The 72,089-nt window shown below is 38.7% G+C and overlaps 2 protein-coding genes across 2 annotated transcripts; both read left to right on the top strand.

Moving 5' to 3' along the window:
* The first annotated feature begins 45,736 nt into the window (after positions 1-45,736).
* On the top strand, positions 45,737-46,357 carry LOC145807152 (uncharacterized). The gene has a single exon (XM_082905090.1). The coding sequence runs from the start codon at positions 45,737-45,739 to the stop codon at positions 46,355-46,357; it is 621 nt and encodes a 206-aa protein (XP_082761216.1).
* Positions 46,358-54,807: 8,450 nt separating this feature from the next.
* LOC114308818 (pleiotropic drug resistance protein 2) lies at positions 54,808-63,694 on the top strand. The gene is made up of 19 exons (XM_082905816.1): positions 54,808-55,441; positions 56,542-56,662; positions 57,033-57,121; positions 57,481-57,565; positions 57,703-57,993; positions 58,074-58,164; positions 58,684-59,584; positions 59,692-59,956; positions 60,054-60,213; positions 60,324-60,407; positions 60,508-60,653; positions 60,897-61,229; positions 61,341-61,631; positions 61,719-61,802; positions 61,913-62,046; positions 62,149-62,376; positions 62,535-62,706; positions 62,810-63,064; positions 63,173-63,694. The coding sequence occupies exons 1-19, from the start codon at positions 55,065-55,067 to the stop codon at positions 63,440-63,442; spliced, it is 4,377 nt and encodes a 1,458-aa protein (XP_082761942.1). The 5' UTR covers positions 54,808-55,064; the 3' UTR covers positions 63,443-63,694.
* The last annotated feature ends 8,395 nt before the right edge of the window (positions 63,695-72,089 follow it).

The following is a 72,089-nucleotide window of genomic DNA, read 5'->3' as shown; positions in this document are numbered from 1 at the left end:
ATGATCGGGGATAAACCAGCGACATATTACTTTGGTCTTATCGTGGATGCAGCTGAGGCTCCACGCTTAGTCTGGCAATTTGAGAGTGGCACCATTGGCAATTCTAAATCGGATAATAAGTCCAAATTTGATTCCACTAAGTCTTTTGGGTCGGGATTAGATTCGAGTCCTTCTAAGGAGTCTGAGTTTGTTACTTTCTGGGGTGATAACCGGGGTGCCAAAGTCCTATTGAGGTCTTCTTTTAGTTTTTCTTTTGAGTAAACTTTAACAAAGGACCCAGACTTTACAAATGGGAATGCAGCAGATTTCATTTACTTCTCTGTGCCTTTAGTTTATTGCACTGATATGGATTTTCAAAATTTTGACTTAAACGAAAAGGAAGAAATTCCTTGGGCTTTGAAAAATTGGTTGACCACAAGAAGAAGAGGCGTGTTAAGTCCTGCATAGATGAAATCATTGCAATTAATGTAGATACTGAGGATGATCCCCGTTTGGTCCAGATCGGGTCCACGTTGTCTTTGGAGGAACGCGAGCGTTTAATCGCTTTATTAAAAGATTTCAAAGATGTTTTCGCGTGGTCCTACGAAGACATGCTTAGAATCAATCTTGAGATTGTACAGCACCGGATCCTTCTTGACCCCAAGGCTCGGCCAGTTAAACAGAAACTCCGTAGAGTCCGTCTAGACTGGGCGTTGAAGATTAAAGAGGAGGTCACCAAACAGATTGATACGGGTTTCTTGATGGTATCTGAGTACCTGACGTGGCTGGCTAATATCGTTCCGATTCTGAAGAAGGACGGTAGAATCAAAGTTTGTGTCGACTTTCAGGATCTGAACAGGGCTAGTTTGAAAGATGACTTTCCATTGCCGTACAGCGACGAGTTGGTAGATTTTACTGCTGGCCATGTGTTGCTATCATTTATGGATGAGTTTTTCGCGTATAATCAGATTTTGATGGCACTAGAGGATAGAGAGACGACTGCTTTCACTACATTGTGGGTACTTACTGCTATAGAGTCATGCCTTTTGGATTGAAAAATGCTGGGGCTACTTATTAGAGGGCTACGACCACAAATTTGCATGATATGATCCATAAATAAGTTGAGATGTACATAGATGACATGATTGTCAAGTCTAAAGAGTGAGAGGGCCACTACACCGCACTAGAAAATTTCTTTGAATGGATTAGGGAGTACAGACTGAAGTTAAACCCACAGAAATGCACTTTTGGGATAACTGTAGGGAAAATGCTAGTATTTTTTATTACACAAAGGGGAATTGAAGTAGATCCATCCAAGATCAAGGCCATCCTAGAAATGTCACCACTAAGGACTGAAAAAGAGGTGCACGACTTTCTGGGTAAAGTGCAATTCATAAGACGATTTATTTTAAAATTAACCTTGACTTGTGAACTACTGTTTGGTCTGTTGAAGAAAGGGAAGAAGTTCCAATGGGATGATCGACGTCAGTTTACCTTCAAACAGGTCAAGAAGTACCTTCAAAATCCGCCTGTATTATCGCTGCTAGAACCGGGGAAGCCACTGATCCTGTTTTTGTCAGTAACAGATTCAACCATAGGGTGCTTGTTAGCTCAAGAATCAGAAGCTAAGGTGGAAAAGGCCATTTACTATCTAAGCAAGAAGGTGCTGGACTGTGAGACCCGCTATACTCCCTTGGAGAAAGTCTGCTTAGCTTTGGTGTGGGCAACTAGGAAGTTGAGGCATTATCTGTTAGCCCACTCTGTAATTCTAGTTTCGATATTAGATTCCATCAAATATCTTTTTGAGAAACTAGCACTTACGGGTAGGCTGGCTTGTTGGTTGTTTCTTTTCTTTGAGTTTGACCTCAAGTATGTCACACGCAAATTAGTCAAAGAGAGAGCAGCAGTAGAATTCTTGGCAGATCACCTAGTGGAAGGAGACAAGGCAGTAGAGTATTTATTCCCGGATGAAGATATTTTGCAGGTAGAAAAGGAAAGATGGACAATGTACTTTGACGGAGCATCTAATCAATATGGTTATGGGATAGGTGTGTTGCTCATAGCACCCGATGATTCCCATATACCCTTGGTTTTCAAACTCTGATTTAAAGTGTCCAACAATGAAGCAAAATATGAGGCGTGTATCGCTGGATTGAAAGCTGCCCTAGAACTAGGGGTAATAAGGTTGGACGTTATCGGAGACTCGAACCTGGTTGTTTCTTAAGCCAACGGGGATTGGAAGGTCAAGGAAGAGAACACGAAGGTTTATCATCAGACCCTAAATATTCTAATTCTGAGGTTTGAAAAATTGACGTTCACACATCTGTTGAGAGACAACAGCCGGTTTGTTAATGCCCTGACAACTCTATCTTCCATGGTAGACATACCGCTTGGAGTGAAGATGCGTTCGATCATCGTTGAACAGAAATATATGCCTGCTTATGAGACCATTGCCGCAATAGGTAAGGTTCAAGACAAGAACCCTTGGTATTGCGACATTTGGAATTTTCTGGAGAAGGATACGTATCCACCAGGAGCAAATGCTAAGGATAAATGGGGAATAAGGTGTCTGGCTGTCCAATCCATCATCTGCGGGGATAAGCTGTACAAGAGAGGCCATCTGAAAATGCACAAACTCTGTGTTGAAGAAGAAGAGTCGAGACGTATCCTGGAGGCCATCCATGGAGGGGAGTGTGGGGCACACATGAATGGTGTGATGCTAACCTAGAAGATCTTTAGATAAGGCTATTATTGGTCGACTATGGACAAGGATTGTATTGGCTTTGTGCGGCGATGCCACAAATGTCAAATCCATGCCAATTGCATGAACATCCCACCATCAAAGCTCTACAACATGACTTCACCGTAGCCTTTCTCAGTCTAGGAAATTGAGGTCATCAGGGCAATCTTGCCAAAGGGTTCGAATGGGCATGAGTTTATCTTGGTAGCAATCGATTATTTTACTAAGTGGGTGAAAGCTCAGTCTTACTCTATATTGAAGGCGTTGCATATGGCCAAGTTCATCAAGAACAACATCGTCTGTAGGTACGGGGTGCCAAACGAGATCATCTCAAACAATGGTTTGCACTTCAAGAAAGAGGTGGTGGATCTGCATGATAAATTCAACGTGGCTTTTCATAAGTCATCAACATATAGACCACAGACCAATGGAGCCATTGAGGCTGCTAACAAAAATGTCAAGAACATCCTGTAGAAGATGGTGGAAACCTACAAAGACTAGCTAGATAAACTGCCTTTTGCACTCTGGGGGTATAGAATGTCAATCTGAACATCTACAGGGGCAACCCCCTATTCTTTAGTGTATAAGATGGAAGCTGTTCTGCTGATTGAGGTCGAAGTACCGTCACTGGGAATTATGGATGAGTGTGAAATAACAAACGTGGATTGGCAGCAAAGCAAGTTCGAAGAACTGATGTTGTTTGATGAAAGGAGGTTGAAGGTGTTGTACCATATCCAAGGATATTAACACATAATTGCTAGGGCCTTCAACAACAAAGTCAAATCCAAAAATCTTAAAGAAGGAGATATGGTGCTCAACGATAATCGAGCTCCCATTCATGACCCTAGGGGCAAGTTCAGACCTAATCGGACTGGTCCCTATATCATTAAATCTGTCTGGTCGGGATGAGCGATTATCTTTATGGATCTAGATGGCCTGGAGTTCTCACAGCTGATCAATATGGAGAAATTGAAGAAATACTATCTCTAAGAGGCTTGCTAGGCCGAAAATCCAAAATGGTGACCTAGGCAAAAGTTAGAGCATAAAAAAAAGAAACAAAGAAAAACTGAGCTCGCAAGGTCGAAAACCCGAAAATGTGACTTTGGAAAAAGTTAGAGCGTAAAGGAGAGAGTTAATACTCGAGTGAACCCAAACCGAACTACGTAAGGCCTGATTCCCATCTTTGGGACACATTCGCAACTTCATCTCGAAGTTCAACCATTACCATCTCCCACTCAACTGTCCTGTCTATTTGTCTGGTCGGTCCATCTTTTTTACATCTGCTAGCTTGGTTGTGTTACCTTTATTTGGTAAAAGGCCAGTTGCAAAGACAGAACAGTAATGGTGAATGCAGTTGTGGACAATTACGATATCTTTTATTCGGGGTTGTACGTCTTAAGGACTGATTCTGTCTGTGTCAGGTAGTAACCCATTTCTGAAAATTGTTTTGAAAAGTTTTAATAAAGTTGGTTTTTCTCAAAATTTTACCTTTTTCAACACAGACCATTATTTAGACCCCAAAGGAAAAATTTCAGTGCTCACAACTTTAATTCCATTGATTTTAACACAAGTACATTCTCCAGCTCTCTAATCCAATCAAAGTTGCTTTTATATCATAAAAACTTGAAAAGAAAAGTCAAAGCAAAAAAACTAGGGGCACAGACAAGTCAGGTGGTCCTATGTCTCCTGTTCGCGCTCGTGGAAGTCCCTGCTGCTAAAATTGGCCGAACTTGTGTCTCGTCCTCGAGCCAAGTCAAGCACTCGCCGGAAAGAGCATAACGGAAGCTAGCAGCAAAGGTCAGGAGTTCTCCCGTCTTCCAGGTAGTGAGGTACCGAGTCAAGTGTGAAGCACGAACTGTAAATGGAGCGGGGTATTCCACCTCCTTATCTAGGCAAGTCTAATCACGTCCACATTGGCGTCTGAACCAGAAAGGGAAATAGAACACACAGTACGTGAGGCCAATCAATTAAATACCTGGCTGTCGGGATATACTATAGCTCATCTCAGTCAAGTTAAGTCAGGGGCAATGCCAAACAATGTCAGCCACAGATCTGCTGCACATCCAGTCGCCCCACAATCCCTCTGAAGGAAAATCCACTAGCTGTGGATGAGAGAAGTAGGATTTGGCCGAATACTCTGGGCAAGGGTCCACCACTTTTAGCTTATCCATCAACCACACCTGGGAAGGAATAAAAAAGAAGAAAGATTAAAGAATAGAGAGATGTATGTTGAGGGAAAAGTAAGGAAAGGGTTTGAGAGAAAATAGAGAGTGAGTGCTGAGTGATGTGAGAAACCGTAAATAAGAGAGGGTGAGAAACAATACTTGGAGAAATAGTGGACTCCTCAAAAACTGAATAGTCTCTCGTTGATGAGAAGCATCTAAACCCATCAGGGTCTCGGCCAGTGCCAAACCAATTCAACTCTTACCCTCTTTTAGACGTCAGGCCACTTTGATTAACCTGATGCTGGCTTCATCGTAACTAGGGGCAAGAGGGAAGAGTGCGAGCAAGCATAAATAGAGGGCATGTTGGCGATAACCTCGCTAGAGAAGGTCACCTATTTCTCCAATACTGGAAAGCCAGTGAACCAGACCGGGAATGTCCATCTCCCCGTCATGAGCCAAGAATCAAGCTTCGTGTAAGGTGAGCCCACACATCCGTTCAAGTGCCCGTGCATGGCCAAAACAGGGCTGGGGCATAATCTTTTCATCACGCCGGGATTCTATTAAAGCTTGAAATTCTTCAAGCGCAGGGCACATTTTTTGGGCCCCGAAGCGAAATACGTATGTAACTGGGTTCCAGCATCGAACAACAGCATGGAGGAACGTAAAACAAAGCGAAGTACGGCTTAAAGAAAAAAGAGCATTTATGCGAAAATCGTAGAAATTCACCTTTTCCTAGCCATCCAAAGTGGCTATCCAGTCTTGGAGCCTATTGTTGAGTAAAATCTCCATCTTGGAAGCAAAATATTGGAGACTTGCTATTCTGCCAGAAAAACGGCATGAGAGCACCTTTTATAGAGATTACGAAAAGGCAGTGTATGACAATTGGATCACATTGATCAACATCCTTTTTGAGCCCGACCGTGCCTTATTGGGGCCTGGCCCTGACTATTTAGGCTTGGCCTTGTCTCAATGAGTGTCCAAAACAAGAATATTTGCAAGGGGGGTCAATTTGGGCGCGACATTCTGTTGTTTTCTTTTGAGTCTTGTTTTAGTCCCAACAAGTGTTTTTTGGTATTTTTACATTATGTTCATTTCGTTTTTCCGTTATCGAGTTACATTTTCATTGTTTCCGGTTTTAAGTTTGTTATCCGATTCAAGAATGAATTCAAAGCGAGCATTCACAGTTTTAAAGTCTTGTAAAATGTTTTGTTATACAAGGGTTACGCCATTCATCAGATGTTATGTAAGGGAAACCATCAAAATCTTCTTTTCCATACACTGTTGGGTCTAACCTAGATCATTGTTTTACAAAAGCAAAAGCAAAAGCAAAAGCAAAAGCAAAAGCAAAAGCAAAAGCAAAAGAAAAGTCTTCAAAAACAAAACGAGAGGTCTATTTGAAGCTACATAGTTCCTAACTACAAAGCAAAAAAAGAAAAAAGGAAAAATCAACCTATCCTGGCCCTTTTCATCCTTGGTCGTGGAGCCGCATCATTATCATCATTGGCACCACTGGACTAGATGCCAACATCATCCCTCTTACCCTCAGAGGTAGTGTACTCATCAAAAGTATCCTCGAAAGAAGGCGAGTGTTGTCTCACTCTGCCTTTCCCACAATCAGCCCGAAATCTACCTCTCACTGGGGCCCGTCTTCCTCTACTTCTTCAAGCTGGAGGAGGTCCTACAGATACAACCGATGCCAACTCAAGCTGAAAAGAGTGCAGATATTAGAATAGATTCAATAGAAGTGTGGGCGAGATTGTAACGACAGTAGACTATAGACAAAGTGTATCTCGATCCCGTGAGTAGCCAAAGTAGTCTGTCTCCTCCACACCATGAGAAGTAATCGGTCAACCATCCAGAGGAGGTCATTAACATACCCTACAGGTACTTTCAAAAGGGAGAAAATTTGAGAATGTGGAACATAGTTGTAAAGCACAGTGGGCAAAAATATAGGGAAAATGTTTACTTGCTCGACACCGGAAGCAACCACTAACCTGCGATCCCTCTCCTCAATGTGCTCAAGAGGGATCTGCTCGATCACCCCATCTGGTTGCATGAATACGACCTCGGTAGGAATCGTAGAAAACCCGAGAATTGGAGCTGCTGCAGGAACACCTCCAGCAGCGGCGGCAGCAATAGCCTTAAGAAGTGCACGGACCACACCCCTGGTAAGAGGAGCCATCACACGAGTCTATTAGAATGCGATGAAATCGCCGGCTCCGTGGTACCAGTAACTATCCTCTCCCTGCATAAGGTGATTAATCAGGGGCCTGTCATGGAGATCATCAGCGATCCTCATACCTAAAAGTGGGGGATATGGAACATCAGGATCGGCTTGGCCCTGAGTCTGGAAAATGAATTGCTCTCTTAAGTGATATACCCTACTGAAGGGACCCTTGAATAGAATCCGTGTGGAGGAAGCCTCCCATGCAGCAGCATAGGTCATCTTCAATGCCTGAGGAATGCCCGTCTAAGGGTGCCAATCAATCTGCAAGTAGAGAATGCAAGGCAAGTGTCAGATATCAAGGGTTGAACAGTATGGAAACAGTGAAAGCAGTAAAGGATAGAGATTAGTATCAGGTCTTGTTACTCTCTCCGCGGTGATTGTGTCAAAAAAAGACGGAAGTAGGGAAAGTCATGATCTGCGCGTCGTCGGTGCTCAAACCAGGAGTTGTAATATCGAGAGCATGGTACAGAAAACTCGATCGGCCGCAATGGGACTGGGGCAAGGGAAGTGAAGTAGGAGTAGACCCACAGTTGCAAAAGGAAACAAGTATCGGCAAGGAAAACATATGTAACTGAAAATGCGAAGTAAGAAGCATAATGTGTAAATAGAATTAAGAGAAAGAGAATAAAGTGTACTTTCCAAACTCTCCAGTATCCGCCAAGTGAGTCCGCCTTTCGGTGGAATGTTGAACTCATGTAGCAGTATAGGGTGGCCAGGCTGGCACCACCACAATCGTACTCCACCACCCGTGGAAGATGCACCAGTGCGCCCAAGACGTATAGCCCCACAGAATTTTCCCTGTTCGCAAACAGGGTAATATCGAGGAGATACATGAGGAATCTATGAGTGTATTGAGCAACCTCCTTTAGGGTAACTGGCTGAAGGGCAGAGAAGTGGTCCAAGAACCAGCTATAGCATACCATCCCGTGGCGGGCAATATCTGGAATTGCCCTGAGAAGGTGAAACTGTATGGCTCTCCACTATGTCATGTCAAGATCGAACGGGATCGGGTCGCCAACCCTTACCCGCGAGCCTGTGAGCATCAAAAAGTCATACGAGGTCAGGGTCAGCTCCTCAGTCGATAAGAAGTGAAAGGAGTTGGTGGTGTCCCACCACCTCTCTACTAAGGCCCCATATAGTAGTGGCTTGACCCTCATTTGTATGAGCCCTGAGCAGAAAGGCCTAAAGCTGGCATCATGAACTATAGTGCGAACCTCCAGAGGGAGCCTCTCGTACTAGTGTCGAGGGCCAGAAACGGTCCGATAGCCACCCATCCACTTGGCCATCACCTGGGGCAGAAGACATGTTGTTAACTAATGTATTAAAAGATAGCAAGGGATTTTGGACTAAATATTTTCAAAAACAAAAAAAGAGAATAGTTTCTTACTGTGGAAGCATCAGCAGATAAGTGCTCCAATGGCTCTCGCAGTAGAACATCCTCATCAATCCCGGGAATGAGGCCCTTGAACCTCAGAATGCCACCAAGAGTCAAAGTATGTGTGCGTGGCTGGTAGGTGGCCACATGGAAAGGTTTATCAGCTAGAGGGAGCAACTTGGGCTCTAGCATGGGAGGAGGAACATCCTCGGCTGCTAAGTCCTCACCAAGGATGGCTCCAATATCCATAGCACGGTCCAGAATGGGAACTTCATCATCAGCCATGAGAGGAGCAATGTGAGGGGAAAGTAAGTGGGTAGATGAACTTGGGTGGAAAACTCCAAACCTAAACCCTAGGAAAGAGAAAACAAAGAGAGAATAAAAAATTCAAAAGGGAGTACGAGAAATCCCGAACAAATCCGTGAGAACCCAAGAAAAACAAAGAGGAATCCCAAACCTCAACCAAAACAAATTTCAATCGGTTCAAAATGTAGAGAAATGAGAGGGTTTTTAGAGAAAAATTCACAAGAGGTGTTGGGTATCACGAATGGAAGGAAAATCTAGAGAGAGGAGAAGCTTAGAGAGAGAGAGGGAGGGTTTTCGAATGGAGGTGTGGGCGGAATAAGGGTTTGGAAGTGTTTTAAACAACCACGGGTTGTGGCTTTACCAAACTGCCCTCTGCTGCTATCGCGACCTAGCTAGATCTATTAGAGCCCGGCCGTGCTTCATTTAGGCCCGGCTAGCCCCAAGTGCAACACAGTTTGTTTTTGTTATTATTTCAGTGAGCGGGTAATCTTGTTTTAATCCAAGTAGGCCTCAGTTCAAAAAAAGAAGAGAAAGCAAAACGAAGCAAAAGAGCAAGAATATAACAAAAAAAAGAAGAGAAAACAATAGAAAAGAAAAGAACAAGAATAGAACAGAACAGAAAAAAGAAGAGAAAGCAATAGAAAAAAAAGAAGAAAGAAGAACAAGAATATAACAGAAAAAAGAAGAATACAAAAAGAAAACGATGAATAGAATAGAAAAAAAGAAGAATGAAGAAAGAAAAAGAAAAAAGAATAGGAAAAAGGGAAGAAAAAAAGAGAGAATAAGAAGAATAAAAGAAAAAAAAGGAAAAGAAGGGTGCTTTGTTTTGTTTTGTTTTGTTTAGTTCATAATTTGTTCCGGATTTTGAGCATTATGGAATCATAATCCAAATTGCATTCATTTCTTTATATCATTTTTCTAAGGTATGTTTTTTCCAAATTCAGGCCACCTTCAAAAGAGAATCGGTAGAGTTGATTTCATATTATTAATTTGAGCATCATTTTGATTTGTGCATCATTTTTGGTTTTTCTAACTCACGTTCAAATCTTCATACCCTGAATCAGGTTATCTCCGTGAGCTTCATTCTCCGAGGCATTTTTAGAAGCAAGTGTTATTTCCTGGGGTGGGATAATCTCGTTGCATTGAGTTCCGAAAACTCGTTTGCCCTTCCGCTGATTCGAGGGGCTTTGAACCTCAAACCGTCTTTCCTCCTTTTGCGTAAGACGCATTAGGTTGTTTATTCACTCGGTTAAAAACATCAGGTGCGCTTGATGTTCACATCATCTTCTCTCATTTTAAGTGAGATACGTTAGGTTGTTGATTCACTCAGTTAAAAACATCAGGTGAGACTGATGTTCACACCATCTTTCCTCCTTTCGTATGAGACGTGTTAAGTTATTGATTCACTCAGTTAAAAACATTAGGTGCGCCTGATGTTCACACCATCTTTCCTCCTTTCGCATGAGACAAATTAGGTTGTTGATTCACTCGGTTAAAAACATCAGGTGCGCTTGATGTTCACACTATCTTTCCTCTTTTCGTGTGAGACACGTTAGGTTGTTAATTCACTCGGTTAAAAACATCATGTGTGCTTGATGTTCATCTTTCCTCGTTTCACGTGAGATGCGTTAGGTTGTTGATTCACTCGGATAAAAACATCAGGTGTGCTTGTTGTTCACACCATCTCTCCTCCTTTGGCGTTAGGTTGTTGATTCACTCGATTAAAAACATTAATTGTGCCTGTTGTTCACACCACCTTTACCTCCTTTCGTGTAAGACGCGTTAGGTTGTTGATTTTTCTTAGTTGATCTTCACTCTCTCTCCATGTACAATACGAGGAGACGCGTCTGTTGGTTCCACTGTCTTGTTAATTGCTTACTCCTTTCTGTGCGAGGCACGATTAGATTTGTTTTGAAGCTTTTCATTCATGCTGTTATCTTGCTTATCGTATTGTCTTCTTTCATGATCATAGATTTTTCAAAAGTAACCGGCTTCGCGTAACGTATAAGTCTAGTTTGCAAAATTCTTTCTATATATCATTTTGTATCCTGCCCCTGAACTATGCAGGTTTGATTCCTTGCAAAAGGATACGTAGGCAACCCTCAAGTTCAACAAATTGTTTTCACATTTGTTTGTTTGCCCAAGTCTTACGGCCTTGTCAAAATGGGTCATCTTTGGGCTTTGACATTCATTCACGTCATTTCATGGTGTACTGAGCTCTGTCAAAGAGGGGCAACTGTAGACACCCCATTTTTGACCGTTCGTAAGACTTGGGCACTTTATTTTGAGCACTCAATAATGAAAGTTACATTGTGTACGTGGTTTGAATTCTCAACAAAGGAATCTGAATTCGAGCTCTAAACAATCCTAACCTTCCATACCCAAGGTGTTTTTACCTCAGAAACCCATTTTTGAGCACTGTGCCAACTGACATTGAACTTGAAATTGAGAGGCAGGGGAGCAACATTGGGGCCCGGCCGTGCCTTATTTGGGGTCGACCGTGGCTATTAAGACCCGGTCGTGCCTTTCGGGCAATAAACACTGTTCTGGAAGGGAATCCGCCAGCTGTCTATTTTTTAAGATATTTATGACCTATTTGCCTCAAATTCTATAAATACGAGCTCAGACCTTTGTTTTGAGAGTTAGAAAAAATTCAAAGAGTTAAAAAGACATTCGAGAGCTTCTTCTTCTCTTGCAAGTCACCTTTATGCTCTCATATCATCTTTGAACTATATATACACACCATATACACCATTAGAGCTGGGACTTGGAGTTTTGGTTGAGACTTTGGTACCATAATTCAAGCTTGAGAGTGCCTTGGGATCAAGTTTGGTTTAAACAAGAGCACCCTCTCTACAAGAGGTATAAGCTTGTCACTTTCTTCCTTGCTTTCATTTCAATCTTTGTCTATCTTTTTCTTGTATTTTCATACTTTTTTGGATCAATTCCAAGTGCTGAAACTTGACGTTAAAGAGCTACCAAAGGTAGAAGGGCTAATAACCCTTTCTTGAGCCTTATCCCATAGCTCATACCCTTTGTTTTCCCACTCTTTTCTTTGATTTTAACACTGATTTTCAGAGTTTTGAAAGGTTGAAAAATGTGAATTAGAAGTCCCAAAAATGGAGGGGTGGGGCTTGCTTACTAGCTTTGTATCCTCTTATTTTTGGCTATCTTTTTTTTACTCTTTTGAGATGATTTTAGGTACTGTTTTTTGAGTTTTAGAGACTATTTAATTTATTTAATTAGTTTATGCTTTGAATATCATGTTTGTAGTGTTGTAAGTCCTCATGGACTTGGTTGATTAAGTCTTAGACACCGATTCATTTGAGTTGATAGCTTTATTTATCTAGTTTGCATGCAAATAGTCTCACTTTTGTAATAATCAACTTTGTATAATCATCTCTACAACCTCCCTCCATTCTTTGCTTATTTTGATTAAAGGTTTGTGTTTAACAAAATGTTGTTGTTCAAGCATAAGAAAAAGAGACCTTCCATGCTTAATGGTTTAATCTCTTCGGAGGTTCATTACCAAGACACTACGTCTCTCTTTTGCTAAACACAACCTCTTGTTTGTTATTCCTCTTTATCACCAGTGCATTTGCTTCTAATGGACTAACTTTCTAGTTAGACCCCTTGGAAATCACAAAGGAAGGTTTCATTATAGCTTGGACTTAGAGTCATTATCACCCTCTCTCGGGTTTGACTCCGAATCCCTTATTGCTCGTGAATGAGTTTGACTCCTCCTTTGTAATTTCCACCGAAGAAAAGTGCTTGAAAGGCTCATTTCTCGGGCTAAGTCAATGCTTGTTCATCTTTATTGCTTTTGGACTTAGTGAACGTAAATATCACTTTTGGACAAAATGGATTAAAAGATAAGAACTGGAGAGGTAAGATGAAAAAGGCTAATAAAATTGGTTAAAAATCGATTAAAATCAGCATAAAGGAAATTAATAAAACTGGTTGGATTTGGTTGGACGTTATATCAAATCCATCACTTCTAGAGTCATCAAATACTAATTCGTGATGACTAACCCGAGAAACTTCGTGAATCCATACTAAGTCATCACATCCCTTCTTGAATTAACTTCGTGATAGGAATGAGGTGTTGTTTGTCTTTCATTGCATTCACTAAACTTTTATCCTATCGTGTCGAAAATCATCACGCAATCAACTTGCAATCATTGATGGTTTGGGAATTGAACCTGCTCTTCTCTTGAGTATCTCCATGATAGAGGGGCCGAAAGGTCAAACATTGCTTAGAAACACTCCATTTGCACTGTTTTCACCTTAGTGCGCAAAACAGTTTTTCCGCCAAAAATTAGGGCAAGGCTAGATCTGTTTGGGCCCTAGCCATGCTTCATTTAGGCCCGACCGGCCTCCAATGTGTGGTACACAGGGCATGTTTAAGAAGTATAGAGTAGTGGCTGAAGGTGAACACAGGGCATTTTTCTAGCAATACAGATAGACCAATTTCTGAGGAACATGGTCATTGGCTCGTGCACGATCATTGGTTTATTTTTTAAATAGATTGTTGTAATATTATTGTTGTAAGAAATTAGGTAGTTCTTCATTCATTATTCATTTGGATTTGTAATAAGTAGTTAATTCGGACACTCTCGCATTCGAACCCTCCTGCGCAAGGGCAAATATGTAATAATTTGTGTATGTCTTCCAAGTTTATTTGCTTTGGATGTGGTTTCAATTGCTTTGGTTGCGCAAACGGCCATTCTGGTGGGTCTTTCTTTCGCTTTATTCAAGTTAGATTTAATTTTCTTGCTTTAACCAAGTTTATTTTCAGACCACCAAACGGATTGTTGAAATTGGTCGGTGCTAGCATGATGCCGTTGAATTAATTAACGCGTTGAAAGTCGAAGTGACAAATGAGCAAAGTAGAGCCAAGTCGGCAATAGCTGACTTAGCTGTTGCTATGCAAAAGGCTAAGGCAGAGGCAAAAAAAGTTGAAGAAGAATGGTTGAAGGCGGCTATGGAGTAGGAGAAGACGAAGCATGTAATTCTGCTTCACCGTGTTGCCGAAGAACGGGCAAACCTTTCGAATGTTGCCTTGAAAATGACAAAAAAAGAGATAGAAAAACTGAAGGATGACCTTGAAACGGCGAAGAAGGCAACGATTGAGGTGCAATCGGCGGCATCAAAAGCTTTTGAAGATGGGGAGATGTCAGCAACAGAAAAATATGCTGATGAGGCCCTAAAGTTTGAGAACAAGGGCTTCAAACACGGCAGGATCAAGGCCTTGGTGGCTGTAAAAGTAACCTTGGAAATGCTGATCCCTTTTGAGCAGCAAGATGTGGAGCCCTTGGAATCGGATCCTAAAGATCTCTAAGGTCGACCTATGTTTGCGCTGTGGGACTATCATTCCTTGTATTTTTTGGATTTTTTGTTCAGTTTTTAGTTTGATGTGCTTGCCACTTTTATTGTTTTGTGCTTTGTTTTTGTTTGTTAAACGATGTACTCAGGTCGTTTTCACATATAAATTGAAACGAATGTATCAATTCAGTGTATTAATAAAAATAGTTCATTGTGCATAAAAAATGCGGTGTATTGAAGGAATCGGAATTAGAATGAAAACGATGTATCAAGGACCATTATAGTAATTCAGCATAGCAATCACATCTTAATTTGGTGCACAAATCATATCTTAATTAGGCTCAAAGACCAAGTATACAATGATTCGTGGGGTATTTCATATCAATTTGACATCACTCTATTTACACTACGTAACACGCCGAATACATTCATATATATCTGCCCCCATCCATGAAGTAATGCTGAATACTACGATATTCAAATTACCAAAAAGATTCATATATCTGCCCCTACCCCAGTGAATGTTGTATACAGAGTCGAGTTTGTGGTGGGCGCGAATTCCGCATATGTGGCATGATGGAGGGGCATCGGGGATAGTGTAGTCATAATTAATGTAAAACTGTGCCAGTAAATACTTGCAAAAAAGTTATAAATAGGGCGATTGCGTTTTGCGAAGGGACATAAGCTTCTTAAAGCCTGAGTAATGTTGGGAATGTCAGAGAGGGTATTCTTCAACAGTAGAGGAGAGGGAAAAAGCCTGGCAAAGCTTGACGTTGAGATGGACCAAGAAGGTCATAGCGATGCTATTCACAAAGGAACTGGAAGAGTTGTGGAAGATAGAAACAGACGTAGGTCACCCAGGCAACATAGTAGATCTCCTAGGAGGGATGAACCAAGCAGGTCCCCCAGGAGCGAAATGCAGAGAAGGAAGAGTGCGAGAACTACAGGCGGTCAAGTTTCAGCTCGAAACGAGTCGAGTAGGCCACCACGACCCTTAAGCTTCTCAATGCTTATTGGGAATAAACCCATGATTGAGGCTGATTTGATTGTCGATGACCCAAACGTGGCAATCAAGTTCACTCGGAAAATGTTCCTTCCCGAAGTTCATCAGTCAAATGGCCAACTAAGGTGACTACAAGGTGTTCAGAGAGGAATTCATGGGGCAATCAAAGGATTGTACAGTTCTTACAAAATTGGCATGCGTCTACGAGCTTCTTGGAAAGAAGTTGATCACCAAGACGGATGGATACAGAATTTGGAGTACCGTCTACAGGAGGCTGAGGAGAAGGCCGAAAATGAGGCTCGAAAGGCTAAGCTAGTAGAAATTAAGGCGATGGGATCACTATCACGGGGCACCATAACGCAATGCCTTATGGATAATGCAATAGTCGATCATGATGTTGCCGCTGTTTTTGCCAAAGCGGCCATAGAGACTCGGGCTTATAACAAAGGATTTTTTGAAAAGAGGCAGATTGGTATTGACAGAACCAAGGAAAAACTGGCCGATGATGTTTGCTGATGTGAGAATTGTGGCTTCAAGCATAGCTGGATCAAGGCATTGTAAGCGACGGGTATAGATTCGGTGTCGCCACTGTATAACAATTTACGCAATGTCGTTCGAAGCTTATGACGCTGAGAAAATGGATGATAAAGAAGAGGTGACCAACCCCGAAAAGGCTTAGTCGACGTAGTCAATTATGAAAATCTTTAATTTATAAATAGAATCCCAAGTGTTTTTAGGATACATGTATCCAGAATGTATTCCGATCAAATTTTACAATATTAATAAAGATTATTTTGGGCGTCATTAGTGGATCCAGTTCCCTCTTTCTTTATTCTTACCAAAAATTGCTTGTAAAAATTGTACTCCGAATATGGAGACCTTCGTTGGCCCGTCGTGCTAAACATGCATACATGCCGAGCATGAAGGGCGCTCCGAATTCAAAGACTTACGTTTCCCATCGTGCTGCACATGCACGCATGCTGAGCACAAAGGGCACTTCGAATTTAGAGACTTTTGTTGGCCCATCATGCTGTACATACATGTACGCTGAACACGAAGGGGGCTCCGAATTTGGAGACTTTCATTGGCCCTTCGTGCTGCACATGCAAGCATACCGAGCACGAAAGGTGCTTCGAATTTGAAGACTTTCGTTGGCCCTTCGTGCTGCACATGTATGCATGCCAAACACGGAGGCCGCTTCGAATTCAGAGACTTTCCTTGGCCCTTCGTGCTGCACATGCATGCATGCTGAGCACAAAGGGCACTTTGAATTCAGTGACTTTCATTAGCCCGTCGTGCTACACATGCATGCATACAAAGCACGAAGGGTGCTCCGAATTCGAAGACTTTCGTTGGCTCGTCGTTTTGCATATGCAAACATGTCGAGCACGAAGGGCACTCTAAATTTAGAGACTTTCGTTAGCTCATTGTGCTGCACATGCATGCATGTCGAGCACAAAGGGCGCTCCGAATTCAGAGACTTTCATTGGCCCTTCATGCTGCACATGTATGCATGCTGAGCACGAAGATTTTCATTGGTGCGTTGGCAAAAAAATGCACAAAGGGCAAATAGATATAAACAGTACACTAACTACATCGCAAGTACAAAAAGAGCCACATTCGGCAAAATTAGCGATAAAACTTGTAGAGATGGGTAGATTTCTAAGGCCGGGGTAATTTCCTGCCGGTCATTTTGAAGAGTCGATATGCCCTTGCCCCAACGATGGAATCAATCTAATATGAACTGTCCCTGTTAGGGCCGAACTTCCTATCAAACAGATTTTTGGCAGCGGGTAGGACCTTTTTAAGCACAAGCTCTCCAGGAACGTAGTGGTGCAGATGTACTCGTTGATTGTATGACTTGGCCAATAGTTGTTGATAACGTGCCATGGAGACCAGAGCTTGATCTCAGCGCTCTTCAAGTAAGTCTATATCATGCCGACAAGAGCTTGATCTTGGCGCTCTTCAAGTAAGTCTATATCCAAGGCCAGCATCATTTCGTTACAACTGGCATCGAAAGCCCTTGAGAAAAGAGTTGGCAAGCCAATTTCAAGAGGGATAATGGCCTTATTACCAAAACGTAGAGCAAATGGCGTTTAACCTGTAAACTTTCGCGGCATCGTTCGGTGGGCCCACAGCACAGTTGGGAGCTCTTTAACCCATTTGCCTTTAGCTTTCTCCAAGTGCTTTTTGATACCATCTAGGACTACCTTATTAGAGGTTTCGGCCTGGCCGTCACTTTGGGGGTAAGCGGGTGACGAGAAGTAGGATCGAATTCTATACATATTGTATAACTCTCGATAAACTTCGCAATCGAATTGAGTGTCATTGTCGGAGATAAGTGCCTTGGGTATACTGAATCGGGTGATAATATTCTTCCATACAAAACGTTTGACATCGGTGTCCCTTACATGTGTCAATGGTTCAGCCTCCACCCATTTCGTGAAGTAGTCAGTAGCAACTATTAAGAATCATTTGTTACCAGGAGCCTTTGGCAACGGCTCGACGATACCTAGACCCCATTGAGTGATGAGTCATGGACTAGTCACATAATTTAATTCTTCTTCAGGCAGATGTGTTAGAGGGAAGAATTTTTGGCACTACTTGCATTTCTTTGCATACTTCTCGGAATCAGTTCGCATATTCAGCCACCAATACCCTTGAGTGATGGCTTGATGAGCCAATGATCTTCCTCTTGAATGAGCGCCACAATTGTCTTCATGGATCTTGGCCAAAAAATCTTCAATTTTATCCGGGTGGACACATTCCAGGTAGGGGTGCAACTTGGGCAGGTTCAGTCAGGTTGGGAGGTTGTCCAAGCCTAGCCTAAGTTGTGCTGAGACCTGCTTAGGTCCAACCAAGCCTGAATTGTAACCCAAGGTTGTCTGCCCAAGCCCAACCCAAGTTGAACTCGAATTGCCTGAGTTGCACAAATTGCCCGAATTGTAAATGAATTTCATTTTTTTTTTGTGGTAGCTACATTATTAAATTATTAAAATTTGACTCTATTTATATTTTTTAAAAAAGAAAATCATTAATACCATCAAAACAAATAATTTATATAATGTAAGAGAGATGCTGCTATAGTAGTCCTTACAATTTATGAGTGAAAAAAAAAATGTAAGATTTTATGTTATTTGTATATATAATATATATTCAATATGATTTAATAATCTAAATTACTTTAATATCATATAATGACTAATAATTTATATGTATATTTAATATTTTTATATATTTATATATGTATAATTCGGGTTTCGGGTTGCTTGAGTTGTTTGACGTCTTTACCCAAGCCTGCCTAAACTTGATTCGGGCTTTTGAACTTTTGCCCAAGCCCGTACCGAATTTGAAAATATATTGTCCAAGCCCTAAAAAAATTTGGGCTGGGTTTGGATTGCTCAGGTTGAGCCCGCTCAAGTTGCATCCCTAATTCCACGTAGGGCCTGGAAAGAGATTTCTTGTGAGTTTTCCTTGGGGATCCAGATAATACCTCGAGGCCTTATTGCGTAGCTTGTGAGTTTCTTTCTTACCCTCTGGCAGTTTTTCTATAGAAAGGAATGTCGCAATAGGATCCATCCAACTCGGAATTCTTTGGATGACGTTAATAGTAGGAGGCTTGAAGACGTGGATGCTCGGCTTTGGTCAAAAACTCATTTCAATGGTTCGTTTCATTTCTGAATTGACAGCCGAAGCTAAGTAGGTGAGGGCATTGGCATGTGTATTCTGGTCTCTGGTGATCTGATTAAGTTCATGTTTGTCAAATTTCTTAAGCAGAGAATTGGTTATCCTCATGCTGCAGCCATGCGGTCGTTCTTAGCTGCATACTCCTCCTTCAATTAATTGATAAATAGTTTTGAATCGCATAACACTTGCACTTGTTTGGCCCCCATCAATAGGGAATTTCTGAGGCTGACCAACAAGGCTTCATACTCAACCTCGTTGTTGGATGCGTTAAAGCCAAGTTTAACAGATTGTTCGATCACTACTCTTTCCGGCATCATGATCATAACTCCTACCCCACTACTCCAATGATTGGAAGATCCGTCACAGTACAGTTACCAAATATTGCCGACGTATATTTGCCATTGCGGTGGTGGACTGGGAGCTGGCTGGGACAGAGGATCCACATCTGGTTACATAGTGAATTCGGCTACAAAATCTGCTAGCACTTACCCTTTAATGGCTGTCCTTGGTGAAAATCAAATATCATACTGTTCGAGTTCCACTGCCCATTTGGAAACTCGTCCTGATGATTCCGCCTTTTGAAAGACTGATTGGAGAGGACGACCTATTAGCACTTTGATTGTGTAGGCTGGGAAGTAGTGATTCAATTTCCTTGCCGCCACTACTAAAGCCAGGATTAACTTTTCCAGGGGCAGGTATCGGGTCTCGGCATCAACCATTGCCTTGCTAACATAAAAAATCAGTCTCTATTCGCCAAGGTCTTTCTTGAGAAGGACAACACTTACTACCCAATTGAAGACTGCCAGATATAGGATGAGCACCTCTCTCGGTGTGGGGGTAATCAGAAGCGGGGCGACGCCAAGGTAGTCTTTCAAACCTTCTAAGGCAATCTGACAGTTTGAGGTCCATTGAAATGACTTTTACTGTCGAAGTGTTTGAAAGAATAGTCTACATCGATCCGAAGATCGATTGATGAATCTATTGAGAGCTGTAGCCATTCCCATGAGCTTCTGAACTTCTTTGGCCAATTTTGGGGAACCGAGTTCTAAGATAGCCTTGATCTATTTCGGGTTTGCCTCAATCCCGCAATGATTCACTATATAGCTAAGGAACTTCCTCGATTCAATGCCGAATGTGCACTTGGATGCGAGTTTCATTCTGTATTTACGGAGAATGTCTAATGTCATAGCAAGGTTAGCTAAATGGTCCCGCTTTCCTCTGGACTTCACTACCATGTTGTCGATATAGATCTCCATAGTCTTGCCAAGTTGGTTTTTGAACATGCTTGTGACCAATCTTTGGTAAGTTGCACCGGTGTTTTTCAATAAAAAAGGCATTACCTTGTAGCAGTAGGTCTCCCTTGGTGTAACGAACGCCATCTTGTCATCGGCAGGATCCATGGCGATTTGATGGTAACTCCTGTAAACATCCAAGAAACTCATGCGTTGGTGCTGGACGGTTGCGTCTATGAGTTGATTAATTTGCGGCAGGGCAAAACAATCTTTTAGGCAAGCCTTATTTAAATCTATAAAATCTACACAAACATGCCATGATCCTGTCTTCTTCTTCAACACAACAGTATTAGATAGCCAGATGGGGTATGTAACTTCTCTAATTGCCCCAGCCTCCAGCAATTTATTAACTTCTTCAATTACAGTTGTGGCATGTTCCGTGCCTGTGCAGTGACTCTTTTGGATAATTGGCTTAGCCTACAGATTGACATTCAATTTGTGCATTGTGACCGTTGGGTTAACGCCTGGCATGTCATAGGGCGTCCAAGCAAAGATGTCGATGTAGCTGAGAAGAAATGATATCAACTCCTGCGGCAGCATTGAGGCCTGTACCGATTAGGAAGAATTTGTTAGGATCCCCACTGATCATTATCTAATCCAAGTCCTCTGTAACTTTTTCGGTTGGAGTTTTGCTGACATCTTCTAAGCTCTCTTGATTTGGGATTTTGATTGAATTCACTTACAAATCTTTAGGCTTCTTGATCAAGGCCAAAAGGTAGCAGTCTCTCGAAGAACCCTATGAGCCACGGATCTACTTAATTTCGTATTGAGTTGGGAAGCGGAGTAACTGATGATAAGTGTTCAGAACCGCTTGCATTGCGTGAAGCCATGTCCATCCCATGATTATGTTTTAAGGCAAAAAGAGTTTGACAAGAACTCAACCTCCAGTGTTTTGGTGTCCGCACATACTGGTAGCACAATCTTTCCAAGGGAGTATTCGGGGTTGGCATTAAATCCAAAGAGAGGGTACTCGGCTGGCGATAGGTCTGCATCATTTAGGCTGAGTTTGAGAAATGTTTTGTAATACATTATTTCAGAAATGCTCCCTTGGTCAATTAGGATATGCTCAACAACAAACTTGTTGCGTCACAACTCAATTACGCGGGCATCATTAAGCGGAGTGGTGATTTCTTCTAGACCGGCATCTGAAAAGCTAATCTCATTTGATAAACGAGGCCGCTTGATTGACTTACTAGATTCATGGTTGGAGCCGAAAGATTTCTGTTGAACCAAATTTACGCCGTTAGATAGGGGTATGCTGTATATCACGTGGATTATGTCGATAGGCGGCAAGTCGGGACGTACGGTGAGCACACCTGGTGGCTTTTTCGTCTTTGGGAGGTATTCGGTTAGTCGGCCTCCTTGGACCAACTCTTCCAGATGATCTTTCAAAGCATAGCATTTATCGGTCGGGTGTCCATTGTCTTTGTGATACTCACATCTTTGATCCCTTAATCTCTTATCAGGAGGCCCGAACATTTTACTCAGCCACTTGAAGAATGGTTGATGTTGAATTTGCTAAGAATTTTGCTTATCGGGTTGGTGAACCGTGTGTATTGTTTATCCGGCCGCTTTGGGCGTTTGCTCTCTAGTTGGTACTGTTCATCTCACCGATGTGAGTCCTGACGATTCTCTCTCCTGGTTCGGCTCCTTGTGTCCAGGCTCCTCCTCGGTGGAGTTTTTTACGACGACACTGTGTTTATAGGCTGCGCCATGACAGGTGTTGCCGATCCCTTAGCTTGTAAGTCGGCTTTAACCTTGATTGCATCATCCTCCACCTTATATTACTCTTCAACTTTTTCATTAGGGACCAGACCACTTTAGGAGGCCTCCGAGTTAATGAGCTTCTGAGTGAGTTGTCCGGATGCAACCTCATCTTGAAGGCTATGATTGCCATGGAATCGTTGCTATCATCATCTACGAGATTGAAGTTTTCCTAATAACAAGCCGAATAATCGCGCAAGGTTTCTCCCTACTTTACCTTCATTGCCCAAAGAGAATCTGCCTATTTTGGCTGAGTTTCATTGGTGATGAATCTGGCCCTAAAGGATTTTTGGAGTTGATAGAAACTTCCAATTGATCCAGGTTCTAGTTTATAATACCATCTGACGGCGAGTGGTCCCAAATTACTAGGAAATATTCGGGATATAAGCGCCTCGTCGTCGGCATGCAATGTCATCACTTGCTTGTAATGTCGAACATAATCTGTGGGGTTTGATTTTCCATCATACAATGTGAATGGTGGTGCTTTGAACTTTTTAGACAAAGTGGCCTTAGCAATACGTCATACGAAGGGATCATGTTTATCTTCTTTGTCAGAATCGTCATTCCTCTTATTATGCATATGCCGCACTCGTGGACTACCGTTAGACGAGTCAGCGGTATCTATGCGGCCCCACTTTCTGAGCTCCTCGTCCAACGAACCTGAGATGCTACTACCACTGTCGTGCCTACGGGGGCGGCATTGTTGCGCGACTCTCTTTCTTGGTGATCAGCCCCGATCACGCTGGGGTGTAATATGTTGGGATTTTTCCAATTCCTGGTTTAAGCGCTCGTTATCAACTGCCATATCCTCCTTCGCTGTTCATTTTGTTTTGCTTGATTGATTAGGGTTTGCATGGCGTTCTCCACTGAGGACGGAGGTAATGAAGGAGTCAATGGGTTGAAGTTCAAAGTCCTTCATGCGAGAGTATCTTTTGGCCCAAATACCGTTCATGGTGTCTTCAATGAGCAAAAGATCCTGCGTTAGGTCTGCCATGGATGAGTTTAAGTATTCCCACAAACGGTGCCAAGTGTGGGGAAGTGGATTTGGGATACTCGTTTATCCAAGCAGATCTTGTAGCAGTCTTTTCTATAAACACCTAAAACAGAAGAACAACTCCAGTTGAGGGTGCTAGAATTAGCACTCTGATGGTCTAGTTAGCCTCCTCGACTTGTGTAATAATCTCAGTTTTTGTATGTTGATAGTTTAGATCATACCTCATTCTGTAGTTCGCTCATCCCTTTTTATAAAGTTTCTCCTACAGGTTTTTATCTTCGACTATACATTTCGTACTAGGGCCTACTTCCCCATTGCACTTTATGGAGATGAATCGGCAACTTAACGAGTCAATACCGACTTATATGAATTACTCGGTTCGACTACCCACAATAGGGACTCATTACTCGACGTTTGTTCTTTCCAATGACTTTTACTTGACTCCGATTCAGCCCAATAGGCTTGTCCAATGGGCCGATCTTGGATTGGGCTTAGTTGGATTGACCATGTTGTTAGGCCTTGTATACTTCTTTGGGCCATTATTTTTTTCAGCTCCCACAGTTATCGTTTTTATCATCCCGAACGTGGATTAATAAAAAGTAGAGATGCTATTTTTCTTGAATCCACTGATCTTGTTACTCCAATTGAGCAAATTGAATTGCTTTCCAAGGTGTCTCTGGATTCTTCTCTCCCCTATTTGTCACAAGACCCACCAGTTCTCACTAATCAACCTCATAGTAGGAGGAGGAAAAGAACACCAAGTGACGTTTTACTTGATTTGAATCCTGAGATAAGTGGGAGTAAGAGAGCAAGACGCCCATCCACGTTTTTGAAAGGCCATTATGTTTTTCAAATTGAAGAGCTCAATAACTTGGTAGATGAGCCTACTAGTTATAATGAAGCAATGAATAGCAGTGACGCTACATAATGGCTTAAGGCTATGAATGAAGAACTTGACTCGATCAAGAAAAATGATGTTTGGAAATTAATTAATCTCCCAAATGAAAGAAAAGTCATTGCTTGCTAGTGGATTCTTAGAAAGAAATTCAAAATAAATGGGAATTTGGAGAAATACAAGGCCAGCTTAATAGCCAAGGGATTCACTCAACAACCTGGAATAGACTTCGTAGATACGTATTCTCTTGTTGCAAAATTTGCCTCAATAAGCATTCTAATGGCATTCGGAGCTAGGATAGATCTAGAATTGCATCAGTTAGATGTTAAAATAGCTTTTCTCAATGGAGAATTAAAAGAGGAAATTTATATGATGCAACTTGATGGTTTCTGGATCCAAGGCAACGAGGATAAATTCTACTAGTTGAAGAAATCCCTATAGGGACTCAAACAATCTTCAAGACAATGGTACTTGAAATTCCACCAAGCCATTTTAGAAATAGGCTATGTTGTGAGTCCATTAGATCATTGGGTTTATATCTAGAAAAATGACGACAAGTTAGCAATATTGTCTTTATATGTGGATGACATATTATTAGCAGGAAATTGTCCACATATGGTTATAAAAACTAAAATTTTCTTGGCATTTAGATTTGAAATGAAAGACATGGGTCCTACAACCTATGTTCTAGGAATTAGAATTTCAAGGGATAGAAATTCAAAGTTATTATATCTAGATCAAGAAAAATATCTGAAAAATGGGCTCAAAATATTTAATATGGATAATTGCTATTCTTTAAGCACACTTGTTTGCAAGTGACAAAGTCTTAGTAAAAATATGAATCCTCAAAATAAGTCTGAAATTGAGGAAATGAGAGATGTCCCATATGCTCAGGCAGTAGGCAGTAGGCAGTCTAATGTATGTTATGACAAGCACTAGGCCTGATATTTGTCATGTAGTAGGATTGGTAAGTCAATTTCAATCTAATCCAGGTAAGGAGCATTGGCAAGAAGTTAAAAGAATATTTAGATATTTAAAAGCTACCAAGGGTTTAAAATTGTGTTTTGGTTTGTATAATCTAGAAATAAAAGGATACATTGAAGCGGATTTTGCAGGAGATGTAGATGATAGAAAATCTACTAGTGGTCATGTGTCCTATTTGGTGGAACAACAGTTTCTTGGTTAAGTAAGAAATAGAGTTGTATTGCAAAATATACTATGGAAGCTGAGTATATAACTTGCAGCACAACGGTTAGTAATGTGGTCTAGATAAAGCTATTTATTGACAGTTTACAATTAGGTATACTTGCCAGACCAGTTAATATGTTTTGTGATAATCAGTCCACCATCTCATTAGCAAAAAGTGGATCGAATAGCTCTAAGGGAAAACATATTTATGTAAATTATCACTATATTCAGGACATAGTGGAGAGAGGTGAAATTAAAGTCGACTATATACCCTCAAAAGAGATGGTGGTCGACCCTATGACCAAAGGGTTGTCTCTAGAAAAATTTAGAGAACATGTAGCTAATATGAGATTGAAAAATGTCTAGCTAGGTGGATTAGTTACTTATATAAGAGCATAGTCGGATGACTCTGGGGACGCCAAGATAACTGATGTTATGCGACTCTATCTTGCATGGAAACATGTGTTTGGTAAGGTAATAAGGTAGAGGAACTGACAAGGTATGGACATCATAGTTAGCATGAGATGTAAAGTCCATGATATACAACATGCTGACTAGATGATGTTGTCTGCTTGATCAACAAAGAGTCGCTGATAAGGTGTGTTAAGGAAAACCTTCAGGAATGGGCCTTAAAGGAAGTACTTAATAATAATTTCGGTGTAGGTCGACACCTGAGAAATGTGTGCGACAGAAGTCGTCAATGGTGATTGGGTATAGACTATGAACCCAGCACTGAAAATTGATGTCATTCACTTGAAATATAGTGAATAGAAGTCATCTGAAATGTATTGTCAGTGGGAGAACACATTCGTACGGATGCAGTCAGATTGGTGGCAAAAACGTGCGCACGTATGGCCAAGTCACAATCAGATGTCAATCTATAAGGTAAATTCGTAGATAAAAGTTGGCCTGAGGCAAAATTTTAGTACCACGGTAAACATGTCTGTAACAACCCCGATTCAAAATTAATTACTAATCCATAATTAAGGATGTTAATTAAGGGATTAAAATAAATCACGTGTTTATTGTGTATTTTGTATGCCATTTGGCTTTCTATCTGTTACTTGTAGAAATATTTGTCTGGAATTCTGTTTTGATTTGAAAATTGAAAGTCTTATCGGCATCCGAAACCAGAATTGGTTACATCAATATGTTATTCAGAATTTTTAGAATCATATGGCAAATTTTATTAAAAATTGATTCAGTTTGATTAATTAAGTTTTGTTTGGCAAGCCTAATATTTTGATTATTGCAATAAGCAATTATATCTATACAAATGTGTTTTGTTTGAGCCTTTAGTTCATTTGTGAACTCAACTCCACCAATTTGAGAGAAAATCTGAAAATCAAGTTTTAGAGAGAGAGAAAAAGAGAGTAAGCTCACTTGTAGAGAGAGAAAGTGTGTATGTGTAGAGAACTTGAAGATCATTGCTTGTAGGATCAAGATTGTGCAAGAATCTAACTAATTAAAGACTCTAGGTAAGCTGTTGGTCATCAATTCTTCTAGATGATGTGTTTTAATGTTGAACCCATGGAGTTAACATGATCTCTTGCATGTATTTTGTTATAGAAGACCAAGATAGAGTTGAATCTATACATGTATCTATATATATAAGTGTTAGACTATCATTTTGATTACAAGCTTCATCATCTATGATGAGTTTGGAGCATGAAATGAACATGCATGTATATTTGACCAAGTTTTGTAAGTGAATTCCATGTTTATAAAGTTTTGGAAAGGAATTAGGAAGAGAATTCTACATGCATGCATAAACATGTTGAGTTTTGCTATGTCGAGTTTAATTTTGACCATTTATGTAGAAATTATGGTAATTGGCACATGCATGTTTGACTCATGTTTGAATCATCATATTTTACCTCTTAAAATCATGTTTTGAAAAAGAGTTTTGGACATGCATGGAACTTTGAGCTCAAGTTTGTTAAAAACATGGGATTTGAGAAAAGGTTTATAAAACTTACATGCATGGGAATTTTGAGCCCAATTTTGGTTAAATTCATGAGTTTTGAGCAAATGGTAGGTAAAGGACCATGTATTCATGTTTATGGATAAGTTTTCAAGCTTTAAAGACAAGCCATGCATGAGTTTTGCCTTTGAATTTGCATTTAGAAGCTCAAGACTTTGTTTTGAAAGCCCAGAAAATTTGCAAACCGCTCGAGCAACGGATTTGTCGCTCGAGCAAACATTTTGAACATCTAGTAGTTTTGTAGTCTTTTACAGATCGCTCGAGCGACCACTTGGTGGGTCGAGCGAACCCTTTGTATGTTGACGGACTGTTCGAGCATAGGAGTTGTTGGCTCGAGCGTATTTTTCACCCATCCAGTACTTTTGCAGGTAGAGCAGTACGCTCGAGTGACCAAAGATGCGCTCGAGCGGCCATGCCAAATTCAACATATATTTGAAGGACATTCGGTGTTCATATTTTTGTTCCCATCTTTTTTTGAGTGTACTTAGGCATGATTTATGAGTCATTAAAGAGTATTAAGCTAAGAAATGACTTGAGTAATTGAATTAGAAAATATGAGACAAATCCGAGAATGTGATTCACGTGTACAAATTATGAGAAATGGACTGAATAAGAAACCAATGTAATGAAAGCTAAGTCATGATGGACATACGAATATGTAATGATGAGACATGTTTTGTGCTATGTACTTTTGTGTTTGTAGGTCAACGTTCGAAGATTGATTGACCGTTTCTGGAAGCCCACTATAAGTAACGTTATTGTAAAGATATATTCATGTGAATTATGTTCCAAATGTGATTTGATAAGTTATGATTTTTGAAATGATATTTGTTTATGTGAAAGAATGTTCTATGTTTGAAATCTATTATGGTAACCATAGGTAGTCCCAAGTCATGGGGGATGGCATGTTAATGCGGGTCCATGACATATATGTGATTACGAGATCTCGTTAGCCACTTCATTATGGTGATATGTGTTTAATCGGTATCCGAAACTGATTACTCTAGCTGGAAGAAGATGTGATATGTTCTATAGGATGTACCATTATTATGTTTGGATATAAGAATTGATTCTATTATGATCTATTTTATAATTATAATATGTTCGGAATTCGTTCACTAACCTCTTTACCTTAATATTATTAACTGGGCTTTAGTTCACTGTTTGTATATATATATATATATATATAGGTGAACGTATGCAAGACCAGGCGTAAGGGCTTCTGTCTGACTTCTATTTTGTCAAGCCAACCACTGTGCCTCACGAGGAGGTTCCTGAAACTTGATCTCTTAATGTCCTTGTTTATTTTGTATACAGGGCTAAGTCCCTTTTTGTTTCATTGTGTATGGTTGGCATGAGAATGATGATGTTATACGTAGGTAAATGTTTAAAACTTCCGTCTCATCTAAGTCAACACAGCTCATTGGACTATGTATGTTTTATCTACTTGCTTTCGCTAGTCCCTTACTTGTATGTTATTCTGTATAGAGGTCTTGGGTAATCTAAGGATTATTGGCCGATTACGACGCTAAACCTATAGGGGCGGGTTTGGGCTGTGATATTGTGGTATCAGAGCACGAGTTATACCGCACACACAGGTCCATATGAGCTATAGGATGTCCTAGAAAAGAAATAGGGACATTGCATTATCATGTGTGAGTGTGTGAACTGTTATGAACATATTTTAAATGACAAGAAAATGAAAATAAAATCTATGAACATGAACAAAGAAGCTATGTGAAACAACAAGTAATGTTGATTTCATTATTGTATGTGTAACTCATGTGAATGTGAATATGTGAATGTGAAAGTTATATGACCTACATATCTGAACTGAAATGAAACTGAAATTTGTGAGAACCTTTCCTATGTTTATTATTGTTTCAGTTTACATATAGACAAATGGAAAGAACAAGCAACATGGATGAATCTGAAACTTCCAATGCTAGAATTAATCAGCTAGAAAGAATGGCTAAAGCCCTAACTGAATCTGTGAGGCAACAACAACAAAGGCAAATACATGTACCTCCTTCACCTTCCCCGATACAACTGGAACCAGTTAATAATGATATGATAACTTTAACATAGAAATACAATAAGATGAAGCCACCAGAATTTGTGGAGGGTATTCAACCGCTAAAAGCCGAGGCTTGGGTTTTAGAAACTGAGAAAATATTTGAAGTATTTTCGTGTACTGAGGCACAGAAAGGTTTGTTAGCAACATTCGCACACAAAGAAGAAGCTAGGAGATAGTGGATATTAGTACGAAATGATAATGAGGGTATGACACGAGATAGATTTAAAGAACTCTTCTATGAAAAATATTTTCCCCAATGCATCCGAGATAGGAAGGTATCCAAGTTTGAGCAACTGAAGCAGAGTGATATGACTGTGGCAGAATATGAGGCAAAATTTACTGAACTAGCCCGTTATGTACCACACATGATAGACATTGACTACAAAAAGGCTAGAAAATTTGAAGGTGAGCTTAACCTAGATGTGTTTGACCGGGTTCGCGTTTTAAAATTGTCAAAGTAGGTGGATGTTCTTGATAGGGCCTTAATGTCCGAGGCAAACATAGCAGCCTTGAAAATGTCAAAGTCGTCATCATTAACTAAATGTGAGAGTAAGAAACAAAAGAAACAAAAAGTTGAACTCACCTTCGATGACCTTCGTGAATGAAAAATCTAAGACAAGAACTTTTGACAATGTAAGTCGGGGAAGTAATGTGAACAATGATATACCTATTTGTAAAGAATGTGAGAAATAACAGTGGGGCATTTGTCGCCGCCTATCCGGAGCTTGTTTTAGATGCGGAAAGAAAGGACACTTGGCTAAATCTTGCCCACAAGCTTATCCGAACAACAATAGATCTAATGCTAGTATGACTGGTTCTATTCCTGTACCTAGAACAAATACAAGTTCTATCTCCGAGGGAAGCAATCTTAGACAAGAAAGGGTTTACACCCTAGTTCCAAAAAATGCTCAAAATACTAAAATGACTGACGCATGTACTATTTTGATTATGTGCAAATGTATGTGTGAAAATCGATTTGGGAATTCGTATAACCTTAGGCATGAGATGAATTGTTAATATGTTGACTGAACCAACTAAATTATTAGCATCATGAACCTATGCTTCATGCCCTGATTTTTTTTTTTTACTGATGTGTGAAATGTTGTTAGAACTGATGGGATAGAACTCTAATTATTGAACATTCATAAAACTCTACGGAATTCACAAATTGCCTATGATGTGGAAAATGTTGGACTTGTATATATATATGCATACCTTTGTTTGGGACATCAATTAATTCGAACTCGACACACTCTTTTGTATCTCATGTATCATAAAATCATTGCCTTAACCATTGTATCTGGGGAGTTGTTTTGTGTTCATCCGTACATTGAACTTGTGAATCCGTACTAGGAATGTTATTAGATTCTGGACATGCACATATATGACTATACCTTTGCTCAGGGTGATTTGTCATGTTATTTGTTTTATTAACTAGACCATGGGACTATGACTCTGTGATTCTGTAACTTGTTTGAACACCCCAGATAGTAAACCTATGCTTTAGTGACTATATGACTGATTTGGAAATTTTGCATAACAACTCGTTATTATGTGTCACCGAGGAACTTTGTATGATACATTATTGTGTACTGTGTGCCTACATGAATGACTTATTTGGAAACTGCTATTTGACTATGATACTTACCTCTTAATATGAACAACTGCAAGCCTGTGCACCTACATGTGAACTTATTTGGAGAATGCCATATTGTATATGACTTGAAACACTTTGATATGAACTATTATGATACATGACTCTAATGTGATTTTGAGAACTAATGAACTTAGAACAACTGTGGAACTATTGATAATGTACCTAAGTGAATGGAGTATAAACTATAAAACCAAATGTACTTCATTTGAAAATCATGGGGATGAAGCTTTTATCTGATCTGATCTGATAGAACTTTGTTTGAACTGATAGAACTTTTGTTTGATGACACACACTCTGAACTTTTGTTTGATCTGACCGGATATAACTTTCATCTGATGTGATCCAATAGGACTGCCATTTAATTTGATCTAAAGAGACCGTTACCTAAGTTGAGAACCACTATCTTATTTGATTACGTTATGGGGGGATTATGAATCATTTATGACTAAATGACCATGTTGTGTTGCTAAGGGAACTAATCGACAGAGAACTTGAATCAATTTTGAACACCTATAAAGAATGTGAACTGTCAATAGTAGATTGTGCGATTATATACAGCTTTTAACCATATGCCTATAACTGATTAGGAACACACGCAAATGAGATTACACGATTTGGTAATTTATGCTCTGGGAATACTGTATGTATGACACGTGATTAATTGCTCTAGTATTACCGTTACTACCATGAGATTGTTTGATTTAGAGAACAGTTGCTTTTGTATTACTGTATTTGGAATTTGATACTATAGGACTTGTTGACTACAGACTAGTTTGATTGTAAACCCTGACTACTTGGAAGTATATGAAATCGGTATATTCTGTGAATGACTGCTTCTGTGTCAACGTGTAATACAATTGAATCTGTCGAAACTGAGGCTGATGAACAGTATGTGAATGATTACTTCAGAATTGCGTTTACTACTATAGGGTTAATACACGAATTTACCTTGTATTCCCGATAACTTCTGGATGACTTCGAATATCCGTGAGGGATTGTTGAATCAGATACTGAATTGAACTGTAAATCATTGAATGATTGGGATATGAATCAAATCTTTATAACAAGCTAAATGAAAGGAAACCACCTACAAAAAATAGAAAACGGTATGAACCTATGACATCTGATTGGCACGTGATATATATATATATATATATATGGTAACTCAAGTTTGGAGGACCAAACTTTTTAAGGTGGAGAGACTGTAACAAACCCGATCCGTAATTAATTACCAATCCATAATTAAGGATGTTAATTAAGGGATTAAAATAAATCATTTGTTTATTGTGTATTTTGTATGCCATTTGGCTTTTTATCTCTTACTCGTAGAAATATCTGTTTGGAATTCTACATTGATTTGAAAATTGAAAGTCTTATCGGCATCCGAAACCGGAATTGGTTACATCAATATGTTATTCAAAATTTTTAGAATCATATGAAAAATTTTATTAAAAATTGATTCAGTTTGATTAATTAAGTTTCGTTTGGCAAGTCTAATGTTTTAATTAATGTAATAAGCAATTATATCTATATAAATGTGTTTTGTTTGAGCCTTTAGCTCATTTGCGAACTCAACTCCACCAATTTGAGAGAAAATCTGAAAATCAAGTTTTAGAGAGAGAGAGAGAGAGCTCACTTGTAGAGAGAGAAAGTGTGTATGTGTAGAGAACTTGAGATCATTGCTTGTAGGATCAAGATTGTGCAAGAATCTAACTAATTAAAGACTCTAGGTAAGTTGTTGGTCATCAATTCTTGTAGATGATGTGTTTTAATGTTGAACCAATGGAGTTAACATGATCCTTTGCATGTATTTTGTTATAGAAGACCAAGATAGAGTTGAATCTATACATGTATCTATATATATAAGTGTTAGACTATCATTTTGATTATGAGCTTCATCATCTATGTTGAGTTTGGAGCATGAAATGAACATGCATATATATTTGACCAAGTTTTGTAAGTGAATTCCATGTTTATAAAGTTTTGGAAAGGAATTAGGAAGAGAATTCTACATGCATGCATAAACATGTTGAGTTTTGCTATGTCAAGTTTGATTTTGACCATTTATGTAGAAATTATGGGTAATTGGTACATGCATGTTTGACTCGTGTTTGAATCATCACATTTTACCTCTTAAAATCATGTTTTGAAAAAGAGTTTTGGACATGCATGGAACTTGGAGCTCAAGTTTGTTAAAAACATGGAATTTGAGAAAAGGTTTATAAAACTTACATGCATGGGAATTTTGAGCCCAATTTTGGTTAAATTCGTGAGTTTTGAGCAAAGGGTTTGTAAATGATCATGTATTCATGTTTATGGATAAGTTTTCAAGTTTTAAAGACAAGCCATGCATGAGTTTTGCCTTTGAATTTGCATTTGGAAGCTCAAGACTCTGTTTTGAAAGCCCAAAAAAATTGCAAACCGCTCGAGCGACGGATTTGCCACTCGAGCAAACATTTTGAACATTTAGTAGTTTTTAGTCTTTTATAGACTGCTCGAGCGACCACTTGGTGGCTCCAACGAACCCTTTGTATGTTGACGGACCGCTCAAGCGTAGGAGTTGTTGGCTCGAGCGTATTTTTCACCTATCCAGTATTTTTGCAGGCAGAGTAGTCCACTTGAGCAACCAAAGGTGCGCTCGAGCGGCTAAGCCAAATTCAACATATTTTTGAAGGACATTTTGTGTTCATATTTTTGTTCCCATCCTTTTTTGAGCGTACTTAGGCATGATTTATGAGTCATTAAAGAGTATCAAGCTAAGAAATGACTTGAGTAATTGAATTAGAAAATATGAGACAAATCCAAGAATGTGATTCACGTGTACAAATTATGAGAAATAGACAGAATAAGAAACCAATGTAATGAAAGCTAAGTCGTGATGGCCATATGAATATGTAATGATGAGACATGTTTTGTGCTATGTAGTTTTGTGTTTGTAGGTCAACGTTCGAAGATTGATTGACCGTTTTTGAAAGCCCACTGTGAGTAACGTTTTGTAAAGATATATTCATATGAATTACGTTCCAAATGTGATTTGATAAGTTATGATTTTTGAAATGATATTTGTTTATGTGAACGAATGTTCTATGTTTGAAATCTATTATGGCAACCATAGGTAGTTCCAAGTCATGGGGGTCGACATGTTAATGAGAGTCCATGACATATATGTGATTACGAGATCTCGTTAGCCACTTCATTATGATGATATGTGTTTAATCGGTATCCGGAACCGATTACTCTAGCTGAAAAAGATGTGATGTGTTCTATGGGATGTACCATTATTACGTTTGGATATGAGAATTGATTCTGTTATGATCTATTTTATGATTATAATATGTTCGGAATTCGTTCACTAGCATCTTTACCTTAATGTTATTAACTTGGCTTTAGCACACTACTGGTATATATATATATATATATATGTAGGTAAGCGTGTGCAAGACCAGTCCTAAGGGCTTCTATCTGACTTCTGTTTTGTCAAGCCAACCACCGTGCCTCATGATCAAGTCTATTGGCGTCTGCATTGACGACAGTAGATCAGAATACTCTTGATATAATCAAGAAAACCAAGACACTGATAATCAAGTTTATAGAATTTGATTACTAATAAGAAAAGCAAAAATTTTCTTTAAAAAACCTCTTGATCGAAAATTCTAAATCAAGAGGGAGAGAGAATTGCAAGAATGCTATATGAAATTTGGATGGATTGAAATGGCTGATTTCGCAACCTATTTATAGGCCTTAACGCGTCTGATCGAATGGTCATGTCCCTTGATCGCATTCGATTAGATCAAACCGTTGGATTGACAATTTATGATGCAGATCATTCTTACACCGAATAGATGCGTTGACTGATCATACGTGGTCACGATCGAGTGCCATCTCATCTGTATATCGCTCCAACCTATCCATGCTAAGTGCAAAGTGCGCCATCAAACACCACACAGGCCACAGCCGACGCCAAGCGCACGTGTGTGAATGGTGCACCATCCTTGCGGTGTAAATGCATATACACTAGCATTCATCCCACAATTTCATATTTAAAGGAATATTTTATGTAGCACTTTATTAAGTACTACATGTTTTCCTCTCCTTCCAATGTGGGACAAAATCCCCCAACTTATTTCAAGCCTTTCAAAAAAAAAAAAAAAAAAGATTTTGAACCACTCAAAAACTAAATAATTAATTTTGAAAAGCCATTTGGAAAATTCTCTAACAGATGTGACACACTACTTGCTCCTAGATTCAACCTCCATTTCCAAACGCCTCCGAATATAAAGGCCTTGTTTGGTTTGTGTTTTCTAAAAATTTTTAGGAACAATTTTCTACAAACAAGTTTTCAAAAGTAATCAAATCAAACAAATTTTTTCAAAAACATTTCTCAAAACTTGTTTGGTTTACAAGTTTTCCAAACAAATCTCTCTCTTATACACATCAAATCAATCACTTTTTTCAAAACTCTCTCTCAAAATAATTTTCCAAAACATCTTTTGAAAAAAATCAAATCAAATAACTTTTCATACTTTTTATCTCTAAAACTCATCTCCCAAACTCAAACCAAATATACGCTTAATTTTGCAATTCTACAATCCTATTTGACCAGAATAAAATACACAACATTTAAAAGTTTTGTAGACAGAAAAAAAAAATTCTTTTTTAAATGCAACCCCCATCTCCTCCAATATATAAATCCTCTAACCAACTACTTCTCTTCCAACTACCTGACCACAGATCCTCATTTCCAAACACATTACAAAAAACAACAATGATAGAGACCACTAATTTTGGAGCTCTAAAAAGACCACTAATGACATGGCACTCAATAAAAAAAGAAAAAAAATACAACATCAAAGCCAAAACATCAAATCATTCCTGGTGGGGCCCACTGCCACATCATTAGTGATAGCACTAATTAGTGCTCTCACTCATTTTCCTACAAAAAAAAAATCTCCTCCAATAAATAAAGCCTCTAACCAACTACTTCTCTTCCAAACTACCTGACCACAGTTTCTCATTTCCAAACACATTACAAAAAAAAAAAAAAAAAAATTACAAATTGAGCTCAGTCTATCTGTGGAGGTGAGATATATAAGTGCAGTTTTGAATATTTGAGTGAATTTTCTTTGAAATGGCTGCCGCATTCGCGGCAGATGAATTGGTGAGAGCGGCGAGTAGTAGGGCGAGTAGGAGTTGGAAGTCTGGGAGTATAAGGGAGGTATGGCAGGGATCGTCGGAGGTGTTCGAGGAAAACAGTACGCGGCGGCAGGAGGTGGATGATGAGGAGGAGCTGAAATTGGCTGCCATTGAGAGGTTGCCGACTTATGATCGGGTGAGGAGAGGGGAGTGAGGATCCTCTCCTTGCAGCTTCCGTGCTTGCGCCCGTCCTTGCAGGCCTTCGGGTCTACTTTTAGGCTCAATTTTGATAATCCGAACCGTTCATATTTTATGATTTATTCAGTATATCATACCTGTAAAAAATCAAGTTGATCGGATATCAGAAAGCATATGTTCGGAAAACTGTTTATTAAATTCTTTAAAAAATAGTGTTTAGTTCAATTTTTTAAACACATACTTTCTGATATCCGATCAACTTGATTTTTTACAGGTATGATATACTGAATAAATCATAAAATATAAACGGTTCGGATTATCAAAATTGGGCCTAAAAGTAGACCCGAAGGCCTGCAAGGACGGACGCAAGCACAAGCTTGCAAGGAGAGGCTCTTGACTCGAGGAGAGGGATGTTACCGCAGGTGACGAGCAATGGCAGAGTCATTAGGAATGACGTTGATATGACTAACCTTGATACTCAAGATAAGAAGCAGCTCATGGAGAGCAATCTTAGAGTTGTTGAAGATGACAATGAGAAGTTTCTTAATCGCCTCCGAGATCGTACCCACATGTTTTTTTTTTTATTTCTATTTTTTATCTCTCTCTATTTAATTCAAGTTTGAAAGGATTTGAAAATGAATTAGCGTTTGGTTGATGAGAAAATGATGGAAAAGGATAAGAAAGTGATAGTTTGGATTGGATTGGATTGGATCATAGTTTTGTTTAAACGAATTAGTGAAAAAGAAGAAACGAGTTGGTCTTAACTTGTCAAATAAGTTAAAATTTTGAAATCTCCTTGAATCAACTCAATTAAGGCCAAGTTTGGCGTATCTTAAATAATCCATCTTTTTATCTTTTTATCTTTTTTTCATCACATCACCTCTCTACTTTTCTGCACATCTTTTCGTAAAAAGACAAAAAATACACTTATTTAGGTCATCCCAAACAACCCCTAAATAAACCAATCAAACTTAAGTTTTACCCCACACACACAAACACACAAAAAAGAAGAAGAAGCAAAGTATAAAGGAATTATTAATAAATTTAAGTAATTAAATATGTAAATTTGTATAAACACAAATATGAAAAAAGAAATAAAAAAATTAAAAATATATATTGATATATCATTAAAATAAATATTAATTTATATATTATTATTTTCACAAACTCGGTTTTATTAATAATAGTCAAATGAACATCATACACTTATAAAAGTGTATAAATAAAACATAATTGCGATTGATCCACAAAAAAAATCATGAATCTTATATTCATTTTTAGGGTTGAGCATGGTTCGGATTGGTTTAGATTAAGATAAAATCAGGATCAATTCGTTATTTACGATTTGTGAAAAATTAAAACCAATTTAATTCGTTTAAATCGTAGAACCAATCCGTTTAAACACGGATTGGATCAATTTATGATTACGGATTCATATAATTAAATAATAAAAAATATATAGAATATTTTAATTTTATAAAAATATAAACATAGCATTAAACAAAAGTAACAAACAAAAGCAATAAAACTGAATACACATTACACAAAGTAGAGTTCTCCACTGTATTAAAACTAAACATAGCATCAAACAAAAATAATAATAAAACTGGTTTTAAACAAACAAAAGCAACAAAACTCCATGAACAAAAGCAACAAACAAACAAAAGCATAGCACTAGCAACATAGAATAAGGGTTTAGCTTTTATTAGGGGTGTAATTTTGGCCCGTGGGCGGCTCGAAGCCCGTCCACGGCCCGAGGTGAGCCCAACCCGTTTAGGCCCGAGCCCAAGCCTAGCCCGAGGCCTTGGGCCAATGCCTGGGCTATCGTTTTGAAGCCTAGCTCGGCCCATCAGCCCGCTCAAGGCCCGCCCAAAAGCTCGGCCCGAGCCCGAGGTCCAGTGTTATTTTTAATGGAAAATAATAAAATTTTGGTGAAAAAAATAAAAAAAAATTGTTTAGGCCCGCCCAAAGCCCGAATATCCTTGGGCCTGGGCCTAGTTTTCTGGCCCGTGGCCCGGCCCGATTTTTTGACGGGAGCTCGCAAGGCCTGACATGGGATGGGCCGGGCCAAAATTACACCCCTAACTTTTATATGGAATAAGAAATAATATTATGTGGGAGGGTCTATAGTATAAATATAGACTATTTATATACGGTTCGGATCGGTTCTAATCCGGAACCGTAGAGTTCAATTTGGAACTGATCCGTGGCTTATGAATTTTGACATTTCCAATCACGGATTCAAAAAACTAATCCAAACATACCGAATTGAACTGGACCGGATCAAATTACGAATTATACGAATTTCTTCCTCAACGCTATTCATTTTGAAGACAAGAAAATTTTTATTTTATTCATCCATTTTGAAAGTATAAGAACAAAATTTGACAACATCCATAAGTGGTGACTTGCTCTACTCCTATTTTTTCTTTTTTATTTATTTTATTGAAGTTAAATTGAGTGTTGGGTTTGGATGAAAACAGAGTGGGAATAGAAATTCCAAAGATTGAAGTGAGGTTCTCGAATTTATCAGTGGCAGGAGATGCCTATGTTGGGTCCAGAGCCCATCCAACTCTCCTCAATTCCACCATGAATGCTATGGGTAATGAAGCCAATTTGGGGGCCGTTGACTGATATGTTATCACTATTAAGGTAGGTTAGGGCTAGTTAGGAAATTAGGGTTAGATTGTTAGGGATAAGGATAAAAATGTAATTTTAGGTTTGGACAAAATTAGAATTAAAAAAAATAAAAATTTTGGGAGTCCAAAGAAGAAATGTAGGTGCTAATAGGAGCACTCTAAACGTAGTGTAATTATTATATCTTTCTTTCTTTTCTTTTTTTTTTCTTTTTTCTTTTTTCTTTCTATTTTTAAGATAGTGAATGTAATTATCATCTTTAAATACTCTGTTATTATTGAAAATTATAGTATTTTTTGAATTACGTGACCTTATACAAATTCTGTCCAAATTTATGAACTTGTCCAATTATATCCATTTAAAACTCATATAAACTCGCCCAAACCGATAAATGGTTGAAATGGGTTGATCACTATTAATCCAATTAAAATTGAGTTTATATGGGCTGAAATGAGTATCCATTTTAAGCTTGTCTAAATGGTCACCACTTTTTCCACTAACCCACCTCTATCACTATACCACCACCATTACTCCACCTCCACCATCACCACCGCTAACACACCACCAGTATCATTGCCGCTCCACCACTATCACCACCACCACCATCACCATCATCATCACTCCATCACTATCGCCACTCCACCACTGCCACACCACTACCACTATTACCGCCGTCAACACACTACCGCTGCCACACCATCACCACTACCACCGCTACCGACACACTACCACCATCACCACTGTCGTTTAAAAAAAAGAAAAAGAAAAAAAAAAGATATAGTAAATAGGTTAGTTGAGTTCATTTGTCCAATTCATATTTAGTTTAATTCAATTTGTTTAAACCCATTTATTAAATGGACAAATTTAAATTAGATTACTTTAAACACGTAACAACTTGTTTTGAACCGCACATTTGTCACCTCTGCTTTACTTTCTATTTAAACTCAAAATATGTCTCAGTACGCCTAATTTAAATTTATAATATATCCTAATATGAATTTATTAATAAGGACAACATATATTAAATACCAAAATATTTTTTTTCCTCATAGTACACCCTAATCAGTTATTTCTATTTAAATCTCTATATTTTCTTTCCCAAGAGATCAAAATTATTTCTTCTTCTTCTTCTTCTTCCCTCCAAAACTCACCATCATCATCAACATCATTGTTTTTTATTATTTTGAAACCCTAAATCCTAGAAGAAAGTTTGAACAAAATCAAATAATGGATGAGAGTAATAATCAAAATAGTTTTTTGAAACAACCCATTAAAAAGGAGGTAAGTATTCATATAAAGGGGTTTCACAATTTTTGTAGAGCACCATCAATTATTAATTTTATATAGTTTTTTTGACAAAAAATTAAAGGGCCCAGTAATTAAATTAACAATAACATATTATTGGAGTTGTTTTTATTTTGTCATTACAATAGTACATAATTGAGAACTACTATTTCTTATTAGTGCTTGATCCTTATGTGCTTATAAGTTTGGTATTTACTTTTTCACGAGTATTCTTGTGGATAATTTATAATGTAATTTTTTTTTCCTGTATTGAAAATGTTTATAATGCTTATGTAAAAGTTTGGTTTTTTTTTTATTTTTTTTAATGCTTATGTGCGTATAAGGTTGATTTTTTTTTCCTGTATTTGAGAATTATTTTATATATTGAAAATATTTGAAATAATTTAGTTTTTTTAATTTGTTTATTATTTATTATTTAGGTTTACCTTGAAGGTAATTTAAAAAAAATAATAAAGTGTAATAAGAGTAAAATAAAATATTAAATAATTAAACAAAATATATTTAGAAATTAGGAGTACTTAATGATTTTTAGAAATTTTTTTTTGAGGGTAAATAGAATCTCCACTAAAATGGGAGCAATTCCCTTGGTGGGCAGTGTCGTTGTAGTAGTGTCAATGGTAATTGAATATAAAATAAATTTTAAGGTAAAATACAGTTATCATAGTTTGAAAGCATTTTGACATAATTAATTAATTTTTTTTTAAATTTTAATTTACATAATAATTATATAATTTATTTATTAGTGGTATGAATAATTTTTTTTTTTTAATATTATCATATCTTTCCTATTAATATATATGTATATCTTTATTTATTTTAGTGTCCATCCACCGTCTGTATTAATTTCAATCACTTTAATTTTATAAAAACAAAAGTTAATATAACTATAGCTCTGTTTGGTAGAGCTGTGGGAAAGTGCTTATAACTTATGCCTAAACAGCTTATAGCTTATAATTATGAACATAAGCTGATTTCTGACTTATTCTTAAAGCATCTCCTGCCCCACTCAAAGAATAAGCTGATTTCTGACTTCCAAAAAGCTATAAGCTATAAGCTAAACCAAACACATCAAAATAGCTTAAATTAAGCTGAAAGCTGAAATAAGTTAATTATAATTTCTGCCAAACAGGCACTATATCAAAAATATGAGATTAATTATACTTTTTTTCAAAATTTAAAAAAGATGATTATAATTCATTTTAAATGTTAATATTTGAAATAGAAGAAAATTAAAATAATATAATAAGAATAATTCTAACAGCTCATAAGAGCTTTTATTAACTCGCACAAAAATATTATAAACTTTATAAATAATTTATCAATTGTTTTATGATTATAAGAATAATTTTCTATAACATTTTCCAATTATAAAAGCTCATCTTCATATGATTTCCGAGAATAGGGCGCTTTTTACGGGCCACGCGCTCCGACAATCCGTGGGTCTAACAACATTTTCAAGAGAAGCTTCTTCAACTAGTCAACAAAAATTGTTCAAAAACAAACTGGTCAACAAAATACACCTAATAAATTAATTATCTATTCTCAATATAATCTTCCTCATTTAATAAAAAAAAATATAATCCTTTTAATTAAATAAAAATATATTAAATAAAACAATACAGTAATTGTGAGGGAGATTCATAATCTGCCTTTGGGCCATGGTAAAAGCCGAGCAGAATAAGGGCTGAGCTCGTTTGGGCCGAGCTAATTTGGGCTTGTCCAGAGTTGGTTTGATCGGTCGAGTCCCAGGTCCCATGTTTGGGCCGAGCTAACTTGGTCGAGCTAACTTGGCCGAGATGATCGTCTGCCAACCCGGGTTTCGTGGTTCGCACATTTAGCTCGGCGGGAAAGGTCTTCTGAATACCGTCTTGATCTGTCTGGAGCTCAGTCGTACCAAAATGCTACCGAGCTCGGTTGTGATGGAGCTCGGCGAGCGGCGCCGTTGGACACATTACGTATCACGGTCGTATGAGGCCGAGGTGATGCTGCCGGGCTAACCCGTTCCCGCTAATGTTGTCTGGTGGTTTGATTAGGTGGTGTTTAGCTGGATTTGCGATGACGGATGAGAGAGCAGCTCTACGTGTCAATAGAATAGTGGGTGCAGAGGTGAACGCAAAAAGTATATAAGCATGACTGCACCCCCCATGCGGGGGATGGAACATCATTTGGTGAGAGAAACTTAACATTCATTCAGCTCTTTTCTCTCTCTCTCTGTCTCTCTCTCTCTCCGAGTGTGTGCTAACTAGACCATCGGAGGGGTTTTCTGGCAACACACCGCTGGGTAGCTCACCGCTGTTGTGTTTTCAGGTTGATCGGATAGACACGAAGCTTGGACGAAAGGAGTACGGACAGCGACGGATATCTCATTCCCGTACAATTGGTGCCATATGTGGGAAGTTTTACAGACACAACCTTGTCCTCCAAGCTCATCTGATCGCCTTCCATGGCGAACAACGACGAAATACCACTATCTGCCATTGATGGTGTTACCCCAGAGTCAGCCAGACGGAGAGACGGACTTCCCGCCGTTTAGAACATGGCGGACCTGGAGACTTCCCCAGGAGGACTTCCAAGAGATGCACGAGATAAGCACGCCAGAAGTTTTGGTCACTCACGGAGCCCAGACGGACAACGGCGGCGAAGAGAATCGCACGCTAGACGTCTGGAGCACAAGTTAAGGGACTAAGACACCGTCATCCGGAGAATGGCGGCAGAGATGAAAGCTCTCAAACGGCAGGTCAAAGGGAAGGGTGTTGCTGGAGTGGGAGGCCACAGTGAGCGTACCCAACCACGCCGCTCAGGCAGCCAAGGCCAGACGTACACCCCCTCCTTTTTTATCACCAGAAGCTATAAGGTTGGAGACTCAAACACGCTTGTAGAGAAGTCTAGCGTGCAAGATAGTACCTATCATCCCTCGCGTTCGGCAACGACGTCGAGATATTCCTATTCCGTTCGTTCAGAGGACTTGCGGGATGTCTTGAAGGAACGGGCTCGCCGACGGGAGACTCAAAGGGTGCCCGCGCTCCAGCGGCTATCTTACGGGGGGGTCACGCCAGTGAGGAGGTCATAATGCCACCGCCCCACTCAGCCGTGCCTGTCCCTCTGGACACAGATTTGGCGAAACTGAACGCCACCCCCTTCTCTCTTAAGATAGAAACCACACCGCTCCCAGCGGGCTTTCACCAGCCCAAGTTTACGCTTTATGATGGAAAAATCGATCCGTACATGCATGTAAGCCACTTCCTGCAGGTCATGGCCGGACACAGGCGTAATGACGCTCTCATGTGCCTTATTTTCCCATTGCGTTTGGGCGAGTTGGGCTTGAAATGGTTTGAGGGGCTGCCGGAGGAAAGCATCGAAAGGTGGCAGCAGTTGGCGGAAGCATTTGTGACTTGTTTCAAAACCAACACCAAAATGCCAAAGGAAGTGGACCACCTTCTCAGTGTTAAGATGGAGTCAAGTGACACCCTCAAGGCATACAACTCCAGGTACTGAGAAACCTTCAATGAGATCCTAGATTGCCCGATCAACCTGGCAATCACCCAATATAAACATGGTCTCCCGATCGGACATAGGCTGAGGGACTCGCTTACAATGAACCAGCCGACGTCCATGGGGCAACTAATGTAACGCATCAATGAGCACATCCGAGTAGAAGATGATGCGGCAGCGTCCACCGCGAAGAAAAATCCGGTGGCAACAGACAAAAGGGCGGCTAGCAAGGTACACGCAGTCGGACAGGAGACTAACCGTCCAAATGATCGCGCCAGGGAATTTGACCGTGGGCCAAATCATAGAAACTGGGGTAGAGGTTGCCGCAATGACCGAGCAAAATATCCTCGTGATGACGCAGCTGATGCTAACAGAAGGTTGAACGCTCGGACTGGCATCACCACGGTATTTAAGATTCCAATCTATCGCATACTTAGTGAAATCCACGACAAGGATTACGTCCGGTTTCCTGCTAAGTTCAACAATGCGCAAAAGGACTTCAATCCGCGGTACCGCTGCACATATCATAGGGAGCGTGGACACCGGACAAAGGACTATTTGCCTTTGAAGCAACACTTGAAGGAATTAGTCGCAGCTGATCACTTAGACCTTTACATTGATGGGGGTGTTAGAGCCGCGCATCCCTCCCCGACTGATTTGAGTGGTTCAGATGGCTTGGAGGCGCCCTCTCAAGGATTGGTCAATGTGATCCACGACATAATGCAGCCGGTGCGTGTATGTGAGCTCCGAGGAATGATAAAAAAGGCAGAACATATGAGGGAAGTTTTGTCAGTCCAGCCCGCGATCAAAAGTGGAAAGACCGAGGAGAAAGATGTGATTAGTTTCTCAACTAGGGACCTAGAGCGCATTCAAACGCCGCACAACGATGCCCTAGTAGTCACCCTCCGCTTCAGAGACTTCGATGTCAAGGGCATCTTGATTGACCAAGGAAGCTCGGTTGAGATTATGTACTATGACGCGTTCAAGCAACTCAAACTCCGGAATACAGACTTGGCTCCGGCAACTTCGCCACTAGTTGGTTTCAACTCACAATCGGAGTGGCCTATTGAAAAGATAATCTTACCAGTCAAAGCCGGATCCGTGGTCAAGCAGGTGGAGTTCTGGGTATTGAAGGTGCCGTCCACATACAACCTGATCTTAGGTAGGGGATGGCTTCATGCTATGCAGGCGGTAGCATCAACCTACCACCAGGTTATGAGGTTCTCCTCGGCTATGGGAGAAGTTGAGGAAATTTGGGGCGATCAAGTCATGTCGAAGCAATGTTTCGTGGTAGTGAATGGGAGCCAAGTTGCCAAAGGCTTCATGCAAATGATTGGAGGTCCGGAAGACCAAGGTGTCCTTGATGATGTGGGCGCCAAGGACGAGGACAAGGCTATTGAAGAGTTGGTTGAAGTGCACATCAACGCCGAAAGTCCAAACAAGTTCTTTTTGCTAGAGTCAAGCCTGACCGCCTAAGAAAGGACTGAGATGGTAGAGTTCTTGATGGCGAATATCGAAGTCTTCGCATGGACGCCGTACGACATGCCTAGCGTTGATCCAAGCTTTATTTGCCACCAATTCAATGTTTTCCCAGATGCACACCCTGTCATTCAAAGAACGAGGAGATCGGCTCTTCATCATGCCGAGGTAGTCGCGGAGGAAGTGAGGAACCTGCTAGAAGCAAGGGCTATCCAGGAAGTGCACTACCCTCGATGGGTTTCAAACACGGTCGTAGTGCCCAAGAAAAATGGGAAGTGGCGAGTTTGCGTTGATTACAAGACTGTCAACCAAGCTTGCCCTAAAGACAGCTTTCCTCTGCCCAGAATAGACCAGCTGGTAGATCTTACGGCCGGGCATAACAGGCTCAGTTTCTTGGATACCTATCGCGGTTATCACCAAATCGCCATGCATGGTCCCGACCGCGAGATAACCTCTTTCACCACCCCAAGGGGACTATTCTGCTATCGAGTCATGCCTTTTGGTTTGAAGAACGCCGGGGCGAATTTCCAAAAGATAGTGACCAAAATGTTCACTCTTCTGCTAGGCCGGACGATGGAGGCTTACATCGATGACATGGTGGTCAAAAGCATGCATCAGGTTGACCACTTGTCCGACCTAGCCGAGATGTTCGCCATTCTTAAACAGCACAAGCTATGCCTGAATGCGTCAAAGTGTGCCTTCGGCGTGGGATCCAGGAAATTCCTAGGCTTCCTAGTCACAAACCGAGGCATCGAGGCGGACCCCACACAAATCAAAGCCATACAAGAATTGAAGCAGCCCAACTCGGCAAAGGACGTGCAGCATTTGGCCGGTATGGCCGCCGCGCTTAACCAATTCATAAACCGGTCATCAGATCGCTGCCGCTCTTTCTTTCGAGCCTTGAAGTCCAAGTTTTCATGGAACGAGGAATGTGATAGGGCTTTGGCCGAGCTCAAGGCGTATTTTTCTTCTGCCCCATCATTGGTGACACCCAAGCCCGGCGAAGAGCTCTACCTTTATCTAGCAGTTTGTCAGCATGTAGTTAGTGCGGTGCTTGTCCGGTCAGAAGGTATCCAGCATTTCCTTATTTTTTATGTGAGCAAAACCTTGCTACTGACAGAGTTGAGGTATTTGTCACTGGAAAAACTTGCTTTGGCATTGATGATGGCCTTCAGAAAATTGGCGTACTACTTTCATGCTTACACAATCGTCGTGTTGACCAAATTCCCCCTCAAAGACTTGTTCGAGAGGGCCGATTTCTCCGGTCGAATCCTGAAGTGGGCGGTCAAATTGGGACAATTCGACGTCAAGTTTCAACCCCGAACGGCCATAAAAGCACAAGCATTGGCAGATTTTGTTGCTGAATTCTCGCATAGAATTCACCAAGTATGCCCGGTGGATCTCACCGCGGCAGCTGAAGTGGCGAGTGAAGGCTCAATGGAAATTGCACAATAGGGCGATGTTGGCGACGCGAAACTTGCGCGCCTGTCCATAGAACCTCCAGTCGGAATAGTACTGCAGCCCGACAATGCGACGACGGACTTGGGAATAGCAGACCAACCTGTTGGGTCCAGTGCTGCATCGTCGAGGGGGGATGAAGACGTGTCCGTTGAAATAGACAGCAGCGAACCTGAAATCGAACAGCCGAGTGACCGTGATCCCATCAACTTTCAAGCCTCCCAAGAGCCCTCAGAGTGTTAAAAACTCTTCGTCGGTGAAATGTGGAAACTTTTTGTATATGGAGCCTCAAGTCGTCATGGCGCCGGGCTGGGCATAGTTTTGATCTCGCCAGATGGCCTGACCATCGAACACTCTATCACGCTAGGATTCCCTGCATCAAACAATAAGGCTGAGTACGAGGTGCTACTGGCCGGGCTTAAGAGTGCGCTCTAGTTGCGCGCATCCGAGTTGGTGGTTTACAACGACTCCCAACTTGTTGTCAACCATGTGTCTAGGGTCCACGAAGCTAAAGATGACAGAATGGCCAAGTACCAAGCTCTAGTAAGAGAACACATCAAGCAATTCCAGGCAATAAGGGTCCAACAAATTGGTTGTGAAGAAAACAGCCGTACGGATGAGTTAGACGGTCTAGCTTCCATGGTCGGCAGTTCATCTCCTAGTCCTCTTTTAATTGAGTTTCTTCCAAGGCCTAGTATTGTGGAACCCAAGCAGACAAAAGTACTCTGTGCCGAGCTTGGCCCCTCTTGGATGAACCCTATTATCCTTTTCCTGAAAGAAAGGACCCTTCAGGCCGATAAAAAAGAAGCGCATAAAGTCTAGGTGAAGTTAGAGCGGTTTTGGCTCTCTCCATCTAGCGCTTTATACAAGAAGTCATTCACCGGTCCATACCTCAAGTGTGTACATCCAAACAGCGTGGAAACTTTTCTGTATGAGATTCATGAAGGCATATGCGAAAGTCACATCGGGGGAAGATCTTTGGCCTACCAAGCTATCTCGCAAGGATATTGGTGGCCATGCATGCAAGCGGGTGCTCAGAAATATGTTAGAAAATGTGAGAAGTGCCAGAAGTTTGCCCACCAAATTCACCAGCCGGCCAGAGAACTTCTTCTCCTCATAAGCCCTTGGCCTTTTGCGATGTGGGGGCTGGACATAGTGGGACCACTACCAACGGCACTAGGCAACTGGAAGTTCTTCATTGCGGCTATAGATTACTTCACCAAATGGGTTGAAGCTGAGCCCTTAGCGACTATCAAAGAGAAAGACGTCAAACAGTTTGTCTGGCAGAATGTGATAACGCGGTTTGGCGTCCCCAGGATTCTGATTTATGATAATGGCACTCAATTTGACGGGCGCTTATTCAGAGGATTTTGTGAGGAATTGAAGATTGAATTCTACAACTCAACTCCGGTTTACCCGCAGTCCAACGGCCAAGCCGAAGCATCAAACAAGACCATTCTCGATGGGTTGAAGAAAAGACTAGAGAAAGCCAAAGAAAAATGGGCCGAAGAACTCTCAAGTGTCCTTTGGGCATATCGGATGACCCCGGGACGTTCTACTAGGGAAACTCCTTTTGCCCTGGCGTACGGCATGGAGGCGGTCATCCCATTGGAAATCGGCATACCCACCATCCGCAGTGAAAATTTTGAGCCCGAGATGAACTCTGAAGTAGTCGCCCTGGAATTGGACCTAGTTGACGAGCGCCGCGAAAAAGCTCTGATCCACATAGCCGCATACCAACAAGAATTGTCTAGAAAATACAACAAAACAGTGCACCCCAGATCGTTTAAAGTGGGCGACTGGGTTTTAAGGAAGGTCATGGGCAACACACTAGTGCCGGGCGAAAGCAAGCTAGGGGCAAACTAGGAAGGGCCTTACAGGATAACCGGTCTGGCGGGCAAGGGGGCATACCACTTAGAAGATTTGGATGGCAAAGGCGTACCCCAGCCATGGAATGCGGCTAACCTCAAACTGTACTATTTTTAGTATTTATCGCTCTTATGTAATTTTTTGTGGAAGGACTTGTTTTCCCTACACTTCTGAATGTAATACTCTTTTTGCCAATGTAATGAAAGTGAATTATCTTTGCTGAAGAGGTTTGCTGTGTTCGAAGTAATGTAGTGACTAAAGGGCATACTCTTGTGTTTTAGCCAAGATGACCTAACCCGACTAAAAGAGTTAGTGATGTGCCCAACTCAGCCCAACTGAGAAGGTTTAGCCGAGATGCTTTCCCCGGCTAAAGGAGTTGGTGATTTGCCTAACTCAGAAATCTTAGCCAAGATGCTTTACCCCAGCTAAAGGAGTTGGTGATTTTCCCAACTCAGAAATCTTAAATGAGATGCTTTACCCCGGCTAAAGGAGTTGGTGATTTGCCCAACTCAGAAATCTTAGCTGAGATGTTTTACCTTGGCTAAAGGAGTTGGTGATTTGCCCAACTCAGAAATCTTAGCCGAGATACTTTACCCCAGCTAAAGGAGTTGGTGATTTTCCCAACTCAGAAATCTTAGCTGAGATACTTTACCCCAGCTAAAGGAGTTGGTGATTTTCCCAACTCAGAAATCTTAGCTGAGATACTTTACCCCGACTAAAGGAGTTGGTGAGTTGCCCAACTCTGAGGTTTCAGCCGAGATGATGAGATGACATACCCTGGAAAAATGAGTTGATGATTTGCTTAACTCTGAAGTTTCAGGCTCTAGTCGAGATGCTCTTTCCCGGCTAGAACAGTTGACGATGTGTTTAACTCTTGTGTTTTAGCCGAGATGATTTATTCCGGCTAAAAGAGTTGATGTTTTGCTAAACTCAGGTTTTTAACAGAGATGATTTATTTCGGCTAGAGGAGTTGATATTTTGTTCAACTCAGTGCTCTAGCTGAGATGCTTTACCCTGATTAGTGGAATTATGTTTCGCACAACTAAAAGGTTCCTGCCGGGATGATGAAATGTAGTACAACAAACAGTGCAACAGTAAACAAAATGAGAACTTTTCATTGATACTGTAGTACATATGGTGGGGCAAGAAGGCATCCCGATCATATTTCAAAGTTCATAAAAAAAGAAGAAGACTAAACCAGGAGGGGAAAGGTCAGGAAAGTCGTCCCCTGTGCCCTCTGCCGCAGCCTCTAGGTCGATCGTGCAGGTAGTTTCACGGGCGGCCTTCTCCATCGGCATCCTCCTCGGCGTCGTCCCCGCCTTCTTCCTCGGCCTCCGCTTGCAATGAATTGAAGACTTCGTTCGCGTATGGCACCATGTAGGTCGGCAGAAAGGCAGCGGGGAGAGATGTAAACATCTCAGTTCCAGATCCTTGGCCGAGCTGATTACAAGCAGCCTTCCAACTAGACTTAAAGAAAATGTCCTTGATGGCCTCAACTTGCTTGGTGTAGCTGTCTTCGGCCTCCTTGAAACCTTGATTGTTTGCCTCATCCACTTCATCTTTCCTTGATTGCTTCAACACTTCCAGCTCGGCCCGGAGAGTGTCTCTTTCTTTTTCAGCAGATCCAAGTTGGCCGAGCAACTTGGAGTTGTTAGTGTTTGCAATCCCCAAAGAAGCCTTTGATTGTCCCAGCTCGGTTTGAAGATGCTCGACCTGGCTGGCGGCATCGGTCACCTTTTGCCGGAGTCTATGAATTCGGTCCATCACAAGATGTTGCTTCTGGATGGCCTGCAAGAGGACGCATTGAGTGTTCAGAAAAGAAGAGTAACCATGCAAACACTTAACAAATTTGAATAAAACATGCCGAATTCTTACCCGGGTCACAGACTTAACCGAGGACTTCACGAGCCGGGTGTTGGGCACGTGGTCGCTGCCAGACACGTCGCTCGGTAGGAGCAGGGCCTTTGTCAGGTTGAAGGCCAGCAGATGCTCCTTGTCACCTTTAACTGAGGCGTTCATCGGGATCTCTTTATCTCGGTGCTTGAGCTGTGGCTGCCATGGAGGAGTTGGCGTTAAGGCTTCAGCTGGCTGCTCGGTGTTCAGCTCAACAATGAGCTCGGCTGACAGATCGGCAAACTGGGGCCTTTTCCCTGCTTGGTGACTTTCTTTACTGACCGGCGCTGCAGCAGTCGATGCCAATGCTATCACGGTCCCAGATGATTGACCGGCAGCCAGGGCACGGGGAGAGATGCTTGGCAGATCGGGGGATATGGCAGTGATGAGATTTTTGATACGGCTTCGTTTGGCCATTTCGTCTTCTTCAGTCAGCCGGATAAGGGGCACGTCCGGTAGTGTTGGATCGGGTGGTGGAGAAGGTGCTTGGAGAAAGTCTGTAACCCTACTCCGGCGGGAAGCTGTGTATCTGTAGCTTGGTATGTAGCCGAGAAGGTTGTGGCAATCTCGGTTGCGACACCGCAGTACGGTTCTGATGGCAGCCTCGTTGGGGTTAAAGTAGTTCACTTGCAAGGCTTCGATAGCTGCAAAGAGGAAAAGAAGAAAAGGCAATAGTGTAGAACAGTAAAGGAAAATGGGTTGACCGAGCAGTGAGCACGGCTTACATGTCGAACCGAAGTTCTTGCTGATGTACCAGCTTGGCACGTCGGCTGTTTCATAATTTCCAAACACCCAGGAAAAGTCATTGTCGTGCATATCTTTATCTGGTGTGCCGGTTACAATCTTCTCCTTGCCCGGCCTAATCTTTAAGTAGTAGTTAAGCCCATCGCCTGTATGCCCGAGGGTGTACCCGTTTATTATTCTGTAGGTGTTGGTTGAAACTTGTGTTGGTGCTAGCCCGGTGCGCCTTAGGAACTCACACATTAGAGGCTGAACCGGGAAGCAAAGGCCGCCTTCGATTATGGAAAGCACGGTGAAGGGGCATTGTTCCAGTCTGGCCCAAGGGTTGGTGTCCTCGTCATTGAGCTCGAGATGTACGTCTGCGGGGACGCCGTATTCTTCCCGGAACGCGGCTAGTGCGACCGGCGTGTCAATAAGGAATCGATAACGCCCCATGTGAAGTCGGCTAGTTTTAGCACGGCTGTGTTGGTTTGGCAAAATTTCGTTTGATGGCTGCTCGGCCTTTGAGAGCCTCAGTGTTGGTGTCTGGTCCCCTAGGACTCTGTAGTAAAAGCCAAGTGTAAGTGGTAGCGCGGTCGCGCAAACGAGCTCGGTTGTAGCTCGGACACAACAAGTACAGCAGTACCTCGGTCACTACTGTACATCCAGAAGCTCGGCCGCTCGAGCGGACCAGATGTTAGCCCGGTCGAGCGGTCTAGCGTTTTGTTAGATTCCCATCCCTCTCTCAAACTTCCAACTTGCTCGGTTCTATTATTTTTTGGATCAAATAAGGTCCAGTAGCCCGGTCAGCCCCAGATCCTCGCATGTTCATCGTAGAAAATGAAGAACAGTTGACGGAGAAGGGGCTGAGGTGGTTTTTGGGGAGGCTACATCGTAAAGCCTACTCCTATTGTGCCCTAGACTCAGCTATGACAATCACAGACCAATATATATATATATATATATATATTTGTATATATATGAGAATCAAATGAAAAACAAAGAAAGTTGGAGAACTTACCAGTTAGCGCACTGACGGTGGCACGAAGCAGTGGGAAAGAGGCCCTCAGCGACGACGGTGGGGTAGGACTTGCTTGCGTGGATGCTCTGATGAAAAATGAAGAGTGAGGGCAAAAAGCTTTCAATCGCAAGATGGTTTTGGCAAAAGGAAGTAAACTGAACAAGAAAGAAATGCGAAGGGGAAGCGGTGTGCATATAAGAGAGGAAAAAGCACCGAAAATTCGAACATGAAGAGACGGTGGGGTTGGTGGTTCGAGAACAATGAGCGAAGGATGCGTGTCCATAATGACGGCGGCGTCAGTATTGAAGAGACAGGATGGCGAGTTGAGGCGTCGACCGAGCAAGTCAAGAAATCGAGCATGGGGATTAGCGCGGTTAACGTCTTGCGGATTAAAGTCGGGTGGAGAATCGACCCCGGTCGGATCATGTAATCCCAGTCACGCTTGCGCGGATGGAATTAAGGGGCAATTGTGAGGGAGATTCATAATCTGGCTTTGGGCCGTGGTAGAAGCCGGGCAGAAGAAGGGCCAAGCTTGTTTGGGCCGAGCTAACTTGGGCTTGTCCAGAGTTGGTTTGATCGGTCGAGTCCTAGGTCCCATGTTTGGGCCGAGCTAACTTGGCCGAGATGATCGTCTGCCAACCCGGGTTTCATGGTTCGCACATTTAACTTGTCGGGAAAGGTCTTCTGAATATCGTCCTGATCTGTCTGGAGCTTAGTCGTACCGGAATGCTACCGAGCTCGGTTGTGATGGAGCTCGGCGAGCGGTGTCGTCGGATTCGTTACATATCACGGTCGTATGAGGCCGAGGTGATGCCGCCGGGCTGTCCCATTCTCGCTAGTGTTGTCTGGCGGTTTGATTAGGTGGTGTTTAGCTGAATTTGCGTTGACGGATGAGAGAGCAACTCTACGTGTCAATTGATGAGTAGGTGCAGAGGTGAACGCAGAAAGTATATAAGCATGACTACGTCCCCCATGTTGGGGATGGAACATCATTTGGTGAGAGAAACTTACCATTCATTCAGCTCTTCTCTCTCTCTCTCTCCGAGTGTGTGCTAACTAGACCGTCGGAGGGGTTTTCTGGCAACACACCGCCGGGTAGCTCACCGCCATTATATTTTCAGGTTGATTAGATAGACATAGAACTTGGACGAAAGGAGTATGAATAGCGACGAATATCTCATTCCCGTACAATAATATTATTATATCATCCACAATACATGTCAACCCGTTACAATGAAAATCACAAATGTCGACACCATGATCTTACAATCAACAAATCATAGAACGATGAGATATAATAGTCAAACTAAAAATAATTATAATTTCTTAATGGAATTACCATCACATTGTTTGTTATTGGATGGTAAAATTAGAAAAAATTATAAATCAGTGGTCTTAATTGCATCAACACAAGGCTTACACGTGTCTTTATGTTTGTATAATAAGGCTTGGTTTGGCATAACCAAAAAAAGTTAAAAAGTCTAAAAGTCACTATCCTATTTAAATCACATCATTTTATTTAAGTCACATCACCTCTCTACTACATCACTTCAAACCCAACTCATATCCAACTCATATTTCATAAAAAGTCAAAAAGTGCACTTATTTAATTTTCCCTTCTTTTAACTTCTTTGTAATTGTCTAATAAGGTTTGGTTTCAATTTTTAGAATTTACCTTTTAAAAAAATTTATTTTTTTGTTTTCCATATTTTTTTATTTTTATTGAATTTTTTTAATATTTTAAGTAATTTTTTTAAAAATTTTGAGACACACTTAACATAAATATACTAAAAAAGTATAATATTTATGAAAAAATCTTTAAAAAATTCACTAAACATAAAAAATACTAAAAAATATGAAAATTCATTATATTTTTTGTATTCTTGTATATTTATTAATTTTTTTAAATATTTTTTCACAAATATTTTACTAGTTAGATATATCTAAGTAAGGTGTATCTAAAAAAAATAAAAAAATTACTTAAAATTTTAAAAATATTCACTAAAATTAAAAAAATATATAAAAACAAAAAATTTAATTTTTAAAAAACTGAATTCAAAAAACTGAAATCAAGTACACTGATTATTTTTCATAATAAATAAAATTTATTTGCAAATTATTTAGTTTAAAATTTAAAATTCTATCTTTACACACTTTTTAACTCACTAAAGTGACACTTACCAACACAGAGAACGGTTCGGATCATTAAAATCAATTTCCAAATTGATCTATCAAATCCAAACACTCTTTTAAATTAAGATGATAATTTCAGAGAAATCAGATCCTTTATTTATTGCAACAGCACATTAATCAATACGAAAAATTTAAATACAAATTTTTTTGAGAAAGAGTTGCACTTTGTTTTAAAATCTGTTTCCTTTTCTTTTCTTTTTTTTTGAAAAAAATTATATAAGCAAGTTTGGTGAAAATAAATAGGAAAAAAAAGAAGAAGAAAAGAACATAAGATGAAAATAATGAGTATTTTTAATTCTTTCACTTTTATCACCAAAACAAGTTTGTAGTTTGTTTTTTTAAAACTACAAAAATAAATTTTTGAAAACCAAATCAAACATAGTGTTGTTGTTTGGTATATATATATATATATATATATTTTTTTTTTTTTTAAAATTGTCAAATAAAAAAACAAAACTCAAAATAAACTAAAAAGACTATTTTGAAAAAATTGTATTAAAAATAAATCACCCCATGCTCGGTGGCAAGCCGCCCACACCCTATTATCTAGAAGGCGACCCAGGTGTACATTTCATCATCCTTGTCAATTTTCAACGTTTCATTTTCGACTGCGTCCACCAATCGAATTTTTTAATTATTTTGCATTTCCACTCCCTTATTTTGACCACCCTAATTACAAACATTAAAATAATTCCAAAAACAAATAAAAAATTGAATCTTCAAGTCTTTGATGCCCCTAAATCTCCTCCCTCTTTTCAACAAACTCCCATTCTTGTATAAAACCCAGCACAAAGCACCTCAATCTCCAAAAATATTCATCCTCCCACAGTTTCTCATCTCAAAACCCCAAAAACACAACTGTAAATTGGTTCATAAAAATTGCATAAATTCATATTTATACCAGCCAACCAGGTTGCTTTGTTTGGTGTTTGTGTGTTGGGTTGGTTGGTATATTTGTGGAGGTGATATTTGAAAGTTAGTTTGATTGATTTTGTTGATATTAAAAAAATGTCGGCGCCATTCGTGGCAGATGGATTGGTGAGAGCGGTGAGTAGCCGGAGTAGCCGGAGTTGGAGATCGGGGAGTATAAGAGAGGTGTGGCAGGGGTCATCGGACGTGTTTGAGAGGAATAGTACGCGGCGTCATGACGAGGTTGATGATGAGGAGGAGTTGAAATGGGCTGCCATTGAGAGGTTGCCGACTTATGATCGGGTGAGGAAAGGGATGTTACAGCAGGTCACAAGCAATGGAAGAGTGATTCGGAATGAGGTTGATATGACTAACCTTGGTCCTCAAGATAAGAAACAGCTCATGGAGAGTATTCTTAAAGTTGTTGAAGATGACAATGAGAAGTTCCTCAATCGCCTCCGTGCTCGTACCGATAGGTAAACTGCACAAATACCAAAATTTGATGAATTATTAAATTAAAATTTGATGAAGAAAAAGGATAAGGATTGGAGATGCTTTGCGCTGTGTTTGGTTAGGAATTTACGAAGGGATTTAGAAAATAAAATAAAATATAATATAAATAAAATATACCTTGTTTCACACATTTTTTTCTTTCTTTTTTTAAATGGCTTCTCCAATTCCCTAACCAAACACGTCTCCCAAACAGCATTAGAACAAGATAAGTTTAGATAGAAATAAATATAAATATGTTTTGTATAATTCTTATAGTTGGAAAGTAAATCATTAGTATAATTTCAAATAATTAGTTTTATATAGAAATTTCAAATCCACCTTAATATTGAAATTCATAACTAAACTTTTATAATTTGAGTTATTGTTCTCAAATCTCTTTATTTGAAATTAATAGCTATCCGAATGGATCCTTAATTCGAGTTTTGAGGATCTTAAAATAAATACTCGCCAAGAAAATGGAGAGAAAATGAAAATTCCAACTCTGTTAAACAAAAGAGGTGTGTTTTATTGTGTTTTTTCCATGCACTTCCTTTGCTAACAAACAATTTTTATTTTTATTAGTATTGGAACTTGACTTGTTAAATATTAGTCAATTTTGAATTCAAGCCAAGATCATGTCAAGTTTCAAAAATTGAATTTAAAAATTTATCAAATATTTAAGACATTTGAGTTGGACTAAGTTTGAAAAAATAAATAACTTAATATGCATATTATGAAAAAAATAAAAGATTGTAGACAAAATATAATAAAAAGCTCATGTTATTAATAAATTTGATTAATCAAATATGTAAGTTGCACAAATACCAAACATGACTAGGGAAATAAAATAGAATAATAAAAATTTATTTGATATATCTTTAAAAATAATAATAATTTATGTCGTTGTGTTTCACAAATTTCAACCTATTCTAACTTGGCTCGATTATTAAAAGATCTTAAAAATTTTAATTTGAACTCGTTTATTTAAGTTAGGGTTTGCACTGATCATTACTCTTCTTCTGTTAATAGTATTTATTTTTATTTTATTGAAATTAAATTGAGTGTTGGGTTTTGATGAAAACAGAGTGGGAATAGAAATTCCAAAGATTGAAGTGAGGTTCCAGAATTTATCAGTGGCAGGAGATGCATACGTTGGGACCAGAGCTCTTCCAACTCTCCTCAATTCCACCATGAATGCTATTGAGGTACTTATTTCTTCTTCTATATCTCACTCTCACCAATTTTTTTTTTTTTTTTCATATGAATTCAGTCAAATTCACACTTTATTCAACTTCATCATGTAATTCAAATTACTCTTGATATGTAGTAGATTTTGAAATGAATGTCAGGGTAAAGAAAAACAGAGAGTTTTGTTCTTACTTCACAATTTCAGAGAAATCAATACTAAAAGCACTTGTAAAATTCAAATATCTGCTGTGTGAATTGAAAACTATGCAGAAAATTTGCTTATTTTCTCTTAAAAAGCTTTCTGTGAGTGCAGTGTATCATCTTAAATTTAATAATGTGATATCTGATGAAGATTGTTCTCTTTATGTTGAATTGTAATGTGAGTAGGGAATCATTGGAATGGTTGGGCTTTCTCGATCTAAGAAAATGGTTATCAAGATACTTCACGATGTCAGTGGAGTCATAAAACCATCCAGGTTGGTTCATGAATTCCTTAATGTTAGCTTCATCTCTTTTGATTGATTGATCTACAGGAAACTAGAAAGTTTTGGTCTCCAAAAATATAATCCAAATACCTTCATTTTATTTTTTCTTTGTGATTTTGGAAATGAAACAATATAAAGTTTGGAGCACTTAAGAAAGTTTCCGAAAATTTTCTGAAACTGGGCTGTTACTAGAAAATTTTTTGTGGAAAGAGTTTTCAGAAACAGTTCGCCAAACAAGTTCCTATGCTTTCAAGCAAATGAAGATAGAAAACAAAAAACCAAAACACAACCAAATAGAAGTTTTCTGAAATATCCTTCAGTCATTGAACTATTATTTTCTTGATTGTCAGGATGACACTGCTTCTTGGGCCACCTAGCTCCGGAAAGACAACATTGCTAAAGGCAATCGCAGGGAAATCCGATGATGATCTAAAGGTTTGTCATGCTCTCTAAATTTTCCCAATTTGTTTCTCTCCCCAATTTTATATTTGGTTCCATGTATTCATTTCTTTTCCTACATGGTATTTTTTTCTACATATTGATAATTTGATTATATTGGGGTTGTGGGACAGATATCTGGAAAAGTGACCTACTGTGGCAAAGAGTTTAAGGAATTTGTTCCTCAGAGAACGAGTGCTTATATCAGCCAGCACGATCTTCACTATGGTGAAATGACAGTTCGCGAGACATTAGATTTCTCAGGACGTTGCTTGGGAGTTGGAACGAGGTATGAAATGTTGGTAGAGTTGTCAAGACGAGAGAAAGAAGCGGGTATTAAGCCCGACCCTGAGATCGATGCATTCATGAAAGCCACAGCTGTGGCTGGCCAAGAAACCAGTTTGATCACAGATTATGTTCTCAAGGTCTGTTGCTTCCATAATATCATTGTCTATACTATGTTCTCTTATTTGACAATGCTAAAATCTCATCATCCTTTTAACAGATACTTGGATTGGATATTTGTTCTGATATTATGGTGGGTGATGACATGAGAAGAGGCATTTCTGGTGGACAAAAGAAGCGTGTCACTACCGGTATGTGTAAACGCAATAAAGAGTTTTGAGAAATTTTATAGAAAGAAATTCGTGGTTGCATATTGATCCTTGCTATTTCCTAGATGGGATGAAGATCTCCATTTCATTTCATAAGGATGCAACTCAACATCAAAATCTATTAAGCGACAGTCTACAACTACTATGCCATTATAAGTTTTAAAATTTTCTTAACCATCTATGAATTTAAAATAAAGATATCTTGAGGTTGATCTTTCACAACTATTGATCATGAAATGCAGATACACAAATTGGTCTATGTGTGTTATGATAACATTAACAAAAAAAGATTCATAGACATGTTTCATAATTTTTTCTATTTTTTCTCAAAAGGTCAGAATTCATACTTTTGTGTATTTTAACTACATTACTATTTTCTAACGTTCTAACTAGAACTTCAGGATATGTATCTTGTGGTTTAGGTCAAACTCCTCCTATTATGTTTTAACTTCATAACTATTTTCTGAATGTTCTAAACGGAACTTTTTGTCCTCGATGCAGGAGAAATGTTGGTTGGACCAGCAAAAGCGTTTTTCATGGATGAAATATCGACAGGGCTGGATAGTTCCACCACTTTCCAGATTGTCAAGTTCATGAGGCAAATGGTTCATACAATGGATGTGACCATGGTCATCTCTCTGTTGCAACCAGCGCCTGAGACATTTAATCTCTTTGATGACGTTATCCTACTTTCAGAAGGCCAGATTGTGTATCAAGGTCCACGCGAGAACATTCTTGAGTTCTTTGAATATATGGGATTCAAATGCCCCAAAAGGAAAGGAGTTGCAGATTTTCTCCAAGAAGTAACTTCCAAGAAGGACCAAGAACAGTATTGGTTCAAAAAGAACCAACCTTACAGATATATCTCGGTGAACGACTTTGCACAGGCCTTCAACTCTTTCCACATCGGGCAACAGATGACTGAAGAACTTAGAATTCCTTATGACCAGTCCAAAGCCCACCCTGCTGCGTTGGTGACTGAGAGTTATGGCATCTCCAATCGGGAACTCTTCAAAGCATGCTTATCGAGGGAGTGGCTGCTAATGAAGCGCAACTCTTTCACATACATATTCAAAACCACTCAGATAACAATCATGGCCACAATTGCCCTCACTGTTTTTTTAAGAACAGAAATGAAAACCGGAACAGTAGAAGATGCTTCAAAGTATTTGGGAGCGCTGTTTTTCAGTCTTATTAATGTTATGTTCAATGGGATGGCGGAGCTTCCAATGACAGTTTTCAGGCTTCCCGTGTTCTTTAAACAGAGGGATAGTTTGTTTTTCCCTGCATGGGCTTTTAGCTTGCCAATTTGGCTACTCCGAATTCCCGTTTCATTCATGGAATCTGTGATATGGATCGTACTTACCTACTATACAATTGGGTTTGCACCGTCTATTACTAGGTAAGTTGAAGTTCTTTTACAACATATAAGTTTTGTTTTGTTGGTTCGACAATCACTGGACTCCGAAACCTAATTAAATTTTTTTGACTTATCCTCAAAATGTTCAGGTTCCTCAAACAGTTTCTGTCCTTCTTTAGTGTACATCAGATGGCTCTCTCACTCTTCCGATTCCTTGCTGGTGCTGGAAGAACTCCTGTTGTTGCAAGCACAATGGGTTCCTTCACCTTGCTATTGGTCTTTGTTCTTGGTGGCTTCATTGTTTCCAAAGATGACATTAAACCATGGATGATATGGGGCTACTATATTTCTCCTATGATGTACGGACAAAACGCCATTGCGATCAATGAATTTCTCGATAAAAGATGGAGCAATGTAAGTGCTTCTCTTAATTCTTTGTAATGATTCCACATTTGTTTCCCGGCAGGACAATATACAAACTTATTTAATTTTATATTTTTTCTTGGAACAGCCCGCCACTGGTAGTTCCCAGCTTTCAGTTGGAAAAACTATTCTCAAGAGCAGAGGGCTCTTTCGGGAGGAATATTGGTACTGGATTTGTATCGGAGCGCTTCTTGCATATTCACTGCTTTTCAATGGTCTTTTCATTGCTGCACTGACATATTTGAATCGTAAGTTAACATTTTTTGCTTATTAATTTTTTGTGTTTATGCTGTTGTAGAAGAATCCGTGTTCTGATCTTGCCTTTTTTTTTTTTCCTTTTGAACAAATTTGATCTCAGCTTTTGGAGATTCTAAGGCTGTAATTTCAGAAGAGGAAGATGATGAAAGTAGTAATAAGCGGCAACTGGCATCCAACGGTGAAGGTTCGTGGTTTTAAGTTCTGCATCTTGCAAACCCTAATTTGAAAATTCACCATTCATTTGGTTTTCTTGCGCAACTAATACAGCTCATGGATAATTACAGGTATTGATATGGCTGTAAGAAATCCTCAAGGGAGCACCAGATCAAATGTTGATGGTGCAAATCAATCTAAACGAGGAATGGTTTTGCCTTTTGCCCCCCTTTCACTTGTATTCGACCATGTGAATTACTATGTGGATATGCCTGCAGTAAGTCTCTTCAACCTGAAGATTCATATATTGAGCATGTGATAACATAAAACAAAATTTTAAAGGAAAAAATCACATGAATTTAATTAAATACTCGTCTATTGCTCTTTTGGTTGTAATTAAAAATAACAAAAATAATAAAAAAATCAATTCAATTCAACCTTTTGCTGCTGAACTGGGTAACTTGTATAGATTTTCAACCAAAATAATGCATTTAAATTAAAATTTGGTTTTCTATATCAGGAAATGAAGAGTCAGGGAGTCGACGAAACCCGTCTACGACTATTACGAGATGTCAGTGGTGCTTTCAGGCCTGGTATTCTAACTGCACTAGTTGGTGTCAGTGGTGCTGGAAAGACCACATTGATGGATGTGTTAGCAGGGAGAAAGACCGGGGGGTATATTGAAGGAAACATAAGCATTTCAGGTTACCCAAAAAATCAAGAAACTTTTGCTCGAGTCAGCGGTTATTGTGAACAGAATGACATCCATTCACCATTTGTTACTGTCCATGAATCTCTCTTATACTCTGCCTGGCTGCGTCTTTCGAAGGATGTGAATACGGAAACAAAACAGGTATGTAACTGAATTGCTTGAGTATGTGCCACTATGAGATTTCAATGTGGTCTATATTATGCTAAAACTGGTCCAATTAATGCGAAATTTTTTGTTTCTTTATTATGGTAGATGTTTGTGGCAGAAGTTATGGATCTTGTTGAGCTCAATACCTTGAAAAATGCTCTAGTTGGACTTCCAGGAGTAAATGGTCTTTCAACTGAACAGCGAAAGAGGCTCACCATTGCTGTTGAGTTGGTTGCTAATCCCTCCATCATCTTTATGGATGAGCCCACATCAGGCCTTGACGCAAGAGCTGCTGCAATTGTCATGCGTACTGTGAGGAACACAGTGGACACAGGGCGAACTGTCGTCTGCACCATTCATCAACCGAGCATAGATATATTTGAAGCTTTCGATGAGGTATGAACTCGATTTTATATTTTCCGCAAATGAACATCATTGTCACTTTGTGCACACTAATTGACATTAATATTTTCTTCCTTGCAGCTTCTATTGATGAAGAGAGGAGGGAATGTGATATATGCTGGACCTCTCGGTCGCCATTCTCACAAGCTTGTTGAATATTTTGAGGTCAGTTTTCATTTTCCTCCATAGCTAGTTTCTAAAGAGTCATCTATTATCAATTTGAAAGTTCAAAGTATGATGAATCAAAATTTGACAATACCTTACTTCTCCTGAAGGCTGTTCCGGGGGTTCCTAAGATTACGGAGGGTTACAATCCAGCTACTTGGATGTTGGACGTCAGCTCTACTGCAGTTGAGGCACAACTTGATGTTGACTTTGCAGAAATTTATGCCAATTCTGACCTCTACCGGTATGTTTATAGACAGTACTGAGTCCTTTACACTTTATCTCTGTATCTGTCTCTCTCTCGTTGTCCGAGTGTGCTGATATTTCTCATGATTTTCTTTTCCAGGAGAAATCAGGAACTTATCAAGGAGCTAAGCACTCCGGCGCCGGGTACCAATGACCTCTACTTCCCTACCAAATACTCGCAATCCTTCCTAACTCAATGCTTGGCTTGCTTCTGGAAACAACACTGGTCATACTGGAGGAACTCACAGTACAATGCTATCAGATTCTTCATGACAATTGTCATCGGTATTATTTTTGGTGTTATCTTCTTGGGCAAAGGAAGCAAAATGTAAGTGTATAATTTTGGCATTTACACTCTAATTATCACATTTTTGGTAATTATTATTATTATTATTATTATTATTATTATTATTATTATTATTATTATTATTATCAATTGATGTCAATACTGACACGAAGATCAATTGTATAATTTTTGGTCAACAGACAACAACAACAAGACTTGCTTAATCTTCTTGGAGCTACCTATTCTGCTATCCTTTTCCTCGGATCCTCCAATGCTAATGCGGTGCAAACCGTTGTAGCAGTTGAGAGAACAGTATTTTACCGTGAAAGAGCAGCTGGGATGTATTCAGAGTTGCCTTACGCGTTTGCTCAGGTAAAGGATAAAAGACGTTACATCACATTTTCTTTTCGCTAAGAAGAATGTGTATATATGGTCTCCCACATCCAATATTTACACCGTACTTTCTCTATTTCAGGTGGCCATAGAAACAATTTATGTTGTAATTCAGACCCTTATCTATGCTCTTCTCCTTTACTCGATGATTGGCTTTGAATGGACAGCAGTCAAGTTCTTCTATTTCTACTACTTCATATTCATGTGCTTTACCTACTTCTCCATGTACGGAATGATGGTTGTGGCTTTGACTCCTAACCATCAAATTGCGGCTATTGTCATGTCCTTCTTCTTCAGTTTCTGGAACTTGTTCTCTGGTTTCCTCATCTTCAGGCCGGTATGTATCTATAACGTGAAAGACTACTTTCAGCGTCATATATATCTTTTTACTTGAAATCATGTCATTATTATCATAATTATGACACTTGTGCTCTAATCATTGCAGAATATCCCGATATGGTGGAGGTGGTACTATTGGTGTTCTCCAATTGCCTGGACAATCTATGGCATTTTCACATCGCAAGTGGGTGACAAGACCAGTCCTCTTACTTTCACTGATGGGTCAGTCTCTACAGTGAAGGAATTCCTTAAAAGCACCCTGGGTTTTGATTATGACTTCCTCATTCCTGTAGTCTTTGCGCATGTTGGTTGGGTCCTCCTCTTCTTCTTCGTCTTTGCTTACGGCATCAAGTTCCTCAACTTCCAAAGGAGATAGAGAACCTTCATTCTACTCTGAACACTGTATTAGAATTTTTAGATATTATTTCAACGATGAGTGTATACTAGTTTAGTTAATGAGAGAGGTGAAAATAAAACCATAGCCTCTCTTGGTTTTTTTCTTTTCTGTGGTTTTTTTCTGTGTGGATTCTTTTTTAGCATATTTGTATCTATTCTTTGAATGTAATTTTCCTAAAAAGTTCTCTGTTGTACCTTATGGGCAATATTTAATACAAGTTGCTTCTGTCAACACTGCCTCTATACTTTCTTGGTATTGAGAGGGAGGTTCATTTCCTCTCCTATGTGTATTACCACAATGGACATCTATGGATTTCATTTTTGTTATTGGTGAATGGTACAAAGACTAATGCACATGAGTCATGATCATGTATCTTTTACACTCAATTATCTATGTTCCAATGCATTTCCTGTCAAAAGATTATGACTCAAGATTTTTGTGTCTTAATATTTTCACATGAGTCTGCAACGAGAAATGCAAGGGATGGAGGGATCAGAGAAATTTGACGATAGAGAATCTCATGCCGAATGCACATTCCTTAAACAGAGCACATTGGACTTCTTTGTACCCAGGGCCGGCCTTGAGATTTAGGAGGCCCACGGCGACCTTCGAAAATGAGGCCTTTCTTCATGACTGGCCATTTCCTATCTTGCTTCTCTCCATTTAATAAATTTTGAATGCAATATGTAGAAGAGAAATGTCTATCATTGTCATCTCTAGGAAAATTGAGAACATTACTTCTTATAGGACCTCTTTCAACTAATAAATCTCTGAAATTCTGATCAATCTTGTCCCAATTACTTGGGTCATTAATATTTAAAGGTCCATATTCAACATTAAAATCTTCACTTTCAATGGGTTCCTCATTCACCAAATCTTCATTTTCATTCTCATTCAAACATTCAATAGGTTCTTCAACACCCAAATCTTCATTATCATTCTCATTACATTGATTAAGTTCTTCAATTACCAAATCTTCATCAACCAAACATGAACTCTCTATTTGTTTCTTGCTACCAAAAAATTTATCAAGCGCTCCTGATTGAGATTGAATAAAATTTTCTAATTTTTGCTTCTTTTTCCTTTTTTCACATTTAGAAATATACTTTCTAGGATGCATGACTACTCTATATAATCACAAATCCACACAAATTCACAATCACTGATCTCTGCAAATAATATACTTTCATAATTAGAGCATAACAAAAATTATAGACTTCCACTAAAGTATATAAATTAGGTAATTTTCTAATTTAAAGAACAAATTATAAAGGGCAAGAAATTAGGAGGAAAATTAGGGAAAAAATTAGGGCAAAAAATTTCTCCATTTAAATGTGATATATATATATATATAGAGAGAGAGAGAGAGAGAGAGAGAGACTCCCGATTTTGATGCCCAAAATCGTTAATGCTCAGCAGCGTCCGTCAAATATGGAGGAGAGGAGAGGACTGAAGGTGGACTCACGATTTCATTAGTCCAATGCGAGAGAGAGATCAGTCCAATATGAGAGAGAGAGAGAGAGAGAGATGTATTTCTTTCAATGTTTCTTTCAATGAGAGTGACCCACGTGAATTCATTCTTCTCCATGGTGGGTATTATGATGTGCTTCTTGTTTTTGGGCCCACGTTGAATTGGGCCTCTATTATGATATGTTTTTTTTTTTAGGCCCCGTGTTCAATTGGACTTAAAATATTTGGATTTTTTTTTTTTAATATCCAAAACACAAAATCATATTTTGGAGCCCTATTTTTAGCCCAAATCTAGGGCCCAAGGTGCAGGCCTCTTTGGCCTTCCCTCAAGGTCGGGCCTTGTACCTGTTGTTTTCTTTGTTTTTGCTCATGGCATTAAGTATCTAAACTTGAAGGATATAGAGAACCTTCATTTCACTCGATATTTGGATTTACTTATTGCAAAAGGATGAATGTATAAAATATTAGTTTAGTTTTTTTTAATAAAAGTGGAGAAAAGAAAACCGTAGCCTTTCTTTAGAAGTAAAGAGTGGCTTCATTCATTGCATTTAAATAAACAACAAAATTGGACATTTACAAAGTGTTATCATTGTACTTTATATAGATTTCAAAATGAAACCTTAAATTTCATAACATTTAAACAATGGATAAATGTTTTTTCAAAGCAGTTTGAAGTTATGGCAAAAATATTTGAACGATATGTTTGGATTTTTAATTTATGAAGAAAAAAAAATATAAGAGAGAATTTTCGTTACAACATAATTGTTGGGGACTAAAAAATACATGGTTTGTAATTCATACCTACTTAAAAGTTTGAGACTATAAATACTCTTCACACATGCTCGTAACATGATAACACAACCAATTTATGAAGGTATGAGAGGTGCTCACAACATAATATAGTGGACCTTCTCACACCAAATCATAGCCCAAAGAATTAAACCTTCCCGCGAGAAGAAACAACTTTGAAAGTTGTTTGGATTTGAAATACAAAGACACAATGCTTTGAAGCATTGTGACTATTGGGTTTGGAGACTCAATACCAATGGTTGTAACCATTGATAAAGAGGCATCATGTAAGGTATAAATAGATTGTCGAGACAATGGAACAAACCGCTTGAAATTGCTCTTTATTCTCTCTCTGTTTTTAGTCCGGATTGTGTATTCTTCTTGCGTGATAAACACCCTCACAGAATTATCGATCATCGCCATTGTTCAGTTTATCTTACAGTGGTATTAGAGCCTTGTTTACACATAATTGCATATGTCGAATTACAGTCCGGAAAAATGAAAATTTTCCAAAATCTTTTTACCAAAAATTCAAAGAGTTATTGATCGACAAGCTTCAGCATTGGTTAATTCCGTTTGTTTATTTAATCATCGCCAACGCGTTGTTTTCCTAGAAAAATATTCAAAGAAAATAACAGTTGGTGGTGATATTGTACTGAACCTTGTCGAAAGTATAGCCAAAAAATGTCTAAGGGTAAAGCTACAATTATTTGCTATGTGCTACAGTTTTTACAATTATTTACTCTGATACATACTGTCTACCCTTTCATGTTTTCAAAGAGATAGACTGTTGTAGATAAGCTTTGGCTAAGCTGATTTGTCGTGTAGCGTCGGCTGAAAAGATTTGGCTGATTATTTTCCGCCGAATAATGCAGGTTGCTCCACGTGTCCTGTATAAGGTTGGAGTCGGTCAAGAGACAGTTGCATTTGATAGTGGGGTCCACTATGCTTCCATCCTGTTGATGAGATTGTGATGTTCTTTATCATTCTCTGATGGAGGAGAATCCGGATCCTAGTTGTATTGCTCATTCCGAAAATGTTCTACATCATCCGCGGTCATGGCTAGTTCCAACGGAAGATCCAAATTATTTCTCTTTTTGAGATTTATTAACATGTGAAGAGCCTCATTAATTTGTGTAAGAGACCTTTGATATGTTATGGGAAAATGGGTTACAAATAATATTCTACCATCTGTAACTATGAATGGCAATTTTGTTGAGCCATGGATGTTGGACGCTGCTTGTGAAATAGATAATAGACTGTCTATCCAATATTCTATTAAAGAAAGTTTTTAGATATTTTCCAATCGCTCTCTCCGGTGATCTTCATCTAAATAATCATCTTCAAATTAAAAATCTTTAGTTTCTTTAAGATACCAAATCTGGTATGGTTGGAAAAAATGTTCTCGTTCTCGCCAACTAACAGTGTTGGAGATCCAAAAAGTAAAATATTTGCTCTATCGGAAGCCTTTTACTATCCATGAGAGCATTGCTTTGATGATCATTGGATCATCTATCCATTGGATTGGATCTAAAATTTGGAAAATAACTTGATTAGTTATTCCCCAATCTATATCCTCAAAAAACCACATGTCATGGTTTGCCATGATGGTTATTTTGGGAATTCCATCTTTCAAATTTAATTTATCATAAGATCGTTCTAAGATTTGTCTAATCTTGTCATGATGTTCTTCAACTCGATTTTTGATTAACATAAAAATTTCTTTTGGAAGCAAAGTTCTTGCTTTTTCAAAAAGACAAATTCTTTTTATTTGTTCAAAAACTGAATCAGAAAACTCATCTGATATGAGGTCTGATAGTTGAAGAAAATTGTTTATTTTTTTAAAATTAAAATCTTCATTCCAATTCATTTGTTTAAGGATATTGAAATAAAGATTTTGCAAATATTTTAATTTAGTTGTTTGCTTAGCTAATTCGTTGGCCAGAACTCCCATGTGTTTTCGAAATTTCACTTTGTTGTCTACAATGTGAGTTTTTCAAACTCCATTGAATTCTGTTTAAATTTCTCTGGATATATCAGGACTGAAAAAATCTTTTATCTCAGATTCATCTGGTTTAGATGTCTGAATATTAGTTGGAACTAGGTTAGTTCTCATTTGACAATAATTCTTTTGATAAATAGGTATAGCTGGTGCACTGTAAAAAGCTTTTTTAGCTTTGGTCATGCTATCATATGCTTTAAAGCTTGCTCCTGGAAATCCTCGAACTTGCGTGTTGCAATCATTCCATTCTGTATAAATTCCAGGTTGTCTTCCTGCAAATACAACATAAACTTTTTCTTGTCTAGTATAGATCATTGGTCTTACTCTAATGATAACATTAGGGTCTTTCAATTTTAAACTACAATTACGTGGGCTACGTTGCCATAGTTTTAATGGATGTTCACTAAAATTTTCTTCTAAAATTTTATAAATCCAGTGTGATTCATCAATGGTTTTGATGATAGGAGTTAAATCACCACGCGACACAGGCCCAAACTCTTTATCACAAATATATTTATGTTGTTCTAACAAGGGAATATAAATTAAGACATTGTTTATGCTTAATGAAATAGCTTTTTCCTGTATTTGCATTGGAAGGTATTTATATAGAAAATTATTGCCAAGAAGGAAATACCCATGCATATAAGGAAAACATAAAAAAAAAATTTGGTACAATGAACTTGCTATCATTTAACCAAATAGCTATATTTTTAGCCTTGAATTGTATGGAAGTATGGTTGCCATCAATTCCAATAACCAAAATTGGATGTTTTATCAATGTCCATTTTTCTTTTGGTTTGGCATTCCATTTAGATGAGCTGACTGTAGCTCCTGTATCTATGAGGACACTGAGGCTATAGGGTTTATAACCTGCAAAATTAAATGTTCCCAATACATATATATATCTTCTTTTTCCTTGGGTAGGAGAAAATAATATCATCATTTTTTGTTTGAAAATGATACATATATGCAGACTTAATATGTTCAAGTTGTTTTATTGTTCTTGGAAAAATAGAAATCTAAATATTGTTGGAAGTAATAGATTCTTGATTAGAATTATTACTTGATTCTCCAATGTTTAATTTTGAAAATGATTTGTTAGGAAAATCTTTTTCAAATACCGAAGTGGATCTTTTAATTTTTGGAACTGTATTTTCAATATATAAATTTTTTCCTGATGCCTGCATTTGTAATTTTGCAGGATTTTTTGTTTTAGAAGATTCTCCTTGTCCCACTAGGTCATGGATTAACCATTTTCAAGGGACTTCTAAATTGCTCCAATTCATTAGACGATGTTGTATTACTGTGTCAAATGGTATTGGTTCAAAGATTTCAACGATTTTATTATCGTTTGATCTTGTTTTTGTTTCAGGGAATTTGGTTAATTCGTGAATTGTTTTCCAACGAATAGCCAAATCATGTGAATTAGATTTCATTTCTAATCCTTGTGTTTTAACTCTTATTCTGACTGTATCTTCAAGATTAGGATCATTTATGAAAATAGAGAAATTTGGTCTAACATTAAACCAAACTACTCCATTAGCCAAATTAGACTGAATTCCTCCAATGATTGCTTTCATTGGGTTAAAAAATCTTTTGTCAAAAATTACTGCCAAAATAGGAGTATCTATCTCTTGGCGAAATAAGGCTGTTATGGTTACTTGAATTAATCCAATATGAATATATTGAATTTCAGGATATTTCTTTTTCCATCTTGCAACCTTTTTCTTATCAAAAAAAGGAATATCAATATTTCCTTCTTCTGACCATTTTGCTTGAGTGTTACCACTGTATTGTTCAAACACTCTTGTTGAAAAGAAGTTGAATTTTGAAAGTTTGTAAATTTCTGGAATAACAACTTCTTGCATTTTTTCGAATTTTGCTAATTCTTCGTCGGTAAAAGCTTTTTGTTCTCCGATTACATCTATAAGTTGAATTGCCTGTAATTCTTCTTGAGATATACTATCTGCTTCTTGAGATATTTCTTGACTATTATTAGTCATCATGAAGATTAGTTATTGATTTGAACTTTCTTCATCACTAGAAATTTCGTATAAGATTTCTTCTTCATCAGAAATTTCTTCGCCATATATTATTTCAAAATCTTGTTCCTCAAGAATTTTGATCATTTTCTTTGCACTTTTTCCCCCTTTTGGGCATTCGGGTGCATAGTGATATTCTTCGTTACAAATGTAACATTTACAAGTTTTCTTTTTTGAAACACTTGTTGGTTTCTTTTTTCGAATATACTTTTTTTTTTGAAAAAGTTTTATTCATTTTCCAAGGTTTTCATTTATATTTTCTGCGTTTTTTGGAAAATCCTTTTCGTTTAGGAAATGCATTACAACCAATTTTCCAATTTTCTTTTAAAATTTTATCACAACATTTTTGACCGTATTGTGAGTTGGAAATTTGATTTTTTATTTGTTTTTTCGCCTTTGCTTCTAGACACCGATCTGCTATCAGTCTTAGAACACAATTAATGCGAAAACCAAGATTATCATATTCTTTCTTCCCCATTTTTTTGAAAAAATCAGGATATGTTTTAATACATAACTCATCCCATGGATTAAGGAGTTTATGAAAAAATTGATCTAACCAGGGTTGATTTGCTGGTGGATCAATAAGATAATAACATTTTTTTAAAATTTTGAACATAGTCTTCAAAAAGACAAATATTACATAATTTTAACTTAGCCAAAATATAATTTGCATCTGCTTGCAAATTAGTATCTCCTGCAAAACCACATAAATTTTCTTTTATGATTTTTGCAAATTTAGCTAAAATTGTGTCAAGTGTGAGAAAATTTGTTAACAAAGTTGTTTTTTGACTTTTTTCAATTTCAGATTTTTCCCACTGTCTTAACCATTGCAATACATCTCCCTGGAGAGTTGCTGCAATATAATCAAGGAATTTTTTCTTTGACCAACTATTTTTATAATTGGTAATAATGATGGACAAGGATTTTGCCCAATCATCAATTGCTTATGGTTGATCCTTAAATGGAACACGAGACAAGTCTAAATAAGTACCATTTTGAGCTATAGGATACTTATGATTATTATCTTTTCTAGATATTACTGGCTTAGGTGTAGGATTGGAGGTACTTCCAGTGTTAGTATCATTTTTAATTTCATTTGTTATAAAGTCAAAATTTTCTCCATCTTCCCATGTGCAAAAAAATTTAGGATCAATTGGCTTTTCTGCCTTTCTTTTCCTTTTATTTATTTCTAGTGAAATATCTTGATCTAATGTTTCTTCAGATCAGGATGATTGGCTATCATCATCATTAGTTGACATATTAATATCATAATTAAAGTAATGTAAAATGCCTTCATATTCTAAATAAGTTTCTCTTATCTGATCTAGTAGCCTATTTCTTTCATCAATACCTAAATCTGGGTCTTTATATAATTTTCTCCAATAATCTAATATTTCAACAATATTTTCATATTTAGTCCTATTATAAGTATTGGTTTGAAGTACCATAATATCTTTTGTACCATAAAATAGCCTAGGGATGTAACTATCTCCTAGATTATTCATTCCATCATTGTTTATGAATGATATAGTTTCTAATTTTGTCACCAAATTGTTTATTTGATTTTTTGCTTCTTTATTTAAGTCAATATTTATTATAGAACCCAAATTGTCTATTTTAGATTCTATAGAATTAACTTTAGTTTCTAGATAATTCTGATTTATTTTTTGATTTTTATCTAATTTAGAAAATCAAGAACACATAATATCAATAATATTATTTAAACTAGAACACACGCTATTTATATTTGCAGACTTTTTAGTAATATGCAAACTATGGTCATATTTATTATTAACATTATTTTTTGTATTTCTAAAGCATATTATATCTTCAGGGTTAATTGCCATTATAGATTGTTGTTGGTACCTAAGACCCTCCTAATGTATTTATCCGGTGCCTAAAACCTCTCTTTATGATGTTAACGACTTAATTATAGCCAGTAGTTAAAAGATCTTAATGAGTATATGGGCTTTGACATACATTAAGCATATAGGTTTTACAACAACTATAAATGAAACAAATAATTATGAAGATACAAAATACAAAGGATACATAACTAAAAACTAAGACGATTTTTTTTTTTTTTTATATAACATAAAGAATACCATACACACTTATATATGTCAAAATTTATACATAGATAGAAATACTTACATAGCTTGATCTTGCTTTCAAAAGCTCTTCACAATCTCTGATACCAATTACAAACACAAAAAAGGAAAGGAGCTTTTTATTATTTTTATTATGGAATTATGGTGGAGTTATGGAGTAAGGAATTATGATGGAAAAATTAAAGACAAAGAGGGAAGCACAAAGATGGAGA

Source organism: Camellia sinensis, chromosome 14 (genome assembly GCF_055761805.1).
Source record: "Camellia sinensis isolate YWXY chromosome 14, ASM5576180v1, whole genome shotgun sequence".
NCBI lineage: Eukaryota > Viridiplantae > Streptophyta > Magnoliopsida > Ericales > Theaceae > Camellia > Camellia sinensis.
The sequence above is the reverse complement of the archived record's forward strand: the minus strand, read 5'-3'. Positions and strand labels throughout refer to the sequence as shown.

What these genes read in the sequence shown, in the direction of transcription:
- LOC145807152 (XM_082905090.1), top strand. Translation starts at nt 45,737, where the DNA reads ATGGCCGCCGCGCTTAACCAATTCATAAACCGGTCATCAGATCGCTGC.
- LOC114308818 (XM_082905816.1), top strand. Translation starts at nt 55,065, where the DNA reads ATGTCGGCGCCATTCGTGGCAGATGGATTGGTGAGAGCGGTGAGTAGC. An exon ending in AATCCGATGATGATCTAAAG is followed by an intron (nt 57,566 to 57,702) that starts GTTTGTCATGCT and finishes GTTGTGGGACAG; the next exon opens with ATATCTGGAAAAGTGACCTA. An exon ending in TCGATAAAAGATGGAGCAAT is followed by an intron (nt 59,957 to 60,053) that starts GTAAGTGCTTCT and finishes TTCTTGGAACAG; the next exon opens with CCCGCCACTGGTAGTTCCCA.